At 39.8% G+C, this 72,089-nt stretch overlaps 4 protein-coding genes across 4 annotated transcripts; all 4 read right to left on the bottom strand.

Moving 5' to 3' along the window:
• Positions 1–2,833: 2,833 nt before the first annotated feature.
• On the bottom strand, positions 2,834–11,373 carry LOC115796115 (uncharacterized). The gene is made up of 6 exons (XM_030752370.1): positions 11,114–11,373; positions 6,292–6,591; positions 5,932–6,204; positions 4,523–4,600; positions 3,906–3,949; positions 2,834–3,543 (listed from the first exon to the last, which is right to left on the bottom strand). The coding sequence occupies exons 1-6, from the start codon at positions 11,166–11,168 to the stop codon at positions 3,295–3,297; spliced, it is 999 nt and encodes a 332-aa protein (XP_030608230.1). The 5' UTR covers positions 11,169–11,373; the 3' UTR covers positions 2,834–3,294.
• Positions 11,374–21,184: 9,811 nt separating this feature from the next.
• Positions 21,185–24,617, bottom strand: LOC115796466 (uncharacterized). Its single transcript, XM_030752887.1, has 5 exons — positions 24,513–24,617; positions 23,077–23,376; positions 22,716–22,979; positions 22,137–22,226; positions 21,185–21,400 (listed from the first exon to the last, which is right to left on the bottom strand). Coding segments are annotated over exons 1-5 (714 nt in total). The 5' UTR covers positions 24,571–24,617; the 3' UTR covers positions 21,185–21,398.
• Positions 24,618–45,390: 20,773 nt separating this feature from the next.
• On the bottom strand, positions 45,391–55,676 carry LOC115796298 (uncharacterized). Its single transcript, XM_030752627.1, has 6 exons — positions 55,565–55,676; positions 49,435–49,731; positions 49,075–49,347; positions 48,369–48,455; positions 46,099–46,142; positions 45,391–45,722 (listed from the first exon to the last, which is right to left on the bottom strand). The coding sequence occupies exons 1-6, from the start codon at positions 55,620–55,622 to the stop codon at positions 45,510–45,512; spliced, it is 972 nt and encodes a 323-aa protein (XP_030608487.1). The 5' UTR covers positions 55,623–55,676; the 3' UTR covers positions 45,391–45,509.
• Positions 55,677–57,427: 1,751 nt separating this feature from the next.
• Positions 57,428–64,198, bottom strand: LOC115796313 (uncharacterized). The gene is made up of 6 exons (XM_030752653.1): positions 64,136–64,198; positions 62,760–63,059; positions 62,397–62,672; positions 62,077–62,178; positions 61,498–61,541; positions 57,428–58,466 (listed from the first exon to the last, which is right to left on the bottom strand). Exons 1-6 carry the CDS (start codon positions 64,191–64,193, stop codon positions 58,272–58,274), a joined length of 975 nt encoding a protein of 324 aa, XP_030608513.1. The 5' UTR covers positions 64,194–64,198; the 3' UTR covers positions 57,428–58,271.
• Positions 64,199–72,089: the final 7,891 nt, after the last annotated feature.

Genomic DNA, 72,089 nt, shown 5'->3' with positions numbered 1-72,089 from the left:
GAAACCTCCAGCAGAACCTGGACAGTATTCAGTGTGCAAAGATCTATATATATATGATCTATATATATATGTGTATATATATACAATTTTTTAATTTTACATTTTTTAATTTTTTTATGAATTTTTGAAATATTAAAAATAAACAGTGCATTCATGTTTAATTTCAGTGACAAATTTATTGGCTAAATTGTTTGAAATTTGTTACAAGTACTCATTGGGCAACTGTATATAAAATGCTGCAGATAAAAATCTGATTCTTGATCTTTTATCTTTTTCTTACAAATTTTCAAAAATTTGTAAACAATCAACTCAATGATGACTGAAATACAGCCAAATTAGTTTCCAATCCAATATATCACATATTGTACAAATAAAACATTTGGCAGTGGTGCTCTGCAGGCCAGCAGGGCTCTTTTTGTTCACTTCTTTATTACATCTTTTTTCCTGCTCAATCAACAATCAACTAGTGAATCACCCCTCACCCAGTCCATCCTTTTAAAACGAGACAGCAAGAGAGCCACAGCAGAGAGACTGCAAGCAACACACATTAGAGTAAGAGCCCAGCAGGAGTAGAGCAGAGACGACTCAGCAGAGCAATGAAAAAGCAGCAAAGAAACCCAGGACTGGGGAGTCATTGCAAGGAGGCCATGGAGTTGTTTCCTTGGGGTGAATACGTGGTGTTGAAAAGGAGCACCGTCCAGTGGTAGCAGGTGAGTTGGGCAGAGCCACAAGAGAGACAACTGTAGATGAGATAGACTGAGTATACAGTAGCTACTCTTGCTGAGACTGTAAAACATAATATAAGCTTTTGATAAAGCTTATGTTTAGGGCTGGATCAGGTGACCCTGAACCTTCCCTTAGTTATGCTGCTGGCCTAGGCTGCCTATATATATATATATATATATATATATATATATATATATATATATATAGATATATATATATATATATATATATATATATATATATATATATATATATATATATATATATATATATATGTATATATATGTATATATATATATGTATATATATGTATATATGTATGTGTGTATATATATATATATGTATATATATATATATATGTATATATATATATATATATATATATATATATATATATATATATATATATATATATATATATATATATATATATATATATATATATATATGTATATATATATATATATATCACACTGCTTGAACTGCTGTACCACACACAGTTACACTTATGCATGCACTGCTCATCTTATATAATCTGTATATTGCCTTAATATTGTTCCACTGTCTATAGAAAGTCCTATTTATTTATTTATTTATTTATTTTTGCTTGTGTGTGTAGCGACACCCAGCCAATAAAGTTCAACTTCTAAGTCTGATTCTTTGAAAACAGCTGAACGTAATCATAAAATAATTTGAATTGTGTATGAAGCTGTTACAGTCTGAGGGATCTGCAGACCGAGTGTTTGTGCAGAGGACCCAGAAGCAGACACACAAAAGCCGGCTGAGGGGAACTCAAAGCAAGTCATTTTATTGACCGATGTAAAAAGTACAAAAAGAAACGTGAAGCTCAAAAGGGGAACGGAGACTATGACTAAAACTTAGAAAACCCACTAGGAAACACTGGTGAGGTGAACACGAGAATAAACACACAGAGCCTGAGACGTTATACACATGAGGGTGATCATGGGCGGTGGAGACAATGACATACAGCTGAACTGAATCAGCGACAATGAAACAGGAAGCAAAACTAAAAGCGAAGCACAAAAAAAACACCACTCTCAAAATAAAGCAGGGACTGCAAAAGTAAATGGGACTTACACACACACACTCAACATAGGAGACTTGACACAGGAGTGAGGAACACTGAGGCAGGAACTAAATTCTACAGCAACTGGGAACAAGGAACAAAACACATGAGACAAGACAAACAGGGAGTCTTTAAATAAATGCTAGAAAACTCCAAAACTCTGAATCACCTGGTCAAATGAGTCAGTAATAAGAGAGAAGCTGAGGGACCTGAGATCTCTCATAATTTGTCCTTTTAAAACCTCTTAGAAAGCAAAATGATGCCCTTTTCTGTGTGCGTGTGCATGTGTGTGTTGGTCTTTTTGAAATGCACTGATACAACAACTAAGTAGTACAAACAAAAGAATACAATGAAAAACTTGCAAAATTATTTTTTGTCTCATATTTCAAGTACAGCTGTAACAGCTGATCCAAATAAAACTCACTGTATTTTTGATTGATATTTTAGATGCTGATAACAAAGGTCTAATAAAACCCTAAAAAAAAAGTTTTATTTTTATGGTCTCTTTTCTTTAATAAATATGTAATTTATTGCTCATATTTCTATGGTTTCTTGATAAAGATGACATACTCAGTGTACCGACTGCCAGTAACATGAACTCATGAGGGTAAATTTGGGAGAAGCTCCACTGAACATGTGACACTTCCTGAGACTCACTGACTTTTTGTTGTGCTAACGCCTTGCTTGTCTGAAATAAACACAGTTTAGTAAGAAAGTTTTGTTTGCTGCAGTCGGATTTTCCACAGCAAAAATCAAGAACCAACCAAAGGCTTCCTACTGAGACTGGATTTTGATTAGGTGTTAGCGTCAACTCGTTGTCATTGTGCGCACAAGGCACACAACGAAATGATCGTTCCAGATCACTCATCCAGAGATGAGCATCTGCGGTCATGCAGCCAGAGACCGGCTCTGCCATTAGGCAATGTGGTTTAAGTGTCTTGCCCAAGGACACAACACAGTGCAGGGACAGGGGCTCGAACCAGCAACCCTCTGGCTGCAAGGCGAACACTTATCCACTGCACCACTGCCACTAAAGTTTAATATATTTCTCCAACAAAATGTTGATCTATAAAAGGAAAACTTGAAATGTATTCATTTTTAACATTCATTATTAAATACTCTCAAAGCATGGCAATGTTTTAACCTTTTATGTATCTTTAAAATTTTTATTTTTATATGAAATTTTGTTACGTCTCATTTCTCAAGTCTATTCCATAATTATTGATAAAAATCAGATATGCTACATTAGTAAGGACTGCAAAAGGAAAAAAAAAATAAGCATAACTTTATAGCCATAAAATATCATACTTCACAGTAAGCCACCACCATCCATAACCCCAAATTATCATAACAAAAAAAGATAATTCTGGAAAGCTTAAGAAAATTCATTTGTGCTTTATACAAGTTAAGTTGGTCCAACATGCCACCTGTGCCAGCATTTTAGAAAACCTGAGCTGAGACAGAGTTTAAGTGTTCAAAGTTCACGTGTGCTTATTCCTGTAAACAGATTCTGTCGACTGGTCTCCAGCTCTGGGTGTCGGCTGTGGGGCAGGAGATCTGGGCTGAGCAGCTCTGTTAACCTGAGCATATATCGTCTCTGGTTGAGAATTCTTTTTGGTCTTAGTGAGTTCTGGTCCGCGGTGAAACTCCACCAAGGCATAAGTGGATGTTGGAGAAGGACACACATCTGCAGACACATTCTGATTTTGAGTCTGACCTGGAGGCACGTCCTAGAAATAGATCAAAAGCATTTTGTTAGGGCAGTATAATTGTCGACATTATTTCTCTTGAGTAAGTTATAAAACAATAACTGAGGAAGCCTGAACACAAGAGATCATCAGAAACAGTGATGCCCAAGTGTAGTAGGAAGATGCATGAAGCAGGAGCTGTATCAGCAGATTGGGTGGAGCAGTTAGTGTAGAAAGAAGATGGAGGTTGATTTGAAACGTGTAGTTGGACACACAGTTTCAAATAAAACTGATTTTGTTTGGGAGAATCAGTTCTCAGTTGGTTAAGAACGGTTAGATGTTTTATTCCTCAGCGTTTCGGGTAAATTGATAATTTTTTAAGAAAGAAAAAAGTGTTGTCTTACCTGAGGAGCCTCACATGTCGTATTTTCCTTATTCCCTCTTTTTCCTGTAAGTCAATCACAGAAGACTTGAAATAATTCCATGTTGGGAATAACAATGACTCCAGATCAGTTCATGTTAGCTACAGAGAACTTTAAAAGTCCTCTATCCTGACATTATACAGTAAACTGATCAGTCTGCCACAGCTGTGAAATATAACTAAATAAAATCATCCATCTTTTCTGTCAAAGTGATTTTCAGTTTAGACATGTAGTTTAGACAATTTGGATCCATACATTTTAAAGCTAGCAGCTGATTTTATTGCTAATCTTTACCTACTTGAACACTTTTTGAAGAAGTGAGGATAACTTAAGGCAGATATTTTGAATGAAAATAAAATTTTTAAAAACCCTTCACAAGCAGATCTATACTACTGCAGATCTATACTACTGCAGATCTATACTACTGCAGATCTGTACTAATGTAGCAAAGCTGGACTTGACTTATTCTCATGGCATTGCCTAATCATATGAGGGATGTTTATGTGTATCAACTGTAGGCTTAACTGCAATACTAGATTAAAATATGAGCAATTCTTATTCTTATACTGTTATTGATGAAAAAACACAGTGGAACTTACGTTTTTTGACAATGCACAGGACGATGACAATGACACCAACTACAGCCAAAGCTGCAATTATGAAAACTCCACTGGAAACTGTAAGGAAACCAAAATATTATATCAGAAACATTCTGACCAGGTTCAGACCTGCAATTTTAACTTTGCAATTATTTCTATAAAGGCAGAATCATCATCATTCTAGAAGCAGAAACACTTTGTGTTAAATCTCAAAATGTTTTCAACCAGCAGTCATCCAAATGTTATTACTGTAGATGTAGAGCTTTTCAGACCCTTCACTTTTCAAAAGCAGCAAATCCTTTTTAGAGCAGCACGTTAGTTAATGACGTATCTATTTTTTTGTGAGAATTTACTCAATCAAGTGTGTATCACAATATTTGCACGCACATGTTGTTCTTGCTTCTGCAGAGTACAGCAATAAGAAGTGCGTGCATGATCAGAACAGCATCTGAAAACTTTTACCAGTTCTCTCAAAAGCTGATGGGCATTTTCCTTGTGAAAAAAAGAAAAATAGTTATATCCCATTATAGTGCCTTCCAGTCCTTTGAGAGTCTGATATTTTCCTTAGCATAACATCTTTCGTCTCATTAGGAGCATACCCTCGATGTTGTCAGTCATACATACAAGCACGTGGGAGGCCATACAAGCTACAGACTGCTGCATCCTAAGTGCACAAAGGAGCGTTACCGTAGATCCTTCCTCCCAGCAGCTGTAAGACTTTATAACCATCACTGCTCCCAACAAAAACCACAATAGCCTACACAATGTAGGATAATATATAATATACTGTAAATAGTCCGGCACATCATGCACATTGTATATAGTGTTATTATTATTAGTAGTATTAAGGTTAATATTGTTTGTTGATTTTATATATATTCTTTTCTTAATAGTGTGAATTATTATATCTTTATTTATATTTATAATAACTGCGGCTGCTGTTACACCCAAATTTCCCCTCTGTGGGACAATAAAGGCTGTTTCTTCTTCTTCTTCTTCTTCTACTGAACACCATTTTGAGTTATTGGAATTCAATTTTGGCAAAACAGAATACCTTGCCACATTATTGCTTCACTTTGATTTTTCAGGTGTCTGTAAATTCTGCCCTCTGTAGGCTGATCATTTTCATTTCCATCAAACCATGTGGAATCCTTTAATTCCATATCAGTATAGATATCCAGCATGATTTTTATCGCACTAAGATCTGATGTGTTTTCAAAGTGTTGCTTTAATTTTTTGGGTAGTGTATTTCAACAGAAATATATTAATATAAAGAGATAAAGTCTTTAAAAATCAAGAATTAGTTCTTAGTTTTAGTTCTTCGTTGACTTTTCTGCTGCATAAAATCTTTAACTTGTTACAGAAGGATTAAAATGAATCATTCGTGTCATTGTGGCCTTCAGTCTTACCTGTGTTTGTCTCACAGTGAGGTCTGTGCTCCTTACTCTGTTCCCAGCTGACTTTGTTGCTGTGATTACAGATGATGAAGTCTTCATGTAGGTAGACAGTTATAGATGAATGATCATTTTTGGTGTTCAAACTCTTTTCTTCTGCCTGAGTGCAATTTTTGGCATTGCATCTAAAAATGTTGCTGATGTAAGGATCCACTGTGCTGCAGGTCACAGTGATGTTACAGGAGTCTGAGCTGTTGGTCACTGTCAGAATAACTGGAGACACTGGATCTGAGGAATAACAACAGGTGTGAATGGATTTAAAACAGGTCTGTGTCGTGTCAGTATTTTAAAATGAACACAAAAAGAGAAACCTACCTTGGACTTTGACCTTGTATTCAGCTACCGTTTGGTCTTGTTCCCCAACCACGACTGCAGTATAATCTCCACTGTCGTTGTGTTTTACATTCTTTAATAGCAAAGTGTAATTTTGTCGAAACAGCTCAGCCCTTCCTTCATATTTGTCAAACACAACTGGATCATTATTAAAACTACACTTAGCTACATTGTTAGAGGAATTAAATTTCCAGAATAAATCTGTTTTTTTGTCAAGTACAACAGGTTTCTTTACATCCAGGTGTAAGTCCTTTCCATACAGCACAAACACATGTTGGAGCCCTAAAAGAACAGAAAACAACAACAAATCTGATGTCAGAATCATCTCATTAATATGCAACTCATAAACTGAATACAATATGTGTTTTCTCAGTATTTTTCTTTGTTTTTCTTATTGCTTGGTTAATATTGTTAGAGGTCAAAGGTCATTATTTTAGAGCCAGAGACGAAATCACAAAAGCTTTTCCAAAAATTTAAAAACTAACAAACCTAAAAACTAACAGACCCTATGATGTCTCCCAGCTGACAAGGCAGATCAACATTTATAAGTGTAAATATGTTTAAATTGTAAAGAAACCTGCTTATATCAATCAGAGCTCTCAAAAATTAATGTAGAATTGTGTGAAAATGCCAAAATTATAAGAGTGTAGTTTCCCCCAGTCCCCTCCTGAGTCTGACCAATGATCACATGTCACACGTCACCCTTCAAACATTGTCTGTTTAGGTGGTTTCCAACAAACAACATGGGCTTCATAGATAAACTCTGTGGGGAAACCCAGTCCTATTAGGAGAAATGGCTTCCAACTTTATTTTGCCAACTTTATTAAACTAACCAAACTGTGTCTTTCCAGAAGCAACTTTGCTTCCCTCCATTACAGGAGAAGGGAAGCTGACCGTGTATACTCTAGGACCACCTCAATCACATAAACCAAAAATCAGCAATGAAGGAATTAACCATGAAAAATGAATTGAAGACAAAGTTGTAATAAATCTAAAAGTCTTACTCTTAGACTTTCAGATCCTAACAGGAAAAAAATGTTGCTGATGGTTTTTTATCTGAATTCTTTTTATTTGAGTTAGTGCTCAGTTTAGATAAAATAACTTTATCATTCATGTGGAAACGACAGCCTCAATACTGCATTTAATTTGTTAGACGCACTCGTGCTTATCCCAACATATGGCTTAGGAGGTGCACATTAAACAGTATTTATTGAAAACACTCTTTTGTCTGAACTTTGTAAATTTATCACAGTTGTGAAAATGGAACTACAGAGCACTGTGGACTTTTTTTTTTCATTACACTGGAAGTCTTTCTAAAAGTGCTGTAACTAAATTTAAAGAAATGATTCAACTGTTATTTCCTTTAATCAGACAAAAGCCCTGCAGCAGTCTGAGCAGCTGATCTTTTTTTGCATTTATCATTTGCCTGTTTTTGTCCACACTCTGCATTTTGTCCATTTTTTTTCTACAACAGTAGCTTATAATGGGTGAAATGAAGCTTAATGAGACTATAAGATTCCTAAAATTTCAGAATGCATCCGTTCTGCCTCTTATGATAAAAAGATGTTTCATCTGTGTTTATCCAATTTACTCGTCTTCCAGACTTTTGATCCCCAACTTTGATCTTTTCTCCTTCTGTCCACATGTCAAAGTGACACTGGGCAGGGACATCAAATTGTTCTTTATGGGGGGAAATGTTAGCCACTTTGCTCCAAATTTGTTCCCAAATTTATTTAATGGAATAACATAAGACAGTGAAACTAGAGATAAACTCACATTGCTTTTAAGCAGAAACTAATGTCAAACTTAAAAATGTTTGTCCATCCAGCCATCCATCCATCCATTTGCTTTCGTTTATCCTTTTCAGGGTTACGGAGGGGCTGGAGCCTATTCCAGCTGACATAGGGCAAAAGGCAGGGTACACTCTGTACAGGTCGCCAGCCTGTCGCAGGGCTAACACAGAGACAGACAACCATTCACACAATTGTGTGTGTGTGTGTGTGTGTGTGTGTGTGTGTGTGTGTGTGTGTGTGTGTGTGTGTGTGTGTGTGTGTGTGTGTGTGTGTGTGTGTGTGTGTGTGAAAACCGATTGTGTAGGTGTTTATTATTTTGTTCTGCTATCTTTTATTTCTATTTGTAGTATTGTATTTTTTAAAATTTTGGTCTCCTAAAATTGCAGACTATCCACTGATTGTATGGATTTACGTAGAGTGTATATACATCTTTTTAAACAGTGGCTGCAATGGAAATTTTGCTGAACGTTCAGTGACAATAAAGCAATTTTTATCTTAATCTTAATCTTGTGTGCGTCAACAGTAAATCCTGTTTAAAGTGTATGCTTGCACATTCTGATATGTTAGTTAAGTTTTTACTATTAACTGCAGAAGTTCTAAATTCTTCTAAAAACACAAACTCTGTGCTGAATGTTCACCTGATGACTTGCAAAGCATAAATGTGTTTCTTCTCAGTAGAAAGATTTCAGCATTAACATTAAAGCAGTGAGTGGCAGTTCACAGCATTTAAAGCTGACAAGTGAACAAGCTGGAGGGTTTTTGTCGCAGCAGTCAGGGTTTCATATGTGCTGCTTGGTCCACTTGCAGTCTCACAGCTTTAACCACAGACTAAACCATCTCTGAAATGAGATATTAGCATTGTATATTATTATGTAGCATTTCACATTTAGCTTTGATCAGTAACCATTCTATTTTTGTTGATTTCACTTTGTTTTAAGAAGTCATTTAGCATGTGTTATCACCCATTTTATGAGATACTGTTATATAATATTGCTTCATACAGCATCATATGCATGTCTTACACAGGCTGGATATGATTTGTCTTCTGTTGAAACTTAACGAGGAGAGGAAGTTCTTTCAAGCAGAGACATCCTGTCTGTGCAGAGGGATAGGAGCCACCCACATTTGCTGCTGTGCTTGTGGCAGTTAAAGAGTGCAGTGCAAAACATTTGGTACTGCTGTAGCAGAATTAATATTGAATGTGATTCCAATCACCACAATTTCACAAACGCTTATTTGTGGAAATTTATTGATTCAGGGTAACCTTCTTTCAGAGGTATCATATAAATTCCACTAGCAGTGCTAAAACTTTGTCAGAGCATGCCTGAGGGAGGTTTTTGAACACTACTGTGTACAAGTACTATGTATTAATATCTGTCTGTCCGCTATATGAATACATGACCACTGGAAATTACGGAAACATTAATGAGAAGAGTTACAATTCTTGGTCTGGTGCCTTTCTCTCCTTCCTGGGTCCCTACTGGTACCAGTTCTCTGGTACTTGTACTGGTACCAGGAATGCAATTCATGCCATAATTACCACAATTTGATATCCATGTAGATGTCAAATTGTAGAAGTCATGGCACAGACCGCCAGAATTTTTTTCTCTTAAATATTTGGTGTTGAATGCACATTACCAAAAACATGAAAATGCGTAAGTATATATATAATTCTTATGATATAAAAATATAATAATATATTATATGTATCCATCCATCCATCTATCCTCTTCCACTTATCCTGTTCAGGGTCACGGGGTGGGGGGGCTATCCCAGCTGACATAGGGTGAGAGGCAGGGTATATGATGTGAAAATTAAAATATATATTTGTTTGAATTTAATACATCAGTCACTAAACCAGCCTCTTTCTCCCTGGTGCTGCCAAGGCTAGTAATCTCTTCCAAACTGAGCTGGGTATGGCGGCTACAGCAGGTCCAAATGAATGGAACAAGCAGTTCATTAATCAATTAAAGAGGAAAAGGATAAAAAGGAGAGAGAGACAAACCTGAACTGGTACTCTTATAGAAATAAAAAATCAGAATGAAAACATTGCCCTTAACAATTAACTTGTTGAGCAGGTTTTTAACAAGATGACAACCAAAGTAATCCTGAGGATGACTCTAGCAGCTGCTCACAGGTGCAGTTTGTTCATGAGCATCTGACACAAAGTTGTGGTTGGAAACATAGACAGTGGGAGAGAAGTGATACTCACAGAGGAAAAGAGGGCCAGAAAGACAGAAAAAGAGAGATTTACGGGAAGTAACCAGGAATAGACATCCGTGTGTGTGTGCGTGTGGGGGTGTGGGTGTGTGTGGGTCATATAGATATGCCGTATGCTTTGTTGAGTTAATGAAGAGGAAGAAAAAAAAACCTGTTGCTGTGACCCATCAAACATCTGTGTAAACTGATGATCCAAAGAGTCCCATGATGTATTACTGATCACATTACCGCACCCAGTTGCATTGCTGTTATATTCTGTATTGCTTGGTAATAATTTGTGTATTACCATATTTGACCAAGCAGACACTTCAAGAAGCAGAGCAACAATGTAACATGTGGCCAGGTCAACATTTGCATTTATATTTAGCTGATGAAGTGCTGAACATGAAACCACAGCACATTCATCATCTTCATACAATAAGGCGGTTAAATGCACTAACCAGCTCCATGTTACTGTTATTCACACATCAACGAGGAGACATTTACTTTGAAATTAATTCAGATTTCTTCATTGTAAATGTGTTAAAAATGGACCTACTGCAACACACTGTCAGTACCAATATATTTCTTTCCTTGTGATTTATTTCACAGGGTATTTACTTGACTTTTTTTCCTCTCTGGCACTTATCTAGGCTGTTTTATTTACTGTATGTATTTTACAAGACATTTTAGTGTTATGGTACAATAACCACATTTAAACAACTACAAGAGATAAATCACTTTGTTATATTAGTGTAAAATATAATAATATATAATAATAAAATAATAAGAGTATAAAAATACATGTTTACCTTGTATTTCAAATGAATACAGCAATAAAACTCCCCAAAATAAAATGCGATCCATCTCTGTGCATGCCTTGACAATCAGGAAATGCAAGCTTCCTCATTCAAGATTCCACAGAACGCAGCAAAACACTCAAACCATGAGTAACCACAGTGAGAAGTTTACATAAATGAGCTAACTACAACTGACCACGCCATGAAACTTTAGACTGACTTTGTAAATATGTCACCTGTCTGCTTAGCCTCATTTCTTCGAGTCTCACACGTTCCCCCACGTGTCACAATTGCTTTTGATTTTTTTCTGTAGGCTTTTTCTTTCTATCATTCTCTCTCTCTCTTGTGCTCTCTCTCTCTCTCTCTGTAGTAGAATAAACTGAACTGTAACCAGTGAACACAGTGAGAGCAACTGGAGTTCAGTATCCTACCCAAAGATACAGCAGACTGGAGGAGCCAGGGATCAAACCACCAACCTTATTAGTACCTCTTGAACTACAGCGTCTTGGTATAGGGGCCAAGGCACCCCCCCCCCCCCCCCCCCACACACACACACACACACCCAAATAGATATAAAAATATAGGCATGTAGACAGGATCAAGACAACCTTGTGAAATTCAAACTGAGCATCAGAATGAGAAGAAAGGTGATTTAAGTGAAAATGGCACGGCTGTTGATGCTGTTGGACAGGCTGAAACTGCTGATCTACTGGGATTTTCCCACACAACCATCTGTAGGGTTTACAGAGAATTGCTCAAAGAAGAGAAACTATCCAGTGAGCTGCAGTTTTTTGGATAAAAATCCTTTGTTGATGTCAGAGGTCCAAAAATTTCCAGACTCCTCAAGCTGATAGGAAGGCAGTACAGGCCGATTGACATTCTTTACAAACAAGGTATACACAAGAGCATCTCTGAATTCACAACACGTCACACCTTGAAGCAGATGTGCTTACAGCATCAGAAGACCACACTGGGTATCACCGCTGTCAGCTAAGAACAGGAAACTGAGGCTACATTTTGCATGAGCTCACCAAAACTGGACAATAGAAAACTGAAAAACCTTCCTTGGTCTGATGATTCTAATAACTGATTCTGTAATTCTGAAGGACAAAGTGGGGTCCAACCCAGAACCCAGCATAACTAAGGGGTGGTTCAGGGTCACCTGATCCAGCCCTAACTATAAGCTCGATCAAAAAGGAAAATTTTAAGCCTAATCTTAATAATAGAGAGGGTGTCTGTCTCCCGAATCCAAACTGGGAGCTGGTTCCACAGAAGAGGCGCCTGAAAGCTGAAGGCTCTGCCTCCCATTCTACTCTTAAGTATCCTAGGAACCACAAGAAAGCCAGCAGTCTGAGAGCAAAGTGCTCTATTTAAGTGAAATGGTACTTTGAGGTCTTTAAGAAAAGATGGGGCCTGATTATTCAAGACCTTGTATGTGAGGAGAAGGATTTTAAATTCTATTCTGGATTTAACAGGGAGCCAATGAAGAGAAGCCAATGTGGGAGAAATATGCTCTCAGTCAGGGGAGGCCACTTGACTGTTCTATAAGACCATTTTATAAAACTGTTTTCTGAATTATTTCAACACTTTAATGGTGAAAATTGCAGAATTTATGCACTGCCTGTTCAAACACATGTAAGAAATGGTTTTGCTGTGTCACATACAATAAATGAAACAGGCGGTTGGCGCATGCCCATTGCTGTCTCTCTTTATATCGCCAATACACATGCTTCATTACACATGTGCTACACATGCTGATCTTCCACATATATAGAATGAATGTATGAGACATGTTTATTCCTGGTAATTGGTCATGAATGCATGGTGAAAATACACGGAAAGTACCGTTCTGCACCGATATGGGGCAGTGCCACAGCACTGTGCAACAGAGTAATGGAGATATTCGTGGAGAAGGATAGGCGCATGGACTTCATCTTCAAAGAAAGGTATACATGTTTGTTTTTGTTTATTTAAAAAGAGACTCCGCCCCCCCAAAAAAGAAAAAAATATTTGACCTTACATTAAATATTTAGTTTTTCTTGCCATCGTTTTTGGACAGTATGGAGTTGATTAAAGCATAAATAATCATTTGCATAATTAAAATTGAAATATAAGCTTCTATTTTGGGTTCATATATGTGAACATCCAACTCCAGACGAGTCAGTGCCTCACCCGTCACAAACCTCACCGCACGTCACTGCTTTGGAGTTCCTATCGGTACTCTAGCTTTGAAGAACATATCCTGGTCAAAAATGACTCCAAGATTTCTCAGTGTTACTGGAGGCCAAGGTAATGCCATCCAAAGTATCTGGTTCGACACCATGTTTCTAAGATTTGTGGGGCCGAGCACGAAACTTCAGTTTTATCTGAATTTAGAAGCAGGAAATTAGAGGTCATCCAGGTGTTATGAGAATGGTGTGGCCCCTTTAAGAGAGAGAGAAGGAACAGCAGTGTGACATGCGTGGGGGCGAGTGCATGTGGGAGGGGGAGAGATGCAGCGCGAGTGTGAGGGCAGATGCTAGTTGAGCACTATAGAAAGAAGACACAGTTTGTACAGCAGGTCGTGATTATAAAATAAAGCTGTTGCTCCAGCGGACAGTGGTGTCCCGTCTGTTGTTTCCACGGTGGAGAATAAGGGAGTTAACCCCGAGGTATTCGGCCCTGGAGAAGAGTAAATCTCCCCTGTGCTCTCTGACCCCGGTCTGAGAGCTGCTGCAGGAAAGGTTAACACTGGCGACCACGAAGGGACCGGGATTCCTCTGACGTTCCAAGGAAAGAGCAGCGGTGAGCAGAGAAACTGTGAAATAAACTGGGACAGTTAAACCAGGCTAAACCTTATAGTTTACCACATTGGACTGAGCAGCTAGGCTAATACCAAAATGGCGGCTCGCAACCCATGGCCTACTGTCGCAGACCTGCGCACACATGCAACTAGCCACACGAACCCATCCGGGGTGCTAACAGCAGCTAACGTGAACTTAAAAGAGGCATCAACTGGCTATATGGGCAAAAGAAGCAGGAAATATGCACATCCTAACCCTTTTCTCTGTGAAGAGGAGCCGTTTGGAATACGGCAGACAGTGGCTGAAACACCACATGACCCCCCACAGCCCAAGTGGTCAAGCACAAACCTCTTTCTCAAAGATGTTGAAAACACCTGTGCCCTTCCGGACAGTGGGGATAGCGTACTGAGCCACCCATATTCTCAGGTACAGAGTCAACAGTACGCAACATCATCACCTACTATTACTGTTGCAACCCCCCACTCCAACCCATTTTCTCCGGTACACCAAAACAGCTTTGTCCAGAGCACCCCCATTTCTCAAGCATCCTCCTGTCCCGCCCGCACCGGACCTTGGACACCCAGTTGCAACCCACCTGAGGAGACTCTACAGTTAATGCACTTGCCCAGCAAATGTGTTCAGCCCAAACTACGAATACAGCAGCCCCCCAGTTTGTACCATCAGCCCTCTTCTGAGAGCGAGGATGATTAAGATTATAGAGAGAGAGTTCCCACCTTAAGGCCTGGTCAGTATGATGGCACTACTCCATGGAAAGAGTTCCTGCACCGGTTTGAGAGCTGTGCAAAGGCATATTATTGGTCAGAGAAGACCATGATAGTCCAACTAAAGTTTTGCCTGGTGGGAGCTGCAGGAGCTATCATCCACAGGAACCCTCGGTCATCACAGTGGAATTACCGCCGCCTGGTGGAAGAGTTGGAAACTGCATATGGCCCTTCTTCAGAATATGCAGCTGCAGTGGCTATCGAACTGAGACAACGTGTCCGCCAAGTGGGTGAAGCCCTACACGTGTTGAGAGATGACATATATGGTAAAGTGGCAATGGCTTACAGTGACAGAACAGAGACTGAGCAAGACACTATAGGCGTTGAAGTTTTCACTAATGCTGTGGGTGACGCAGAGATTGTGCAGAAACTGTTGGAACAGCGGCCTCACACACTAGCCCAAGCTTATAACATTGCCCGCCGTCACGAAACCACCAAGCAGGCGGCATCGTACGTAACCACCCTCATGCACACTGGGACACGTAACCTGGCTGAACGAAGGTCACGGGCAGCTGTTATCCGGAAAGGGATCGAGGCAGAAGGCCCAGAGCCCACCACCACACGTAAACCGTGGGGGGGTAAAGGACAGAATGAGGGGGTGCGTTGTCATAACTGCTCCGGTCTGGGTCACCTGAAGAGGAACTGCCCCTCACCAAGGAAGAACACCAGACCTCAGGCTCCATCATCCTCTCCCAGAAGCTCGGGGCCCAATGCACTTCACCTCAAACCCAAATGCCAAGAAATGAGCATTCACATGCTGGTGCATGAGCTGGAGGTATGTGCAGTTTTGGACACTGCAGCAGGGAAGAGTGTCCTGCCTGCGAACCTCTACAACGCCATTCATCCGGAGGTCCGCCCTCACCTTCAAATATCTGAGACAGAGACTGTGATTGGGGTTGGGCCTGGTGATGTACCTGTCCTTGGTGAGGCATATATACCTGTACAGATTAACAACCGGCAGGTGAGCGTGCATTTCCTGGTGGCTGACATAACTAGCAGGCCTAATGAGGCAATCCTCGGTCATCCATTTCTGGTCCAAGCCCAGGCGCACCTTGACTTTGGAAACCACCGTATAATACTCTTTGGAGAGGAAGTGCCACATTTTCAGCCACCGAACAAATCTAGGGCATTTGTAGTGAGAGTGGCCCGGACTGTGGTGCTGGAGGCCGGAGAGGAGTATATGGTCCGAGGCAACACCCATACTGGAGAAACAGTGAGGGGGGAGATGATGTTGAGCCCCACCAAAGGTTTTGTGGAGAAACACAAAGTGCTGGTTGCCCGTGGAGTGGTGCAGGCTCAGTCCTCTAAAGTTGTGCCCATCCGCATCTTTAACCCTGGTAACTCTGCCATAACAATTAAGAAGGGGGCCATTGCTGGGATCCTTCAGCCGGCCCAAGTTCTGCCTCAAGCAACCGCAGTCCAGCCTGAGCTGACTGCGGGCAGCATCCCCGTTGTTCCCCAGCATCTACAGGAACTCTACACCCAGAGTTCTGCTGAGCTTAATGCAGGGGAGCAGCTCCAGCTAGCACAGCTGCTGTCAACTTATGGCGGCGTGTTCTCCACAGGCCCCAGCGACCTTGGCCGCACCAACTTGGTGCAGCATGATATTATGACACGACCTGGTATCCCAGTCAAGCAGCCACCACGCAGGATGGCGGGGGTTAAACAACAGAGTGCCGACCAACAGATTCAACAGGGCTTGGAGGCAGGCCTAGCCCGCAGCAGCCACAGTAGCTGGGCGTCACCCATAGTGATGGTACGTAAAAAGGATGGAACATTTCGCCTCTGCATAGACTATAGGGCCCTGAATGACTGCACTATCAAAGATGCGTACCCACTGCCCCGCATCCAAGACACATTGGACACCCTCTCCACTGCCAGGTGGTTCAGCACACTAGACCATGCATCTGGCTACTGGCAAGTTGAACTAACCCCAAGAGCTCGTAAAGCAGCAGCCTTCTGCACCCGAAATGGACTGTTCGAATGGAATGTCATGCCCTTTGGACTGTGTAATGCTCCAGCGACATTCCAGCGACTCATGGACCGTGTCCTGGCCGGCATGCAATGGGAAACCTGCCTGGTTTATCTGGACGACATCATTGTGCTGGGCAGAGACGTGCCAGAGATGCTGGAGCGGCTGGGCCAAGTTTTCACCAGGCTCCACCAAGCTAACCTGAAACTAAAGCCTGCAAAGTGTTGCCTCTTCCGCCACCAAGTTGCCTACCTGGGTCACATTGTATCAGAGGATGGTGTCGCCACTGACCCCAGTAAAATCCAGAAAGTGAAGGAGTGGCCAACACCCACATCAGTTCAGGAGGTCCGCCGTTTCATCGGTCTCGCATCCTATTATCGGCGGTTTGTGAAAGGCTTTGCCACCATAGCTGAGCCCCTCCATGCCCTGACCAAGAAGTATGCACGGTTTCAATGGACTGAACAATGCCAGGCAGCATTTGACAAACTCAAGTGCCTGCTTACCACTGCGCCAGTCTTGGGCTACCCACTTGACCAGGGCGACCTGGTACTGGACACCGATGCAAGTGATGTGGGCATTGGCGCTGTTCTCTCCCAAATCCAGCAGGGGAGGGAACGTGTCCTAGCATATGGCAGCCGCAAGTTGTCTAGGACTGAACAGAACTACTGTACCACCAGGCGGGAGCTGTTAGCAGTGGTTGAGTTCACGTCACACTTCCGGCAGTACCTCCTGGGGCGGTCTTTTGTTGTTCGTACAGACCACAGCAGTCTTCGGTGGCTAACCAAGATGAAGGAACCTGAGGGACAGCTTGCCCGGTGGCTTGAGAAACTTAGTGAATACAACCTGGAGATCATCCACCGCCCAGGTCGGCTGCACAGCAATGCAGACAGCCTCTCCAGGAGGCCTTGCCCCCAGTCATGTCCATGCAAGCTGCCCAGTCCCTCCCCTCATCCAGTGAGTGTCAGACATCAGGCGGTGCAGTGCGAGTTGGACTCTGGTGTCAACCAAGTGCCACAGTGCTCAGTGGGGGTAGGCAGACACCCCGGGTTGGCAGCAGTGGGTCCAGTGGGGGTGGAGGAAGCTTCACTTGCCAATACAGACACTTTGAGTTACACGGAGAGAATTTACCTGACTAAGACTGATGAGGCTGACACTAAACTGTTTTGTGGTTGGTCTTTACAGGAGCTGCAGCAGGCCCAAAAAGCTGACCCAGACATTGCTCCCATCAGAACCTGGTTGGAGGCCAGTAAAGAACGTCCTCCATGGGCAGCAGTTTCACAATACAGCTCTGCCACAAAAACGTACTGGAGCCAATGGAAACGGCTCTACTTCCAAAATAGAATACTGGTTAGGCGGTATTACTGCCTTGATGACACCCACTTCTACCCCCAGATTGTGCTGCCTCGTGTCTTCCGGCCCGATGTCATGAAGCAGATGCATGAGGGACCGGTTGGTGGACACTTTGGCGGGGAGCGCACGGTCACTCGGCTGCAGACCCGATAATTCTGGTACCGGATGAGGGAAGACGTCTCCCTCTGGTGTGCCACCTGTACCAGCTGTGCATCCAAGGCCAGGCCCCACAAAACACCACAAGCACCGATGGGCACTGTTCGTGTTGGAGCCCCAATGGAGCGTGTCGCCTTGGACATTATGGGCCCATTGAATGAGACAGAGCGCCGTAACAGGTATGTGCTCGTCATACAGGACTATTTCACTAAATGGGTAGAAGCCTTTTCCCTGCCTAATGACAAGGCAGTAACTGTTGCTGAAGTGCTGGCTTCAAAGTGGGTGTGTCGTTATGGAACTCCACAGTCGCTGCACAGTGACCAAGGCCGGAACTTCGAGTCTGAAGTGTTCCAGGAAATGTGTGCACTGTTTGGTATAGAGAAAACACATACCACACCTTTCCGACCTCAGTCTGATGGCCAAGTTGAACGGTTCAATGCTACCCTACAAAAGATCTTGGCCACCACAGCGGAGCGTTGCCACTGGGACTGGGACCTCATGATCCCTTATGCAGTGATGGCCTACAGGGCGACAAAGCATAGTGCAACTGGGTTCACTCCCAACTTCATGATGTTTGGAAGGGAAGTGAGTGAGCCGGTGGACCTCGTGGCAGGCCTCCCATTGGACCCTGAAGAGACCCTTTCAGCCCCTGAGTATGTACAACAACTCCGAGAGCGCCTAGAGCTGGCACATCAAATTGCCAGAGAAGCACTTGGGGAGTCTGTGAAACGGGCAAAGAGAGAATACGACAAGAACTGTTGCCGCACACAGTACCAGGTGGGTGATGCGGTTTGGTATCTCATCAAAGGTACGCGCAAAGTTAAGAGCAAGGTTAGAAAGTTCCTTCCATCCTATGAAGGCCCGTACTTTATCCTGGGGCAGTTAGATGATCTGGTGTATCGTATTCAGAAATGCCCCAGGACCAAAGTTAAAGTGGTTCATCATGACCAGCTGAAACCTTATCGTTCTCGTGATCCCCTGGATAATGCCTGGGTCAGACAGCATGCTGGAAGCTGGACACCAGTGGAGGTGTCACCCCCCACTTTGGACGAGGATCCTATGGACACCGGTCTGGGTTTGTCGCAACTGTTCCTTGTGGCAGACACCAAGGGGACCCCAAGCACCATCCCTTCAGGTCCAGCAGTGGAAATCCCAGCAGCTGCAGCTGCAAACTCTTCCACCTCCCCTTGTCTGGACTTTCCTGCCTCTGAGGACCCTTGTGATAGTGGGGGTAGTGCTTCAGCACTATTTCAGCAGGACCAGCGCCCCCAAAGGCCAAGGCGCAAGCGGAGACCACCGACCAGGTTGGGTGAGTGGGTGACTCAGTGAGTCTTGGGATCACGGACAGTTTGGGACTTAAAAAGGGACAATGAAAGAAAGTTGGGGTTATTGTTGAATTGAAGTGAAGACAACTGTTCTAGTATGTCTGTGCTGTTTGAGACAAGAGGTTTTATTATGTTCAATTTAAAAAAAAAAAAAGCTGGGTGTAGCAGCTTATTGTTGTATACTGTCCTTGTGTTATTTCTCGGTTAGGTGAAATGGGGTTGTTGTGTCATCCCATATGTTCCATGGCACGGATGCCTCTCCAGCTGATATCTGCACTGCCTTGATAAGCACTTCATCACACAATGAACTTTTTTTTTTCTCTACGTTACGGTCCCTTTCTCTACTGCTCCCCCTGAGCAAAGTGACCTTAATGTACATGTTATGTTGCAGGCACTGTGTTTTTTTTTTGCAGGAATGAATGTGCTGTTATTGTGCTGGATTGGACTTCTGGGATAATGTCCATCCAGAGTGGGGGTAGTGTTATGAGAATGGTGTGGCCCCTTTAAGAGAGAGAGAAGGAACAGCAGTGTGACGTGCGTGGGGGCGAGTGCATGTGGGAGGGGGAGAGATGCAGCGCGAGTGTGAGGGCAGATGCTAGTTGAGCACTATAGAAAGAAGACACAGTTTGTACAGCAGGTCGTGATTATAAAATAAAGCTGTTGCTCCAGCGGACAGTGGTGTCCCGTCTGTTGTTTCCACGGTGGAGAATAAGGGAGTTAACCCCGAGGTATTCGGCCCTGGAGAAGAGTAAATCTCCCCTGTGCTCTCTGACCCCGGTCTGAGAGCTGCTGCAGGAAAGGTTAACACAGGCCTTAATTTCTTTAATACATTCCTGCAGTTTAACTAATTGTTGTGTGTCATCTGGTTTCATGGATAGATAAAGCTGAGTATCATCTGCATAACAATGAAAATGTATGCAATGCTTTCTAATAATACTGTCTAAGGGAAGCATATATAATGTAAATAGAACTGGTTCTAGCACAGAACCCTGTGGAACTCCATAATTAACCTTAGTTTGTAAAGAAGACTCCCCATTTACATGAACAAATTGGAGAGTATTAGATAAATATGATTCAAACCACTGCAGTGCAGTAACTTTTAACACCTCTGTGCTATAATCACTGTAATAAAATGTTATGGTCAGCAGTATCAAAAGCTGCACTGAGGTCTAACAGGACAAGCACAGAGATGTGAGAGGCCATGAGAAGCTTATTTGCAACCTTAACTAATGCTGTTTCAGTACACTGATGAATTCTGAAACCTGACTGAAACTCTTCAAACATTACATTCCTCTTGAGACAATCAGTTAACTGTTTTACAACTACTCAAGAGATAGTTGAGATAAAACTTAAAAGTTGGTGGTATGTAGTCTCTCTCTCTGGTACTTTACAGGTATATATACAGTATATAGTTTGTGGATGGTGTCTGCTATACAATTTCACAATTTCACTTTTCACATGTTATCTACCTATTGTATTTTCCTTGCCCACATCATAGTGCTTATGACAAAGCTATAAACATTCTCTAGAAATTTAACTTAGAAGCTGCAGGTATGTTACAGTATATTCCTCAAGAAGGAAAACAAATAAAAGAGAAACTTTATATGAGACATGATAACAATTTCAATATAAAAGAAAATTAAAGGTAGTAAAAACAACAATACAAAAATACAGTCATTAAAAAGTAATTATTCCAATCATTTAGAAGCAGGAGGAATATCTTGTGACACTTAAAGTAGGTACAGTTAAGGCTACTGCGACCACATTTTTAAAAAATTATTAATCAGTAACAAAATATAAAAATAATATTTCTCTGCCAGGTATGAAAGATGGGAACAGTATTCATCACAAACGTTCTGCTTGAACTCATCCACCGTGCACCAAGGCATTCCTGAGAAAGTTTGATTCCAATATTTGTCTGGTTTGATGTCCTAGAAATAAATCAAAATGTTTTTGTTAGAAAAATGTTATCTTGCATATTAATCAAGCAGTTGGAAATCAAAAAGTGATGTCTAAGAGTGGCAAGGATATATGGACTGGGTTTTTATCCATTTAAACAGTTTTTGAGAAGGAAGCATAACGTGATGATCTGCATCTGAGTGAATGTGATTGTTTAAATTAGATTGTAGAAATTAGATACACATCAGGAAAAGCTTCTGGTTAAGGCAGTTCTGAGTGACTGCATCTGTACTCCAGCAGTTAGAAAACAGGCTATACGCATTATTGTATACTTTATCTTGATCAAGTCTACAGAAGCAACATCATCGTTGTATTTTTATTAACAAAGCCATTCTGGGTAAACGCCCTTCTTGTCTGTGTAATATCACATGAGGTACAAACAGCTCTTTTGATTTTCACTCCTCTAGCTACTTTTCTGAAGCTGGACCTAATATTATGTTCACTGTTTGTTTACTTTTCTTGTTATATTTGTCTCATGTTTGTTTTTGTTTTGAATATATATTTTTTGTGGAAAAACAAACATTTTGAGTGGAAACTACATCTTTAAAACCTCATTACAAAGTGAATCTACACTGCTGTACCAAAACACAAGTAGGCATTGCCTTATCTTACAAGGATTTATGTGTGTGTGTGAAATACATGCTTGAATACAAGACTAGATTTCTGTGAATTTAGTATAGTGGCAATCCACAAAACACTGGCACTTACATTTCGTGACAATGCAAAAGGCACTGAAGGCAGACAAGAAAACGAGGCCAAGTGAAGCTGAAATCTGAATTATGCTGGCTCTGTTGGAAACTGTGAAGAAATCAAAAAATGCATCAGGAAATATTCTGGCTGGGTTCTGCATTGCAATAACTGTAATTATTTCTGTTAGGGCAGACTTGCTCTAGAAGCAGAAACACTGATAACTATTACAAGATAGCTTTTCAGTGACCGCTTTCCTGCAGAAGCATTTTTTTTTTCTAATAATGATAGTATCAAACAATTTAATGTCACAGTCCTGCATATACAGTATGTTATGCTTGCAGTCATGGAAAATACGGTGCATTCATGATCAGAACAGGATGTGAAAACTTTTACAAATTATTGAAAAGCCAGTGGTTTATGGGAAGAAGAAATGTTTCCCAATTACACTGTAATTAATTCTCTACCAAACCAAACATGGTGTTTTTGAGAGTTTAACTGGCAGCTTCTGTTTCATCTGGAAACAGATAAAATCATTAAAGTTCAAAAATTGCTTTTAGTTCATTGAATGTTCTTCATTCACTGCAGTTATGGTCTTACCTGTCTTGCAGTCAGGTGTGATCTTACTCTGTTCCCAGCTCACATGGTTGCTGTGATTGCAGTTGATGGAGTTTTGTTGCATGTAGACAATGAGAGAGGAATGATAGTTTGTGCCTTTAAAGCTATTTTCTTCCACCTGAGAGCAGTTTTTGGAATCACATCTAAAAGTGCGGTGGATTCGTGAGTCCACTGTGCTGCAGGTCACGGTGTGGACACAGCTGCTGGACACAGATTTCACTGCCAGGTTAACTGGAGACACTCGATCTGCCAAATAAGAATGGATGCAAATGGATTTAAAATAGATCAATAGTGTGTATGATCCATATTATTTCTAAATAATGATAAAAGATGAACAGCCTACCTTGGATTGTGACATTGTATTCAGCCACTGTTTGGTCTTGTCCTCCAACCACGATTGCACTATAATTTCCACTGTCGCTGTGTTTTACTTTCTTCAGTAGCAAAGAGTAATTTTGTCCATGCAACTCAGCCCTTCCTTCATATTTGTCAAACACAACTGGACCATTATTAAAACTACATTTAGCTACATTGTTAATGGTATTAAATTTCCAGAATAAATCTGTTTTTTTGTTGAGTACAACAGGTTTCTCTAGACCCAGGTGTAAGTCGTTTCCATGCAGCACAAACACATGTTGGAGCCCTAAAAGAACAGAATAAAAAGAAAAATCCCCCGATGTCAGAATCATGTACACAAACTCAACGGGTAAAAATTTACATCTGGTTATTTCAACTGCTGATCACTAAAATTAATATGGAATAGTGTGAAGTCTCCTCCATGCTCTTAGGACTGCTAGTTGACACAGCAAACCTTCTGGCAATGGCACACATTAATGTGCCATCCTGGAGGAGCTGGACTACCTGTGCAACCTCTGTAGGGTTCAGGTATAGCCTCATGCTACCAGTACTGACACTGACCCCAGCCAAATGCAAAACTAGTGAGACAAAAAGTCAGAAAAGATGAGGAGGGAAAAATGTCCTGTTTTGGGGACAAAACAGGACATTTTTCTGTTTTGGGGACAATATCCCAGATGTTTAATTTACTTGATGCTACACTCACATTACAAAGTGTTCCTTAACTCTTTTTTTTTTTTGAGCAGTGTACAAATAAGACCATACAGTATGAGAATTATGAGGTTCTTTCAATAACATCTTTGTAACTGACTAAATGCAAAACACAGGACACAAAGGACGATCACAAAAAAAAAAACAGGAACTGATAACTGAAACTAAACAGGGGAACATCGACAACAGTGAAGTTGACACTGCAGGGAAAGACACAGCAGGTAGGGAAATGTGAAATAAACTCTAATACCAACAGCAATTGCAACAAGGACCTAAACACTCATAAAAACTAAGGAAATATAAGATGAAAATAGGAAACAATAAACAAACTAAGAACCAAATAGAGAATAGTTAATAATAAACAAGAAATCTGAGCCCATAAACTGAAAGATCCTGGATCAAAACCCAGGATCATGACACAAGGCAGTGGCAGAGGGTTAATAGTGTCAGACAAGGTTTTGCCATATGAGGAACAAAACCAGGTGTGTCCATGTAAAATTATATTCAGCAAGTCAATGCCAATATTTCCCCTGTCTGTTATTTATTTACTAGACTTTCTTCCTCACCTGTCCTCATAATTTTTTGTTGTATGTAATAATTTGTTGTATGTATTTTACAATAACAAGATACTGCTATGGTACAACACCTATATTTGAAAAATGCAGTAAATGGAAATCAACAAGTTGAATTATTAGTATAAAAATTAGTTTTTACCTTGTATTTGGCATGAACAGTGCCATAAAAAAGCTCCCCAAAGCACAATACGTTCCATCCTGACACAAATTCATAACTTCAATGTGAGGAAGCAGAACCATTCCCTATGTATGGGGCAGTTTGATTTCAGCAAACTTTGTCATTTCCCAGAATGCACATCTTTAGTTCCTCTTCTAAGATGTTTTTTTTAAAATCAGTATTCCCTGAAAATCATCATGATCATGAGCTAGCTCTCCTGGGTTTGGCCAGTTTTTCAAAATTTAATGAAATGAAGTCATGAAGATTTCTGTCCAGAAGAATGGGAAAATGTACTTAATTTAAAAGTAAAGGTAGGACCATGCATACAGTGGAGTTTACACAGTTTCATTTGTATTGAATGAGTATGAACTGTGAGATTACCGTGGACACTGTTCCCCATTATCTCTGAAAAGTGGTATCAGTGTCGTATTACTGCAATACTGTCAGGTGAGAGACCAGAGATGATGTCATCATATGTGAGCACTTAATTTATAGCTGCCACATATCAACAGCACACATTCACTGGCTATTGGAAATGTGGCTCTGAAAGAAAATACTGAAACATACCTTTCACAACTCATTCTCTTATACATCTGTGTACTGATATATATATATAAATATGGGTATTAAGGTAAATATGAACAAGACAAAATATAATGAAAATCCTGTGGCTAGACAGTTGATAATATAGGCTGAGATAATGAAGACAGCTGAAACTAAACAGGGAAAACAAGACATAGAAGCAAAAGTAAATACAGCACACACAAGACAAGAAACTATCAAAAATAATTTAAATAAATAAATCATAAACCAATAGTAGAAGAGAAAGACATCACCTACCAAAAAGAAAATAACAGGTTACATCATTATTCTGTGGAATGTACTTAAAGCAGTGATAAGAGGAAAATTTCTTCCTAAAATAGTTGTGATTTAAAAAAAAAAAAAACTAAAGAGGAAGCGTGTAAGAAGGAAAACAAGAAACTGTTTAAAACTGAGCAAAACATAAAACCACAGGAGATCCCATGCAGCTCCTAAAGGTTAAGGAAACTAGGGACAACATAGATAAAATATTAACTACAGAAATTGATAAGAACACAATTTTAAGAACAATCCAACTAAGGAGGGCCAAGGGACAGGCTGACAGGACAATTCATTTGATAAAAGGATAAGCAGAAGAGAATGGATGGATGGAATTTTTATGACAATGACATAAAAAACAAAGTCAATCTGGATAAAAACTGAATAATAAAAACTGATAAAAAAACTCAAAGACTCACAGAATAATCTCCACAATAGACAGTATCACCATCTAATGGAGAGAAAAGGGAACACAGCCTCATATGTAAAACTGAAAAGAGACCTGAGTGTAAACATTTCTGAACATGAGTGGTTGTATATTTGGAAAACACAACAGTCAATGACATCATCACATGTTTGGAGAACATACTGTTGGAAGAACATAATCAGATTCTTTATCACACCAGAAATGAACAGTAAATATGCATCTGCATCACAGGACATATATATATATATATATATATATATATATATATATATATATATATATATATATATATATATATATATATATATATATATATATATATATATATATATGTCTTGTTTTTTTGGCTTCATCTTAAACTCACAAAATTCTGGAAGGATGTCAACCTAGTGAGTTCTCCACTTTTGATTTAGGAAAGATCACATGCATGGCCTCATGTTTGCATGAATACAAACAATACAAACACAAATACACACACACACACACACACACCCACACACACACAAAAAGAAGAGCTAGTGATGGAAGGTATCTCAACCTGTAGCTGATTGCAAATATGGTATTTCAGAGGCCATATTTCAAAAAATTAAATACAATTTAAAAACCTAGCCAGTGCTAGAATTCTGGCCTATGATACACATAAATCACGTAATTTTTTTTTTTTTGTATTTTGGCAGGAAATCATATGATAAAAGGAGATAAGAGGAGAAAATGTTGTTACTGGCCAGCAAAAAAGCAATCACAAGAATGTCGTATAAATATGATTCACCAGCACAAGGAAACTGAAGGGAGCGTACATTATGGAACAGCTGACTAATAAGACTAATAAGCGATAAGGACTCAAGAAGAACAATTCTCAGAGAAATGGACTCTACACACATCAAAGACAAGAGAAAGTTACACATTAATACATAGGAATTCAATTCAATTCAATTCAATTTTATTTATATAGCGCCAAATCACAACAAACTGTCGCCTCAAGGCGCTTTGTATTGTGGGTAAAGACCCTACAATAATACAGAGAAAACCCAACAGTCAAAACGACCCCCTATGAGCAGCACTTGGCAACAGTGGAAAGGAAAAACTCCCTTTTAACAGGAAGAAACCTCCAGCAGAACCAGGCTCAGGGAGGGGCAGTCATCTGCCGCGACCGGTTGGGCTGATGGGAGAGAAAGACATGCTGTGGAAGAGAGCCAGGGAATAATATCAATTAATGATTAAATGCAGAGTGGAGTATAAACAAAGTAAATAAGGTGAATGAGAAACAGTGCATTATGTGAACCCCCCAGCAGACTAGGCCTAGAGCAGCATAACTAAGGGATGGTTCAGGGTCACCTGATCCAGCCCTAACTATAAGCTTTATCATAAAGGAAAGTTTTAAGCCTAATCTTAAAAATAGAGAGGGTGTCTGTCTCCCGAATCCAAGCTGGAAGCTGGTTCCTCAGAAGAGGCGCCTGAAAGCTGAAGGCTCTGCCTCCCATTCTATTCTTAAGTATCCTAGGAACCACAAGTAAGCCAGCAGTCTGAGAGCGAAGTGCTCTGTTGGGGTGATATGGTACTATGAGGTCTTTGAGATAAGATGGTGCCTGATTATTCAAGACCTTGTATGTGAGGAGAAGAGTTTTAAATTCTATTCTAGATTTAACAGGGAGCCAATGAAGAGAAGCCAATATGGGAGAAATATGCTCTCTCTTTCTAGTCCCTGTCAGTACTCTAGCTGCAGCATTTTGGATCAGCTGAAGGCTTTTCAGGGAGCTTTTATGACAGCCTGATAATAATGAATTACAATAATCCAGCCTAGAAGTAATAAATGCATGAATGAGCTTTTCAGCATCACTCTGAGAAAGGATGTTTCTAATTTTAGAAATATTGCGCAAATACAAAAAAGCGGTCCTACATATTTGTTTAATATGTGCATTGAAGGACATATCCTGGTCAAAAATGACTCCAAGATTTCTCACAGTGTTACTGGAGGCCAAAGTAATGCCATCCAGAGTAAGTATCTGGTTAGACACCATGTTTCTAAGATTTGTGGGGCCGAGAACAAGAATTTCAGTTTTATCTGAATTTAGAAGCAGGAAATTAGAGGTCATCCAGGCCTTAATGTCTTTAAGACATTCCTGCAGTTTAACTAATTGATGTGTGTCATCTGGCTTCATTGATAGGTAAAGCTGAGTATCATCTGCATAACAATGAAAATTGATGCAGTGCTTTCTAATAATACTGCCTAAGGGAAGCATGTATAATGTAAATAAAATTGGTCCTAGCACAGAACCCTGTGGAACTCCATAATTAACCTTAGTGTGTGAAGAAGACTCCCCATTTACATGAACAAATTGGAGTCTATGAGATAAATATGATTCAAACCACTGCAGTGCAGTACCTTTAATACCTATAGCAAGCTCTAATCTCTGTAATAAAATGTTATGGTCAACAGTATCAAAAGCTGCACTGAGGTCCAACAGGACAAGAACAGAGATGAGTCCACTGTCAGAGGCTCTAAGAAGATCATTTGTAACCTTCACTAATGCTGTTTCTGTACTGTGATGAATTCTGAAACCTGACTGAAACTCTTCAAATAAACCGTTCCTCTGCAGATGATCAGTTAGCTGTTTTACAACTACTCTTTCAAGAATCTTTGAGAGAAAAGGAAGGTTGGAGATTGGCCTATAATTAGCTAAGACAGCTGGGTCAAGTGATGGCTTTTTAAGCAGAGGTTTAATTACAGCCACCTTGAAGGTCTGTGGTACATAGCCAACTAATAAAAACTGATTGATCATTTTTAAGATTGAAGCATCAATAATTGGAAAGACTTCTTTGAACAGTCTAGTAGGAATGGGATCTAACAAACATGTTGCTGGTTTGGAGGAAGTAACTATTCAAGTTAACTCTGAAAGATCAACTGGAGCAAAAGAGTCTAAACAAATACCAGCAGTGCTGAAAGCAGCCGAACATGAAGAATAATCTTTGAGATGGTTATGAATCATTTTTTCTCTAATGTCTAAAATTTTATTTGTAAAGAAATCCATGAAGTCACTACTAGTTAAAGTGAAAGGAATACTCGGCTCTACAGAGCTCTGACTCTTTGTCAGCCTGGCTACAGTGCTGAAAAGAAACCTAGGGTTGTTCTTATTCTCTTCAATTAATGATGAATAGTAAGATGTCCTAGCTTTACGGAGGGCTTTTTTATAGAGCAACAAACTTTTTTTCCAGGCTAAATGAGCATCTTCTAATTTAGTGAGACGCCATTCCCTCTCCAGCTTTCGGGTTATCTGCTTTAAGCTGTGCGTTTGTGAATTATACCACGGAGTCAGGCACTTCTGATTTGAAGCTTTCCTTTTCAGAGGAGCCACAGTATCCAAAGTTATACGCAGTGAGGATGTAAAACTATTGACGAGATAATCAACCTCACTGGGAGCAGAGTTTAGGTAGCTGCTCTGCACTGTGTTGGCACATGGCACTGAAGAGCATAACAATGAAGGAATTAGATCCTTAAACTTAGTTACAGCACTTTCAGAAAGACTTCTACTGTAATAAAACTTATTCCCCACTGCTGTGTAATCCATTAACGTAAATGTAAATGTTACTAAGAAATGATCAGACAGGAGGGGGCTTTCAGGGAGTAATGTTAAGTCTTCAGTTTCTATGCCATATGTCAGGACAAGATCCAGAGTATGATTAAAGTGGTGGGTGGGCTCCTTTACATTTTGAGAGAAGCCAATTGAATCTAACAATAGATTAAATGCAGTGTTGAGGCTGTCATTCTCAGCATCTACATGGATGTTAAAATCACCCACTATAATTATTTTATCTGAACTGAGCACTAAATCAGATAAAAAGTCTGAGAAATCAGACAGAAACTCTGAGTAGGGACCAGGTGGACGATAGATAATAACAAATAAAACAGGTTTTTGATTTTCCCAATTAGGATGGACAAGACTAAGAGTCAGGCTTTCAAAAGAATGAAAACTTTGTCTGGGTCTTTGATTAATTAATAAACTGGAATTGAAGATTGCAGCTAATCCTCCTCCTCGACCTGTGCTTCGAGCATTTTGACAGTTACTGTGACTCGGGGGTGTTGATTCATTTAAACTAACATATATATCCTGCTGTAACCAGGTTTCTGTAAGGCAGAATAAATCAATATGTTGATCAATTATTAAATCATTTACTAATAGGGACTTGGAAGAGAGAGACCTAATGTTTAACAATCCACATTTAATTGTTTTATTTTTTGGTGCAGTTGATGAAGCTGTATTATTTATTGTTTTTGAATTTTTATGCTTAAATAGTTTTTTGCTGATTTTAGCTTTGGTTTTTGGTGGTCTGGGAGCAGGCACCGACTCTATGGGGATGGGGTTTTGGGGGGATGGCAGGAGGAGAGAAGCTGCAGAGAGGCGTGTAAGACTGCAACTCTGCTTCCTGGTCTCAACCCTGGGTAGTCAGTTTTTAGGAATAAACTGGAGTTCTCATGTTAATTATTTCTTCATGTTTTAGAGTTCTTTTATTGATTCTATAAAGGAAACAACAATAAAAAGAAAGTATCAAAAAATAAAGTGGGAACAGAAGTGATATTAAACACAGCTAAAAACAATCAACATAATGTTACATGAGGCATATGTAAATATGGACAATAAAGTAAATACAAACAATCCAAAACATTATCCAAACCCTGTAAATAGACCGCAGATAATACCGTTTGATAGATAAGACAGAATCATAGCTAAACCCAAAGATGTAATTTTACAGTTTTTCTCAATTGCCAAAACACTAAACCCTGCTGTCTGAACAATATGCTCAGTGCCCTGAACACATTTATTGAAACATTCACATTTTTGGCAGAAACCTAAGCACTTTTCATCTTGTTAGACATAACTTGCAAACATATTTTCAATCGCTAAAACACATTTTGCACTGTGATGGACTTGGGTTGCATAATGGTAAGCACAGGTAGCAAAAGTGAAACTCAGTGGCACAGGTGTCTCAACTTAAATACAGCAACTCAAAATTGATCACACATGTGGCTAATGATGTGAAGAAACCAATATAAGCCAGTACAAGGAGCCCTGGTTGTTCAGGTTTCACTATAGATAGAAGCAATCAGAGAGGAGCAGGAGGAGTAGATACTGTATGCACTTTTGTTGTAAAGTTTTATTTATTTTATATATATATATATGTGTGTGTGTGTGTACTACAATTGCTAAACAGGAGTTTTGTTTTGAAAAAGCATTTTTGTAAACAGGAAAGATCATCTCTAAAGACTTTATGATCTGATTGTTGTGTATTCCTTTTTTCTATGTTGTGTGTAATGACTGTTCAGTAGTGTTTTTCATCTTGATTGACTCGGGGTCTGATCTGACAACACTGTTTGCTTTTGAGCCCTGTTTGAACTGTTTTGAGGCAATAGTTTGGTTTTGCAGGAAGAGTCAGAGGTTTTGTGAAAGTAGTCTGAAAATTGAGTTTTGTGTTTACAGTTTAGAGGCATGGAGGGATGGTTTCAAGAAATGTGTCTTGGCAATTGAGAAAAACTGTAAAACCAACCCTGCCCTCTACTGGACTCAAGAAGCACTAACCTGCCGCTCTGCCACATGCTGTTGCTTATAACAGAGGTATATATTATTATAAACTAAAACGGTTTCTGACATATATAATCTCACTACAATAAAAAAAAAAACAACTGTTAATTAAAATAGTTAAACAACACTATCACACTCATAACTGTAACAATGTAACTGCTCTTACACCAGCAGTAATTACAAGGGGTCCAGCATGGCCCACTAGTTGTGGCCTAATTAATTCAGAACAAAACATTAAAACACTCAGAGTAAACTTAGTGGTTGTGTGAACACTCACAGGTTAACATTAGTACGACTCTCTGAAAGTTGTACAAAGCCAGATATAATATGTTGCCAGGAAAGGTACAGAGGATTCTGTGTTTCCATTTCTGGAGTCAAACTGTGGAAGAGTTTTCCAGTGGGCCTACACCAATGTTTGAGCATTATTCATTTCAAAATATACTTTCGATACATGCTTTTGGAAGGGTATAAAATCAATTAGGTCTTTAATGAAATCTATTAGGATAATTGATAAAGTTAATCACATTTAGGTATATCTATATTTATGCATTTTTTTAATATTTTGCTCTCGTTTATTATTGTGGGGTTAGTGTATACACATGCTGAAGGGATAGGTGAACTTTATATTTAACTTTATATTAATAGAGTGTTGAGCATGGGGTAGGGTTTAATAAGTATGTACATGCTTCTTCCTACTCCATTTCGGGCATGGGGATTTTGTTTATGTGTGTATGTGTATACATAGGCATGTCTGTGTGTATATGTATATGCCAATATATGTATATAGGTTTGTTGTTTTATATGTCTGAAATAAAGACAGTCAATCAATCAATCAAAGTCTGATAAACTCATGTGCAGCAACTACACCATCAAACTGAACTCTGTTACCAAGGCAGGGGTGAGTGCTAAGCATTCTGATTTAGAAATATTGGTCACCATAATGATCGCCCCACGCTGGTAACACAGACTGGGAGCTGTTTCCACAGAAGAGGGGCCTGAAAGCTGAAGGCTCTGCCTCCCATTCTACTCTTAAATATCCTAGGAACCACAGCAGTCTGAGAGCGAAGTGCTCTTTTGGGATGATACGGTACTATGAGGTCTTTAAGACAAGTTGGGGCGTGATTATTCAAGACCTTGTATGTAGCAAGAAGGATTTTAAATTCTATTCTAAATTTAACAGGGAGCCAATGAAAAGAAGCCAATATGGGAGAAACACGCTCTCTCTTTCTGGTCTCTGTCAGTACTCTAGCTGCAGCATTTTGGATCAGCTGAAGGCTTTTCAGGGAGCTTTTAGGACAGCCTGATAATAATGAATCACAATAGTCCAGCCTAGAAGTAATAAATGCATGAATTAGCTTTTCAGCATCACGTGTGTGAGCATATGTGAACATATGAGAGCCCATAAGGGTAACAATTAAGAGCACAACTTTGGTTTAATAAGAAATCCTGTTTTTAATTTTCAACTCCCTTCCAGTACAGGGGTGCAACAAAGTATCCCCTTTAACCAGAGCAGCACAGTAGCGTAGATGTGGTAAAAGAGAAAACATGAGACCAGTCATATTGTTGACTATAAAAGCACGCTCACGTATCTTATGAGTACGACCCCTATCTCTGAAACAATTACATGTCTAGAGCTTGTTGCTCCCAGTTCACTGAATGGAAATCCCTTTTCAAGACTGAAAGATGACAACTTCTAAAATGAAAGTGTGTTTTATATAAATACAAATATTACGGTTCCCACCTATTTTTGATACATCAAGAAACAAAACAGATTCCCTTCTACATTCCAATGAAAATTTCACCGTTGGCATTAAGGAATTTAAAGGTTTCCAATTCATCCCATGTGCCAGAAACTCTAAAAACAAATATTATCTATGTATCTGAACCATCATTTCACCCCTAGGAAATAAAGACTTATTGTGATATCCAAAGTCCTCCTCAAACTTTCTCGTAAATAAATTGGATGTTGTAAGTGGATGTTGAAGAAAGGCACATTCTGATTTTAGATCAACCCTGGAAGGATGTCCTGGAAACAAATCAGAAGTACCTTGTTAGGAAAATATAATTGTCAAGATTATTCATCTTGCATGGCTTGTATATTTGAACTCTTGATTTAGGTTAGAAAAAAAACTACAGGATACCTTCTTTAAAGTCTCATAGTAAAAAAAAAAACAAAAAAAAAAAAAAAACAACAACAACAACAACAACAACAAAAAACATCTAAGCTTGAATATAATTCTGCATTTTGGTGTACTTTCAAAAGCAGTAGCAATTATTTCACTGTTGCTGAAAAAACATGCTGGGACTTACATTTTGTGACAATGCAAAGACCAGTGAAGATAGTCAAGAAAAAAAGGCCAACAGAAGTCAAAGTTGTAATTAAGGTGGCTCCACTGGAATCTGTAAAGGAACCAAAACATTAGATCACAAACAACTGACCAGGATCAGTTATGCAATTTGAAATTTGCAATTATTTCTGTCAGGGAAAAATGGTTCTAGTAGCAGAACCTTCAGCTGCTCCCTTTAGGAGCTGCCACAGTGGATCATCAGCCATCATCTCTCCCTGTCCCTATTACACCAAATCTCTGCATGTCCCCCTTCACTTCATCCATGAATCTTCTCTGTGGTGTTTCCAGTTTCCTCCTGCTTGATCAATATATCCACCATTCCTACTCTGCCCATGATCAAACATCTCAGCCTTGCCTTTCTAAAGCTGTTTCTAAACCACTCAACCTGAGTTGTCCCTTTGATAAACTCATTCCTAATCTTGTCCATTCTGGTGATTCCCAATGAAAACCTCAACATCTTCAACTCTGCCGCCTCCAGTTCTGCTTCCTGTCTTTTTGTTAGCACATTTGACTATCATCTTGTAACCTTTCCCTTTCAGTCTTGCTGCTATCCTTCAAGATTCAAGAAGATTTTATTTGTCATTATATGTAAACATATATAACGAAATTTGCGTTCCAGGACACCCATCCAAGAGAAATACAAACAGAAACAAACAGGGGGAGACAGGTGTCTGAGGTCGTGCAGCCGTTTTGCCGGCGCTACCTTTAGCAGGAAAACAAAGAGATACACTGGGATAGTTAATTTAAAAAAAATCATCTCGTACTGTGTTCATTATGAACACCTTACGAGGTTCCAAAAAACACCTCAGCAAAGCAGCAGCACATTTAAAGCCTGGAGAGCACTGGGGTGGGTAGGGGAGGGGTTCCAGAGGAGACGAGCAGGATACTGTGATGGCCACACAGCTTCCAGACCAGCAGTTCATGATAATGTTCATGATAACATGGTATAGTCAGCCTTGGTTGCCAGGATACCACTTCATACAGGTCACAACACGGGGCGGGGGTGAAAAGCATCTGTTTACATAACATCTCCAAGAGGCGATTTAGATAGACAGCCATCCAAGGCCGTCTGGGAGCCAAATTCCAAATACTACAGTTGTTTTGGCTCAGGCCGTCATAACTATTTGCTGACAGACCTTACAGTTTTCTGGTTACCTCTCAGAATCCAATCCTCCGAATTTGGTTCTACTCCGCCATGCAGAACAGAGACTCCAACACTCCTCCAGATGTAATCCATTTCGATTCAGCTCTACTGAGTCTGATTGAATTTGTACTGTTTCTGCATCCCTCATAGGCAGCCTTACTAGGGCCTGAACAGCTGCCCGGAAACCAGGTATCCCCAAGTCCAATTCAGGGAAAAAAAAAATCCTGGTATCAATATATATTCCACATCCACACAGTGCAGCCAGGAATGTTATCTTCCATCCCCACGGGAATCCATAACATAGCCAGCCGGGTGTGTAGTCGGACCAGAGGAAAGAGGGTTTCCCTTCTCCCAATCTCCTCGTGATGAGAATTTGGCCATCAATAGTGTTGAGAGACAAGCTGACCAGATCCATAATTTAATTTCCAGTTCGGGGATGTGTGAAGAGATGCTCTAAACAGCGAAGCAGCAAAAAGGGGTAGATAGGGAAGGCTGGGGAGAAGAGAAAAATGTGTCTGTCTCCACCGAGAGCAGGAAGGGAGAGAGGTCACGCCTGATACTTGTTTCCACCTCATTCATCCTGTCTGCACTTTCTTCTTCACCTCTCGTTGCTTTGGATGTTTAATCCCAGGCATTTAAACTCATCCACATTCACTACATCTACTCCTCGCAGCTTCACTGTTACACCTGCCTCCCTCACACACATGTATTCTATCTTGTTTCTACTGACTTTCCTTACCACTCTCGAAGTGCATACTTCCACCTCCCCAGGCTTTATTCCACCTGCTCCTCACTCTCACTACAGATCACAATGTCATCTGCAAACATCAAAGTCAATGGAGACTCCTGCCTGACCACCTCTGTCAGCCTGTCCATCACTGACAAAGACGACACCAGAGGAGGCTCAGAGCTGATCCTTGACATAATCTCACCTCCACTATCCTTCTATCACTCCTACGACACACCTCACCGCTGTTTCACTGTCCTCCTTCATGTCCTGCATGACAGCAATAAGAAATTGTTTATACAGAAATAGTATAAACATAGTTTGATCAGAGTTTGATCAGAGCAGCATCTGAAAACTTTCACGAGTTCTTTGAAAAGGCAATAGTTCCTCAGAGAAAAGGAAAACAGAGGTCATAAATGAAAATAAATAAATAAGCTGGAGGTCACTGTCAGGGTAACTGGAGACATTGGATCTGGGGAATAACAGGTGTGAATGAATTCACAACAAGTCTATACTGAGGCAACATTTTAAAATAATCGTGAAAAAAAGAAACCTACCTTGGACTACGACCGTGTATTCAGCTACCCTTTGCTCTTGTCTCCCAACAACTACTGCAGTATAATCTCCACTGTCACTGTGTTGTATATTCTTTAATAACAAAGAGTAATTTTGTCTGAACAGCTCAGCCCTTCCTTCATATTTGTCAAACACAACTGGATCATTATTAAAACTACACTTAGCTACATTGTTAATGGTATTAAATTTCCAGAATAAATCTGTTTTTTTGTCAAGTTCAACAGGTTTCTGTACATCCAGGTATAAGTCCTTTCCATGCAGCACAAATACATGTTGGAGCCCTAAAAGAACAGAAAAAAGAATCATGAACATGCAGCTGCAATCCTCTTAAATCAAATACATGCATTTTTTATTATTTATTTGTTCATTATACAGTTTATTGAACATCATTACCAAGGTCATCTCTAAGCTGGCACAGAGGAGAATGTGGACACACAAAAAACAAAAATTAACCTATGATGTCTGCTGGCGGTATGTTTTTTGTTTGTTTGTTTTTTCATTTTAAGTTATTTTTTCATTTTTTTCCCACAGGGTAAAATTGTTATTCGTATCGGTGATAATAACAGCTAGTCATGTCGATTGGAGTTCACTTAATGTATATTATTTGATCCACAATAGCACTCAGAAAACATATTCAGTGTTTACACTGACACATTTTTGTATTTCATTTAAAAAAAAAAATCACTTGGTTTGATTTGGTGGCAGCAATGGATCTCAAAAAAGTTGAGAATCAGATTAAACTTTATGAATCCATTTTCAGGGAAATTAAAGAGTTCCAGAACACTCATCCAAAGACAATACAGGACTTTTGTTCCACTTGATGACTGCAGTTTTAATTTCTCAATGCTGCAAACAGAATGCTTTACTGTAAATATTGCAAATTAACACATTTTCTGCCTTTTGTTCCACTTGTCCGGCCACGGACCTGTAACAATCACAACCTCATTATTTCATCGTTTGATGTCGACTTCCTTTCTTTCACAGTGCGTTTTATGAGGGCGATTTATTCGCAAAAACTCAGTGCGTCCGGTGTGTATATAGGTTACAGGACAAGTTCACATCCGAAAGATTAGGAATTTCATGTCGTTTTTACGCACCGCATCCGGTGTGAAACGGCCTTTAGAGTGAAAATAAAGCCAGTCATGCAGTCCAACATCTTATTCAATATTTTACACCTACTACATCACTAAAGTCAGTCGGTCTTGTAAAGTTTTGAGCAACCATGACTCAGTCCTGACTGTGGCAACCTTTAAAACCCCCGTGTAAAACATGAATGATGGGTGATGTATAGTGGGTTGTATACTGTGCACATTGAGCCATGCATATTGCGATATAACCAAGACAGGGCCCTCCTTCTCCACCTTGCCTCAGATGTGACAGAGGCCTGGCTACCTGAAATCTTATTCTCCTCTGTCCCATCCGGGCCCCCTCTAGCCCCGGGCCGGGGGCGTGCCGCCCTCCCAGCCCCTCCAGAAGCTCCGCCCCTGTCCAGTAATAAACATGTCAGTTACAATCAACAAACCACACAGCAAAAATAGCATCAACAACCAGGTCTTTTGGGATGGATCATAATGAGTCTAAGAATTTGCTGGATGTATATGTAATAGCTCCTCTGATTAGCCACACTAGTAACTCAGCTTTTTATTTCCATAGCATATCACATAGAAAAAAGCTAACATGTTATCGGGTTGAGCAGAATATTAGTCAAAAACCCAGAGGCTCACAAAGGAATCTCCAACTATATTTCTTACCACAATAATGCCAATCACAGAAGGTGACAGTATTCTCAGTTGTTTATATTTATTATGATTTTAGCACTTCTTGTTCCTGGTTCTTACTTAGTCATTTGCTTTTGAATTGATATGTCGCATAAAGGCGCCAAAGCTCATATTAAAATCTACTGAGGCAGGAAGCTGTTTTAGGATCCCGAAGATGTTTTAGGACCTCGGATGACTCTGTATCTGTGCATACAAGCTTTCTGGCAAAGCTTTGTCTTTGGGCTCTGTGGATCCCGTGGGTCCAGTGTGAGACCCCACCAAACAGTACGTGGATGTTGAAGCGCTAACTGAAGCGTCACCGCCTAGATTCTGTTCCAAACATGGTGTTGTTACAACCTGGAAAACAAATTACAACTTTTTTTGCAAAGCTTCTTTCCCATTTTTTTATTACATTTTATTCATGAACAATACCATTGTACGGCCATTAAACTGTATTAAAATGAGCAGGAATCTTATAACAGATCAGTGTCTGCAGAAGTGACAACCCTGCATCATAAAATTACAATGAATGTGTATTTTATTTAAATGGTATTCATATGTAACACGTTTTTAAGATTATGTTGTCAAACAGTACAATAATGTGATAAATAATGTGTTTATAAAACACGCCAGCTGAATTCAAATAAAACATCTGTGTCTAATCTGAACAGATCTGGGCTAAACCCTCTGGTTAGACAAAAAATGGAACATCTAAAAATTCAGCAGGCAGACTCCATCCAAAGCCTCTGAGCACAAACTGATAGTGTGACCAGGAGAGCACGAGTGTGTGGCAGCAGGACCAGAAAAACCTTTTGGTCACATACAAAAAAACCAAAAAATAAATGTTAGGACCATGCAAGTTTTATTGGTGACTTTTGATTACAAAAGGGAATATACTCTACTCAAAAAAATTAAAGGAACACTTTGAAAATACATCAGATCTTAATGGGGGAAAAAGTCATGCTGGGAAAAAAAAAATCATACTGATACAGCGTCAGTGATGTATCAGGAATGAGAGGATGCCAAATGAAATGATCAACCTACAGAGGACTGAATTCAAATTGAAAAAATGAGGTGGCAGGCTAGTCCATTTTCCCACACTTTCATTGTAGCAGCTCAAAATTGTACTCAGCATTTTCAGTGGCCCCTACGTGTTTGTATGCATGCCTAACAATGTTGGGGCATGCTTCTAATGAGATGATGGATGATGTCCGGGAGGTTCTCTTCCCAGATCTGGACCAGGGCCTCACTGAGCTCCTGGACAGTCTTAGGTGGACATGGTGTCATAGTACCGAAACATAACGTCACAGAGATGTTCCGTTGGATTTATGTCAGGTGAGTGTGGGGGTCAGTTAATGGTATCAATTCCTTCATCCTCCAAGAGCTGCCTGCATGTTCTCATCACATGTGGCCTAGCATTGTTGTCCACCAGGGGGAACCCAGGACCCACTGCTCCAGCACAGAGTATGATAATGAGTCATCCAAATACCTAATCGATACCTACAGGCTGCCATTGCCTATTCTGTGCATCCCTGCATGGATATGTCTTCCCAGACAATCACTGACCCACCACCAAACCAGTCGTGCTGAAGGATGTTACAGGCAGCATAATGTGCTACACAGCTTCTCGAGACCCTTTAACATCTGTCACATGTGCTCAAGGGGAACCTGCTCTCATCTGTCAGAAGCACAGGACACCAGTGGTGCTCCATGGTGCAGAGCAGTGAGCACAGGGCCTGCTAGAGGACACCGGACCTTCAGGCCACCCTCACGAAGTCTCTTTCTGATTGTTTGGTCAGAGACACTCACACCAGTGGCCGTCTGGAGTCATTTTGTAGGGCTCTAATAGTGCTCATCCTGTTCCTATTTGTGAATAAACACCCACCACCAGTAGTGACACTGAGCCTAGCCAATCCAAAACTAGTGAAAAAACATTCAGAAAATTTGAGGAGCGAAAAAAATGTCAGTAGCCTCCATCTGTAAAACCATTCCTGATTTGGGTGGTTGTCTCATTGTTGCCCCCTTGTGCTCCTGTTGTTAATTTCATTGACACCAAAGCAGCTGAAACCCCCTCTGCTGCTTAACTGACCAGATCAATATCCCAGAAGTTTAATTGACTTGATGCTATACTGTGAGCAGTATATATGAGGTCTGTATTGAATTTTTTTTAAAAAGAAAAAGAAAATGACTTTGCTTCTTTCATCAAATCAAATCTTATTTAACACACTTACCTCAGGAACTGCATACACTGTATTTTCTCTGTTTTCTCTGTCATCTGGTGGTCAGACATACAGTGGCTTGCAAAAGTATTCATACCCCTTGAACTTTTCCATATTTTGTCACATTACAACCACAAACATAAATATATTTCACTGGAATTTAATGTGAAAGACCAACACAAAGTGGTATACAACTGTGAAGTGGAAAGAAAATTATACATGATTCAAAACATTTTTTACAAATAAAAAACTGAAAAGTGCGATGTGCAAAAGTATTGAGCCCCCTTTTCTCTGAGTGCAACCAATTGCATTCAGAAGTTGCCTGATGACTGCTAATGACTAACAAGAGTCCACCTGTGTGTAATCTAATCTCAGTACAAATACAGCTGCTCCGTGACAGCCTCAGAGGTTGGTTAAGAGAATATTGGGGAGTAAACAGCATCATGAAGTCCAAAGAACACAGCAGACAGGTCAGGAATAAGTAGTGATGTTACCTCCAACACCGAGGCTTCGAAGCACGCTTCAAACTCGCCAGGGTAGTTATGGTGAAGCAGTGGGCCGGAGCTTGCTTCAGTTGACGTCACTGATGACGTTCGAACCACTTCACTGCTTCATTCAGACTGAATCAGCTGACTGGTTTGATTTCACAGGCGGAGCTTTGAAACTTTGGCGCGATACTCAGAGTATTTAAGACGACTGAAACGCCGTTTCACACCTTGTACCAAACCTGCTGTGCGTCAGTGACGGCTGGTTTGTGTGAATTTCAAACTTTCAATAAGAGAGCCATCTCATTTTCCCTAAGTATGGGAATATTTTGATTTGGTGCCACCGAATAAGGTAAAATAATTTCAGCATGTCCATCCATCCATTTCTTTCCAATTATATAGGAAACTTGTGCAGGTAGGACGAGCATGGAAAAAGAAAAATGTTGATGCTTAAACCACATCAATAGCCCAAAAAATATAATGAGGTTACAGCCAATTAATCTCTCCGATCTCAGTCGCCAGGCAATCCGGCGTTGACATCGGAGCATTCCGGGTATTAATAAACTACTTTATGATCAACAAAACATGATGACACTAAGTGAGATTTAATTTAAAACATAAAATCATGCATCCACCTTTAAATTGGTGCCCAAATGTGCGATTAGCGGCCAGCGACGTTCAACGTGTCGAAAAGCAAACAGGTGAGCTCGAACAACGTCACTGGCCGAAGATGCAGCGATCACAACACACCTATTCAGTGTTTATTCAAATATAATACTCATAGTGCCTCATCATTCAAAAGATGCTTTTCTTTCTCCCTTTCTTACTTCCTGGTCACACCAGCTTCTTCTGTTCTGTGTGAAAGGATGGTCTCAAAGGCTGGGAAGCTGTCCCTAAAAAGAAAAACCAGTGAAGTCCATCTACTGTGGAAACATTATTCCTGAATAATAATAAAAAACCGAGATGCAAAAGCACACATTTCCTGCACACCAAGCATAATAACAAAGGAAATAACTGTACACCAAAAAAAAAAAGAAAAAAAAAAGGGGGAAACGGATCAATCTCACCTACTGACTCATTATTATTGAACATCTTCCCTGTCCAGTATGAAATTTAGAATCAACGACAAACCAAACCATTTCCACATATATTTATTTATTTATTATCATTTCATAGATGGAATTACTCAGGCAGATGATTTTTACATATGGGATACAAAGAACAAATACATAAAACAGGTCATTTGAAGAATTGTCCCAACACACGTTAAGAAGTGTTATTATACACATGAAAGCTGCGTCACATCTGCAGGGCTTCATTTGGCTGTGCAACAACCATTGTGGTCAGCAGATGTCACCCAAGAGCACTGAATGAACCTTCGAGTAGAGAACCAATTTTTGACACAATGGTTCAAAAAGGGTCAGAGCTTCAGAAAGCCTCGTTTTGCCATCACTAGGAATAAGGTTGCGGAGAAGTTTAAAGCAGGCTTAGGCTATAAAAAGATTTCCCAAGCTTTGAACACCTCACAGAGCACTGTTCAATCCATTATCTGGAAATGGAAAGAGTACGGCACAACTGTAAACCTACCAAGACAAGGCCGTCCACCTAAACTTACAGACCAAACAAGGAGAGCACTGACCAGAGATGCAGCCAAGAGGCCCATGGTGACTCTGGACGAAATGCAGAGATCCACAGCTCAGGTGGGGGAATCCGTCCACAGGACAGCTATTAGTCGTGCACTGCAGAAATGTGGTCTTTATGGAAGAGTGGCAAGAAGAAAACCATAAAAAGTCCCGTTTGGTCAGATGAGACCAAAATTGAACTTTTTGGCCAAAATGCAAAATGCTATGTGTGGAGGAGTTGATGAGAAGATGGATGGAGCCAAATACAGGGCAATCTTGGAGGAAAACCTGTTGGGAGTCTGCAAAAGACTTGAGACTGGGGCGGAGGTTCACCTTCCAGCAGGACAACGACCCTAAACATAAAGCCAGGGCTACAATGGAATGGTTTAAAATGAAACATATTCATGTGTTAGAACGGCCCAGTCAAAGTCCAGACCTAAACGCAATTGAGAATTTGTAGCAAGATCTGAAAACTGCTGTTCACAAACGCTCTCCATCTAATCTGACTGAGCTTGAGCTGTTTTGCAAAGAAGAATGGGCAAAAATCTCAGTCACTAGATGTGCAAAGATGGTGGAGACATACCCTAAAAGACTTGCAGCTGTAACTGCAACAAAAGGTGGTTCCACAGAGTATTGACTCAGGGGGGCTGAATACTTTTGCACACCTCACGTTTCAGTTTTTATTTGTAAAAAATATTTTAAATAATGTATAATTTTCTTTCCACTTCACAGTTGTATACCACTTTGTGTTGGTCTTTCACATTAAATTCCAGTGAAATATATTTATGTTTGTGGTTGTAATGTGACAAAATATGGAAAAGTTCAAGGGGTATGAATACTTTTGCAAGCCACTGTATATGAAATATTATGAAAAATATTTCCAGTCACAGAAATATGACATATCTGGTCATAAAATTATGACATATCATAAGTCATATTTTTATTGTCCATCATAAATAATTCATTTTGACATAAAGTGGGACCCAATTACTCTCTGCTGCGCTGCTGCAGTTTGGATCATTTGCAAGCGGCAAAATAACAGTTGATCACAGCCAACATAGAGAGAATTACAGTAGTCAAGATGAGAGGTAATGAACGCATGAATTACTCTCTCAAAGTCCTGTGGTGGGGGGTAGGCCTTTATTTTACTAAGGAGCCTTAAATGAAAGAAACTCAATGAGCTTATCAAATTTGAATGAAAGCATAGTTCAATTCAGTTTTATTTATGTATTAATAAATCACAATAGCAGGTTCTTTATATCGTAAGACAAAGAACCTTCAATAATACTGCAAAAAACCCCAACAAACAGCCCACAATTAGCAAGCATTTGGTGACAGCACAAAGGAAAAGTTATATGTCTTTGGTTATGAATATTTTTTCTTTTTGTGAAGAAATTCATGAAAGCATTAATAGTTAAAGGAATACTCGGCTCAACAGAGCTCTGACTCTTTCTCAGTCTGGCTGCAGTGCTGAAAACAAACCTGGGGTTGTTCGTATCACTGATAAAGATATCCTAGCTTTATGTATGCTTTCTATAAAGCAACAAACTCTTTTTCCAGGCTAAATGAAGATCTTCTAAATTAGCGAGACACCAGTTCCTCTCCAGCTTACGGGTTATCTGCTTTAAGCTACATGTTTGTGAATATACTAGGGATGTGCCGATCCGATATTCAGTATCGGTATCGGTCCGATACTGGCCTAAATTACTGGATCGGATATCAGAAAGAAATAAAAAATGCAATCCGATACATTAAATAGCGTTTCGCTCACATTAGCTGCATTGAAGTTCTCCGTCGTCTTCTTCTTCTTGTGGGTTTGCGGTTGACCAAACCAGCTTAGAGCTGCATTACCGCCACCTACTGGAATGGAGTGGGGGATCAGGAGTTAGAAAACAACCCCCTCAGATCCTCCGTTGCTGCGACGGATTCCCTTTGACACTGAGCGATCATCGCTGACATGTTTTTCCGCCTCCACCGCTCTCTGCCTTGTTTGTGTGTTGTGCTCCCTGTGCTGAGAATCAGCTGTTATTTTTTTCTCTACTTCAGCTCCCAGACATACTGCTAGCGAGCGCAGCTATTAGCACTAGTGACCGTCCGGTACCGGAAGGACCCCTTCCCCGTCAAAACATTTTTGATACTTTAATCTCTGATTTGTGACTAAATATAGACCTGCAGTAGAAACGTATTTTGGAGAATGCTTGTGAATATAAAGCATTGCTCACACAGCCCCTAGTTTTTCACTGAACACTGATGACGCAACAGCAGCAATCAGCTGATTTACGTGCAGTCTGTCTGCACAAACGGAAAGAGGCGGAGCCGGCGAGCTCAGATGGAGCAGAAGGAAATGTTTTTCTAGTGTCCAAAAGAAGCCTTTTCGTCCCTGTAACCTCCATTAAACCTTTACTGGGAAACAGCTGGAGATCCTTCATCAACCACCTGATCAGTAAGTGAAGAAAAGAGAACTTTGTAGCTGCTCCATCCACCCTGTTTGTTTCACACAGGGAAAAACTGCAGTACGGAAGTTAAAATATGCAGATGAGCTGTTAATATGAAAAAAGTATTTCTTATCCAGTTACTTGGGTAATCAATATAAATAGAATACACAATTGCTAAAATAATCGATAGTTGCAGCCCTAATGAAATTTGCAACATGCCATAAGCATCACCTTCTCACACAGAAGCAACAGGATTCAGGTGATAGTTATTGTTGTAAGTAAAGTTTATTTATATAGCGTTTTTCACAGACAGAAAAGCGCTGTACAATAATTAAAACACAATATCACCCTCCCCACCCCCAGAAAACACTATGTTAAAAACATAATAACAGTACCATATTAAAAGAAAAAAAATAAAAATAAAGTCAGAAACCAGAAAGCCTGGTTAAACAGAAAAGTTTTCAACTATTTTTTAAATGACGCCACAGAGTCAGCTAAATGGAGCTGGAGTGGTAAACAGTTCCAGAGCTTTGGTGCCACTGCCTAAAAAGCTCTGCTCGCCCTGGTCCTTAGTCTTGTATGTGGGACAACTAAAAGACTTTGATTTTGTTGTGTAAGAGACTGTTGACTTCTTTTTTTTTTTATGTTTTTAAATGCCTGGATCAATTTTAAATATCGGATTTATATCGGTATCGGCCGATATCCAAATGTAAAATATCGGTATCGGACATAAAAAAGTGGTATCGTGCCATCCCTAGAATATACCACAGAGTCAGGCACTTCTGATTCAAGGTTTTGATGTTCTTCAGCTCTGGGTGCTGGTTGTTGGGCCTGTGGATTGGGGCTTGGCAGCTCTGTTAACCTGAGCATACACTGTCTCTGGCTGGGGGGAGGCGTTTTTGGTTTTAGTGGTTTCTGGTCCAGTGTGAAACTCTACCAAGGCGTAAGTGGATGTTGGAGACTGACATGAGGCATCTCCTGAGACAGGCTGTCTTTGATTCTGGTCTGGTAGAATGTCCTGGAAATGAATCAAAAGTGCCTCGTTAGGAAAACATAATCATGATTATTTTATCTGGCATGTCTTAAAGAACCCAGGCAGTCTAATTCAAGTAAGCATCACAAATAGTGAAATGTAAATGTGGCAAAGAAAAGCATAAAGCAGGATCTGAGTCAGCAGACTAGAGTTTTTGCTCGTGTATAGCTGTTTATAGCTGTAGACCGAAAATGAAATTCAGAGGTCTGGATTTTAGTTCAATTTGAAATAAAACTGATTTCATTCAGAAAGGTTAGGTCTCAGTTGTTAAATAAGTTACATTTAGGCATTTTGTCCCTCAGTTTGACGGCAAATAGGGAGAGTTTTTTTTTTTTCTTTTTAAAAGAAAGTGTCTGCTTACCTGAGGAATCTCATAAACTGTATTTTCTGGGTTCCCTCTTTTACCTGAAAGTCAGTCATAGAAAATATAGATTGACTTGCTTGAAATTTACATTTTACAGGGAACTTTATTTCCAAATATAATACTTTAAGTTCCAAATTAAAGTATTATATTTACATCTTCTACAAGGTCCTTTTGTACTACATATTTAAGAAATTTTCTTGAGCTGGAGCCAATCGGAGCTGATGTAGTGGATTTATATGGAATAACATTAATTCCAAATTCTGTATGTTAACTCCTGATAGTTACAGAGAACTTGGATGCAATCCTGTTCTGTCAGTATACTGTAAACAGATCAGTCTGATACAGTCGAGTAGAAAATGCTAAAAGTAATTTTCATATTTTCTTAACTTTCATTCTTAGATTGAAATAAATTCAGTGAATTTTATGAAAAAACATGCATGTCATAGTTTTTTAAAAACTATGTAAACAGCTGCATCCTATTGTAATGACTACACTGTAACCCCAGTATTATTACATATAATACGCTCTTTATCAATTCAATAATGGCATTTATAATCTTTGAAGTATATTCATTATATACAGACATAATGTCTGAGTTATATTCATTCAAAGATAGTTGAAAGGTTTCATAGTTCACTGTGTGTTAATATGTATTATTACATTTATTAGATTTTTTTTAAAAAGCAGTGTTTATTTGGAACTAATGGATTCTTAAATTGGCCTGAAGAACGTCCATATCAGGTCCTTTTTTAAATAAAAAAACATGAGAAAAAAGAAAGGAGGTGGGCACCTTTGATACTGAATCATTTTGGTAATTTTGGTAATTTGATGCAGTCTTATTTCCGAGGAACGAGTGAATTTTTTAAGAACAAGGCAGGTCTCACACCAAGAGTTGGGGAGCTGTAAAATATCTGAACAAGGAAGAGACTGCTGGACATCAGAAGATTGCCCTTCTCTAATAACTGAACCAGTTTATTAAAATGATAAGTCATTTTCCTTAAAAAGATTGATGACCCTTTACAGAACTGCTCCGAGTCAGCATGGTGTCATTACGGTGCCGTGGGCTTCATTTTAGAGGCTTCTCTAACTGTCACAGTGGGTACCAGGTGAAGATACTGCAGGGAGGCTGAAATTCAGTTTGGGTTTTTTTTTGTTTGTTTGTTTTAACCTTTATTCTACCAGGTAAAACGTTTGAGAACCAGTTCTCATTTACAAACATGAAATTACTCACAAGTATGTATAGTTACATATTTACATGAATGTATTTATTTATATAAAAAGTAAATTAAAACAGGTAATAGGAGGTGTTTAGTTTGTGATATTACTCATTACTCTGACCTAAATTTGCTGTTCTTGTATTGAAGTTTGTGTCCCAGTGGCAAGTGGGTCTCACATTGGTATTAGTACTTTACATAGGACTGGGTAGTATTAGTAATTTAGAGAGGTTGTTGTTGTTTGTTTGGTTGATTGTTTTTTTGTTTGTGGGTTTTTTGTCTGTTTTGTTTATTTATTTAGGTCAAAACTTGATGGTCCAGAGTTCTTCTATTTTGGGTCTATTTGACTTTCGTCTTAATGATTTTCTCTTCCTTATTTAGTTCAAATATTTTATAGAGAAGTCTACAGCGGAAGAGTACAAATGTTGCTTTGTCACATTTGTATCTTGTATATTTTAGTTATGGATGATTATTACTTATTATTACTTGTCCATGTCTCCCACTAAAAAGACTTTTCAATCTCAAGGACCTGTCTGGTTAGATAAAGGTTGAATATTTGATATAAATCTGTACATTTTCTTGTTAAAGAGCCTCTAAATAGCTAAAACTACTTTGGCAGCTTCTCGTGTGACATCATGCACACATTGCTCAAAAGTTGTCCACCATATTTAAAGTGGCAGACCACTGGTTGCTATGGAAATGTGTATTCTCCAACTGGTTGGCAGTGGTTCCTGAAGGTTGCACAGAAGGTCTGAACCAAAAGGCTCCTAAAGTTTGCTTTGGTTGCTAACAGACTGATGTGGCTGCTGATAGGTTTTCATGTTTGCCTGCAGATACTTATAACTACTCGCTGAAAAAACAACAACAAACAAAACTCTTGCAAAACAGATGTATACTGCTGTACCAAAACATAATATCAGCCAGACTTTAATCTTCTCATTGCCTAATCATATGTGTATGTGTAAGAAGTGTATCTTTGAATACAAAATTGGATTTCTGTGTACTTAAAATAGAAGCTATTCACTGAAAAAAGAAAAAAACACTGAGACTTACATTTTCTGACAGAGAAAAGCACAGTCACAACAGTCAAGATGATGAAAACACCAGCGGAAGCCCCAGCTATGATGGCTTTATTGGGAACTGTAAAGAAATCAAAATATTGTATCAGATATAGTCTGACCACCTTCAACACACTGACTTTAACTTTGCAATTACTTCTATAAGGACAGGAAAGCTCCACATGCAACTTTGAATCAAATCTCTAAAGATTTTGAACCAAAATGTTTCCAACTGTTATTATATTATTCAGAACATTTGATACAATTCAGTGACTGATTTGCAACAGCAGAAAATCTTTTTTCTGATCACTACAGTATTAAATATCACATATATGTTTGCGACAGTTTGCTCACACATGTGCACACACACAGGTGCTTGCTTCTGCAGAGTAAGGTTGGACAGTGATAGTAAACGCATTAGAACAGCAAGTAAAAATCTGTACAAGTCCTTTAAAGAGCCAGTGTGTACTTTAATTGGAGAAAAGGTAATGGTGTCATTGGACAGTAATAAAGCAAACCCATGTTTGATGGTGTCAAAGGACACCAACCATTTCACCTGGAATAGATGAATGTCAAGAGGTAAAATCTTTCAAATATATATACTTTTAGAGCTCTTCATTCACTGAAGGTCTGCTGCATGAAATCTTTAAAATGTTATTATTTCAGTTTTCATTCTATATTATTATGGCTTTTAATCTTACCTGGCTTTGGCTCACACTGCAGTTTGGTCACCTTGCTCTGTTTCCAGCTCACTTGGTTGCTATGGTTACAAACGATGGTGTCTTGCTGCAGGTAAACAATCAGAGAGGAAAAGTTTTTTCTGGTGTTCAGACTCTTTTCTTCCACCTGAGAGCAGTTTTGGGCATCACATCTAAACGTTCTGCTGATCTTTAAGTCCACTGTGCTGCAGGTCACAGTGATGTTACAGGAGTCTGAGCTGTTGGTCACTGTCAGAATAACTGGAGACACTGGATCTGAGGAATAACAACAGGTGTGAATGGATTTAAAACAGGTCTGTGTCGTGTCAGTATTTTAAAATGAACACAAAAAGAGAAACCTACCTTGGACTGTGACCTTGTATTCAGCTACCCTTTGCTCTTGTCCCCCAACCATGACTGCAGCATAATCTCCACTGTCACTGTGTTGTACATTCTTTAATAACAGAGAGTAATTTTGTCCAAAATCAACCCTTCCTTTATAGATGTTAAACAATAATGTCTTTCTTTCAGGAGTGATTTTAACAATATTGTTTTTGGTATTAAATCTCCAGAATAAATCTGTTGTTTCGTCAAGTACAACAGGTTTCTTTATATCCAGGTGTAAGTCCTTTCCCTGCAACACAAACACATCTTGGAGTCCTAAAAGAACAGAAAAAAAAAGAATCATGAACATACAGCTGCAGTCCTCTTATTAAACCTTTTTTTTTTAACTGTTTAATTATTGTTGAGTCACAGCCAACTGCTGACTGTCTGTGGTGGCCAGCAAACGATGTGGGCTTCACACTGCAGATAAACTTTTGTGGAAAACCTGCTCTTATTTGGATAGTCCACCTCTCATAGCCAGAGATATAACTGAAAATTGAATATGTTAAAAAGCCTCCTCCTGATATACCAACCAAAATGCTGTTCCCACTATGTCTGATTAGGTGAATATGGAGGATTATTGTTTATTGTTCACTTGCCCCTTATTCAGAGCTTCAATTCTCTGACTTTTTCTCTGATTTAGTTGTCAGTAAGATAAAAAAAAAAAATTTTTGTGGGTGATTTTAACATTTATGCTGCAAGTGCTGTAACCAATCACATGCCAGCAAAACGAGTAGTTCTCAAAACTTTTTCTCCACAGAGGTCAATAATCTTGTTAATGGTACTGGAGCCACAACACAGGATACTGTGGATCCTCTAAAAGTGAAAACAACAAACCACAGAGGTTTGACTCCTTTGCAAACAAGCATCTGAAAACAAAATGGCTTTCTGTTAGACATGGTAAAGTAGCTTGTAAAATAGTTTATTTAAAAAAACAATCTGTAAAGCCAGGATTACAATAACTATTCATCATGTGATCATTAATATCAGACTGAAACAGAAACAACCCCATGTTTCTTTTCAGCACTGTCACAGCTCCGTTGAGCCTTGTTTTACATTAGAGCTTTATGGGCTTCTTATGATTTCTTTAGAAGAAAAAAGTTAACCACAGCCTTTCCATAGCTGTGCACCAGATTTATACACTTCTGGTATAATTTTAGACTGTTTCTCTTATTGATCTTTCCAAGCTAAATTCAGTAGTTTCTGTCTGTTGGTCTGCTGTCTTACCATTAATTATTGCTTCAATTTTAATGATGATCAATTTGTCTCTGTCAACAGGTTACATACCAGGCTTTTCAGGTGGCTGCAACTAAACTTAAAAAGCCTATTCTGGATCCAGCTGTCTTAATTAATCATAGATGAATTTCTCTCGTTTTTGTTAAAAAATAAACAGTTGTTGTAATAAATCTATATTTTCACTTGTAGAGGTTCAACCTCAGTACAGCATTTATTTATTTGATATCTGATAAACACTGCATATATTGTCATTACCATGCAGATGATGTCCATTTATTTTTTTTATTCAAGATCAACTAGTTAAACTACAGGCTGCATTTGGACAAAACTGAGGTTTGTGTATTTGGTCTTAAAAATCTCAGAAACATGGTGTCTAAACAGATACTTGGGAAGGTTTTAACTTGGCCTCCAATAACACTGTGTGAAATTTTGGTGTCATTATACGTATTACTGTCTAGGCTGGACTATTATAATTCTTTATCAGGTTGTTGCTGATACAGTTAGTCCAAAACAACAGTTAGATTAGGAGAGATTGTATTTCTTCCTTATTCATCACTAACTCCCTGTTTAATCCACAATTGAATTTAAAATCCCTTTTCTCACATTCAAAATCTTAACTACCTTGATATTCAATGCCTTAAGTACAATATTATCTCAATCAGCCTCTGCTGGAGGACTCTTAGTCAGTCCCATCGCCAGATCTCAGTCTTAAGGAGGGCTTATGAAATCCAACAGGGGGGCACCACTATTATTAGCTTGATTAGTGATCTGGCTTGGGTGAGCGGGCCAGGGCGGGCCCAAGCGTATCAGTGGGCGGGCACGGCCCCCTAGGGCCCGCCCATAGCGACGGGTCTGCTCTTAGTGTTAAAGAGTTCTTTGCTGATACCTTTCAGTATAAAACAACTTTGGATGAGTGGCTGTGAATTGGCAGCATAAGAAATGAAGAGCTCATAGTTATGATTGTTTCCACTGCTGCATTTGTGAAATGTGTTCTTATTCATATTTTATCAAACAGTACAAAGGAAAAGTTAAGAAATGCACAGGAAATAAGAAGCTATTTTTGACTCTGGTTTCCTCGCATGGTTTTAGCTTTGCAGTGGGAAAAAATCATTTGTCATTTATTGTAGATAAATACAGTCTATACATACAAAATACCATCTCCAGCTGAAAAGTATTTTCATGCACAGAAACGCACGTACTGCCAGATATACAGATAGTCATTTGAAACAGAAAAGATGAATTGAAGTTTTCTTTTGTCTTTTGCTAAAAGATTTTAAAGAGAAACAACAAAACAGTAACTGTAGAAAAAACAGTAACTGTTTTTACCTTGAGCTTCAATTATATAGAGAAAGGACATAGCAAACAGGACTGCACCAGTACCCATGACTGTTTCAACTGATCTGTGAAGGAAGTAGCAAACCACCACTCATGGTCTCTGAAGCTTCACTTCTCTATTTTGCGTTGTTTTTTTTTTGTTTTTGTTTTTGTTTTTTTCCTTTTTTTGGGGGGGGTGGGGTCATTCATCATTTTTCAATATGTTGAGCATTGAAAAGACCATTTTAAAATTTATTAAAGAATTTAAAAGGATGCAGGGTGTGGCTTATTGCTACAGCATCTGATTTTAGCCTAGTGACAAACTGCCAAAAAGTGCTTTGGTTTTCGAGATACCCCTACCAGAGGTGAATCAAATTCCTGACTCAAATCAAACAAAAGGCTATCTAACAAAACAAACAAGAGTGAATGAGGAATTTCTCCATTTCCTTTTAGCAGCAACCAGAACACATGCTGCTGCTGGTAGCCATTCTGGGGGTAGGCCATCTCCAAAAAATGCTCCCCATGATGTCACAACTGAAACATATCACTGCCACTCTTCCAAATGATCATCAGTAACAAAATTGGTCACATACACGTATACACAGTTTGAGAAAGAGCAGGAGCAGATCTTGCATATCAAACCCACTGACAGACACCGGCATTTGCTGATCTCACTGCAGCTGCCGTCCTTACAGTATAGGTGTGTGAGGTCATGGACCTCTTTAGGTGCTGGTGCCTTCTGATTCATAACAGGCTCAATGAACTTCCCTGAGCCTCCATCCTCTACCCACTGGTTCCCAGAGAAGAGGCTTGGGCAGGTGGTTGTGATGCCACACTGCTGCTTGGTATAAAGCTCTCTGCACATGTTGTGCAAAGGCATCCTCAGTCAGGGGTAAATTAGCTGCTGATGAATCTGTGGTAGATGCTAGTATGTAGCATCAGGGTGCGAGGGTCCAATCATCACCGCTTGCGGCTTTAATTTTTGTTTGTTTTTTGTTTTCATTTATTTTTTCTGTAAATATTGTAAAATTGTTATTCATGTCAGTGATAATAACAGCTAGTTATGTCAATTACAGTTCACTGAACTTAATGTATATTAGTGTGCCCGAACTGTCAAACTCAACTCAGTTTTCTCTGTTCTCCTGCCCAATCTGGTCAGCATTTCACTCAACCACGAAACAATTATAATTTATTTGAAAGCTGTTACTCTGAGCTAAGTACACTTTGAAAACCAAAACAACATTTTTATTTGTAGCATCTACTAGCCTGTGTAAAATGTAAATAAAAACCGATTTGCAGTGATTTGCAAATAAACCCATATTTGATCCACAATAGAACTCTGACAGATTTTGGAATTTTAGAAAAAAAAAATCACTTGGTTTGATTTGGTGGCAGCAATGGATCTCAAAAAAGCTGGGACTTGTGGAACAAAAGGCAGAAAGTGTAAGGGGGACTACAAATAAACAGTTGGAGGGTGTTTTAGCAAATAATTAGGTTTATTAGCAAGACATCTGTTTTATGATCAGGTATGAAAAGAACATTTTAGAGAGGCAGACTTTCTTAGAAGTTGGGCAGAGGTTCACCAATCTGCAGAAAACTGTATCTACAAATTATGGAATGATTTCAAAATTATGATCCTCAAACAAAATATCAATGTTTTTTTCATCATGTGCAGTACATAATATCATGAAGAGATTCATTGAATCTGGAAAAATCTCTGTGCACAGGAAACAACACTGAAGCTCAATACTGAACACCTGTTATCTTCAGGCCCTCAGGCAGCACTGCATTTAAGACGAGCCTGATTCTGTCATGGAAATCACTGCATAAGCTCAGCAACACTTCCAGAAATCAGTGTAACACAGTTCACTATGCCATCCACAAATGCAGGTGAAACTAATTTTCTCTGGGAAACATGGACACCGCATCCTCCAGACTAAAGAGGAGAGGGAGCATCTGCTCATTGTCAGTATTGAGTTCAAAAGCCGAGCTCTCCGCTGGTATGTGGGTGCATCGGTTTTGAAATGGCCTTTGAAAGTTCCAGCTTGCATATCTGGAAAGGCACCATCATCACTGAAAGGTATATACAGTGTCAAAGAGAATGAGATCCCCGGCTCCTCCCTACCCATGAGTAACAAGCAAAGGACTTAATATCTACCTTTGTTGTGGTTGATGTAACACAGAGTTGAAGAAACGTAGAAATACATGTGATTGTACTAATAATGATCTTGGTTAAATTCATTCTTTTAGCCTGGGCAAGATGCTAATTTTGGTCTCCACTCTTTCCATGGTTTTGCAGAATTGGCTACTGTACATAGTGCTCCCTATCCTGTATGTCACTTGCTGTCCGTCCAGATTTCCCCAAAGTCTGGTACCGGAAACATTCACATGGACATACAGGCAGTTAGTCCCAGGCATGCGTCCCCACCACCGGCTTAAACAGATTTCTGGCCTCTCCTACTAGGGTAATATCCTTTAGGAGCAGGGACTCAGCTTTTCAGGAGGTGAAAGGACACATCATTATGACAAACTATTTTTTTTTACAAATATAGCAAACAACAAAATTATATACAACAATTTACATTAAAGTGCAGGCAATGGCATTTTTGTACAACTATTTACAGAACCAGCAGGTGTTACAATAAGATGCCACACAAGCTATTTCTAAGATGCCCCTCTGTTGACAGAGGGGCACCTCACCGGCAAAACTCATTCTCAATATCACAGTCTGTCTTTAGCCACCCTTTCAGCTGTCGGTTGCTCAGGAACCAAATGCCACATATTACTGTATAAACTTTTTTGACTGGTTGATGTGGTGCACTATGTGGTAATATATGGATGTTCCAAAGAGTCTTTGGAGCTTTCTCATGACACCCAGAGAGCTCTGCAGCTAGGAATGGTGGCCACAAAGAAATGTATCCTTCTAAACTAGAAGTCTGCTAATGCGCCCTGTTTGACACTCTGGCTCAAAGAGATGGTCTCCATCCTACCAATGGAATAACTGCGTGGGAGATTCGCTAAAGTTTGGAGAATCTTTTGATACAGTGTTGCAGCAGGTTACTTTTCACTACCTCTGTGGGAGAAATGTATTACCTAATTGTACTATCTGGCAGCTTCTTGGGGTGTTGTTCCCCTTTCTTTCTTTCTTTCTTTTTCTCGTTCATCAAGTTCTGTCTTTGACCAATGAGAAAAAAAATGTGACGTTATTTATGCGTACCAGGCGATTCCTGCACGCGTACTTAAGGTTCATGTAAATGAGCGAAAAGGATGCTTCCTATATTTTTAAATATCTGTGTGTGCAGGAAGCTGAACTTAAATTGTGCGTCACTGCCACGATTTATTCGGGTCTGGATGTGCGCATTTATAGGTGTGGTCAAATTGCTTTTTCATTTGTGTGTCCTCAAATGTTCCACACGAATCACAGATTTGCAAATCTTAGTTTACGTTTGTGGATCAATATTTGTAAAACTCTCTATATTTCCGAGACCGTTTAGGGCTACAATTCAAAACAAAATGCAGCTGGAGAATTTGAAATATTAGTATAAAATGTTGTTCTTACCTTGGATTTCACAAGAACACAGCCATAAAACAGCCCCCCAAAACACAATGCGCTCCATTTTTACAGTTCAGTCTAGAAGCTGAGCCGCTCCCCGCACAATAGATGGACTGAGTCCAGTCAACCTCGTCATTTCCGAGTAGGCAGATGCTGGATGTCCACGAATCTCTTTCCCTCCCCTCCTTCTTCTCTCGCATTTCTAGTGGGAGGTAAAAGGGGAATACAACAGAGTTCACAGCTAATATGTGCACTGCAGTGGATCTTGGATGGATGTTGGGAAAACTACTACAAAAGACACAGGATACAATTCAGTTTTATTTATATTTTTATCACAACATAACAGTCGCCTCAAGGCACTTTATATTGAAAGGCACATGTGTCAATTTAATATGTCTATGATTAATAGCGCTCCCACAACGTATACTACAAATCCCACGATGCACTGCAACAGCTGCCCACTTTAATCAGCGGATACAAACATCGGTCAGAACTTTTTATAGTGACATTTTAGCTAGTCTGACCCCCAAAATGGCCAAACGAAAAGTAGACTTTGAAAACAGGTGGGAGGCAGAGGACTGATTTCTGAGGTAAACCGCATGTCTCTTTTCCCCACCTGCGATGTGCGGGGAAAAGAGTGAAACTGCGGGACAGATGCGGGAGAACATACAGAAGGAGACCTGCACAGGTGAGCTGACATTGCATCACTGCATCAAGAAAGAACTCGTCATAAGCACCGTGAAACAGACAGTGAGCTTTATAAGAGGTTTAAAAGGTCATAAACAATTATCAAAATTTTCCAAAGTGTACAAAGAGCCCCCCCCCCCCCCCCCCCCCCTCGAAAAAAGAAAATGTCATGAATATTTTTTCATGACATTTAATTTCACCTGGTTCTTTGGTATTTTAATGTATTAGGAAGTATTAAAAACACATCCTGTAAATCCTGTAAAACAATTCTGTAAATCTTGGTATCAAATATACGCTTTCCTATCTATTAAATCATTGTATTTTTGCACTAATAAAAATCCATCCATCCATTCTCTTCCACTGATCCTTTTCAGCAGGGGTGAAAGTAAGCCGGTACGGTCCACTACTGCGTACCACTAAAAGAATCTGCACCGGTACGCAGTACCTGGAAAAGGGGGAGCAGCTGTCTGCTGTAAAGTCATCATTCAGAACCAATCACAGCTGCACCTTGGGTCAGAATAGATCTGCTAGCAATAAGCAGTCTAAAACGCGACTTAATCAGTTAATAAATATCTTTCTTTTTTTCTCAGGTCAGGTAAAAGTCCTGACCTCAAAGTCAGAGGTCAAGTTTACTTAAAATCTTGTGAATGCAATAGCTCGAGAATGATTTTTTTTTTTTTGTTTTAAACCATGCCATAGGTGTATTTACACCAGAAGGATATCATAGGGTCTCCCACTGATAGCTGCATCTACTGACGATCTCTGACACTTTGGAATTTGGCACCATTTATTTTGCATGTTTCTCAGTGGCTCAGTATAAAATGTAGCTATACCAGCACCGCTGTTTCAGCCTTTTGACAAAATGACATTCAAAGCTTTTTCCCAGTTTGCATTCAGAGGATGTTCACTATGATAACAACCCTTCTGCTGTCACATTGCTGTAAGTCTATGGCTTTTCATGCTAGGGCACAATTTGATAGCAGAAGTGTTCAAAGATGTTATTGTTTCATTTTTGATTTTTTGCCTTTTCTGTGAACATGGCCGTGAATGTTCTGTGAATATTGCTGCAGTTTGTAGTCAAATGATGATGATGAGGTTAAAAGCACTGACTCAAATACTTGTCAGATTTAAGTGTTTATTTTTTTATTGTTTGTTACATTTACAAACAAGGAGAGCTGGTGTGTTTAAATAGACCTTTGACAAATAACAGGCAATGAAGTATAATCACTGTTGTATCATTTATCACTGTCATGATAAAGCAGATAAGAATACAACATGATTAAGAGAGTTTTCTTACATTAAGGCTTAATGAATCATGTTTGCTTCTGGTGACACACGTGTTTGAGGGGGGATTTTGTTTTAAAACACTGATGAGCATGTGTGGCTCCCTGTGCCACGTAAAATCTGTTTTTAAGTTAGTGCAAAGGTTACTGAGTTTGCCAATATAAAAAAATATGACTGGGAGATCTGAAGCCCACCCACGGGGTCACCAGAAGCATAGCTTTTTTTTGGACTAGTAAAATATCAGTACTCATTACATTAAGGGGTGAGAAGAATATATTTTCATGTTCCTGCATCCAGTAATTAACATGTCAGTTACAATCAACAAACCACACAGCAAAATAGCATCAACAAGGTATCTCACTTACAAGCAACCAGGTCTTTTGGGATGGATCATAATGAGTCTAAGAATTTGCTGGATGTATATGTAATAGCTCATCTGATTAGCCACACTAGTAACTCAGCTTTTTATTTCCATAGCATATCACATAGAAAAAAGCTAACATGTTATCGGGTTGAGCAGAATATTAGTCAAAAACCCAGAGGCTCACAAAGGAATCTCCAACTATATTTCTTACCACAATAATGCCAATCACAGAAGGTGACAGTATTCTCAGTTGTTCATATTTATTATGATTTTGGCATTTCTTATTCCTGGTTTTTACTTAGTCATTTGCTTTTGAATTGATATGTTGCATAAAGGCGCCAATGCTCATATTAAAATCTACTGAGGCAGGAAGCTGTTTTAGGATCCCGAAGATGTTTTAGACCTCGGATGACTCTGTATCTGTGCATACAAGCTTTCTGGCAAAGCTTTGTCTTTGGGCTCTGTGGATCCCGTGGGTCCAGCACGAGACCCCACCAAGCAGTACGTGGATGTTGAAGCGCTAACTGAAGCGTCACCGCCTAGATTCTGTTCCAAACATGGTGTTGTTACAACCTGGAAAACAAATTACAATTTTTTTTGTGAAGCCTCTTTCCCATTTTTTATTACATTTTATGAATGAACAGTACCATTGTACGGCCATTAAACTGTATTAACATGAGCAGGAATCTTACAAGAGCATCTGCAGAAGTGACAACCCTGCAACCCCCCCCCCCCCCCCCCCCCCCCCCAGGTTGCTCCCCGGGCGCCCCTTGGCTGCCCCCTGCTCCATGCTGTGCTGTGTGTACTACATACTCCATGTGTGTGATGGGTTAAATGCAGAGAATGAATCTCACTGCATGTATATGTATGTGACAAATAAAGCTCTTTCTTCTTCTAAAATTACAATGAATGTGTATTTTATTTAAATGGTATTCAGATGTCTGTAACACATTTTTAAGATTATGTTGCCAAACAGTACAATAATGGGATAAATAATGTGATTTTTAATACATGCCAGCTGACTTCAAATAAAACATCTCTGTCTAATAAAAACCCATCACACTGCGACTTAATCACATGCAAACAAATAAAGTATCTACACCTCCATTCTAACACCTGGAAATTTACACTGCAAGTTACAGTTTCAAATTAATTTGTTTGTTTCTGTTTGTAAGTGTAAGAGTCGAGTATAGAGTTATAAATCTGTTATCTAGGAATACATTATGTCCAGGTTACCTATCGTGAGCAAAAATTAAAACACAAGAACTAAATAAGCCGGGGATCAAATTATATTCATGAAAATCTTGAAATCTTGAGTAAGTCTCAGGGGGAGTTGCTGGGCTGGCTTTGTGCCTGCTCCAGCTTGTTTTGTCTATTACCTGCCAAGGGAAGGACTTACCTGCTCACACCCTGCCTGCTCACTCTCCACCTGCCTTTGTCTCTGGATTTATGGGGGTTATGTTACAGGTCAGCATGGTGGGGCAGTGGTTAGCACTGTTGCCTCACAGCAAGAAGGTCCTGGGTTTGAATCCACCTTGGCTGGGACCTTTCTGTGTGGAGTTTGTGGGTTTTCTTTGTGTAATCCAGTTTTCTCCCACAGTCCAAAGACATGCAGTAAGTGGGGTTAGGTTAACTGGTGGTTCTAAATTGCCTATAGGTGTGAATGATTGCCTGAATTTCTCTGTGTTAGTCCTGCAACAGCCTGGCGATCTGTATAGGGCGTACTCTGCCTCTCGCCCTGTGATAGCTGAGATTTCCTCCTCCCACCCAGCCTCAGTTATTTCCCATTCCAACAAGTAAGACTGTTCTGTTGGTAAACTCCAGAATAATCAATTCCTCCCACCTGGACTGCAGCTAACGGTCTCTCTTCTCTCTGGCAGAGTTCCCATGTGTCCCTGTTGTGAAGCTGCTCTGTCCTATCACTTATCTTTCAGCAAGCTCATTAAAACTGCCAATAATCACCTGATTCTGCTCTTTGAGTCCAGTTTTAACCAAACCATGATAGGTGCTTGAGTCACCTGTTCTTAAAACTGGACAATTTGTTTCAAGTGATGCATTAATACAATAAAAATGTACTTAAAGAACAAGCAAACACATTCAGCAGTTTGACTGCAGTTTAAATAGTTTACTTGCCAGGCTAAACCCTCTGGTTAGACAAAATATGGAACAGCTAAAAATTCAGCAGGCAGACTCCGTCCAAAGCCTCTGAGCACAAACTGATAGTGTGACCGGGAGCACGAGTGTGTGGCAGCAGAACCAGAAACAGCTTTTGGTCACATACAAAAAATAAATGTTAGGTGATTTTTGATTACAAAAGAGAATATACACTGCTCAAAAAAATAAAGGAACACTTTGAAAATACATCAGATCTTAATGGGAAAAAAATAATCATGCTGGGAAAAAAAAAAAATCATACTGATATAGAGTCAGTGATGTATCAGGAATGAGAGGATGCTACATTGTTCGATGCAAATAAAAATGATCAACCTACAGAGGACTGAATTAAAATTGAAAAATGTGGCACGCTAGTCCATTTTCCCACACTTTCATTGTACAGTAGTGGCTCAAAATTGTACTCAGCATTTTCAGTGGCCCCCACGTGTTTGTATGCATGCCTGACAATGTTGGGGCATGCTTCTAATGAAATGATGGATGGTGTCCAGGGGCGTTCTCTTCCCAGATCTGGACCAGGGCCTCACTGAGCTCCTGGACAGTCTTAGGCGGACCTGGTGTCATAGTACCGAAACATAACGTCACAGAGATGTTCTGTTGGATTTATGTCAGGTGAGTGTGGGGGCCAGTTAATGGTATCAATTCCTTCATCCTCCAAGAGCTGCCTGCATGTTCTCATCACATGTGGCCCAGCATTGTTGTCCACCAGGGGGAACCCAGGACCCACTGCCCCAGCACAGAGTATGATAATGAGTCATCCAAATACCTAATCGATACCTACAGGCTGCTATTGCCTATTCTGTGCATCCCTGCATGGATATGTCTTTCCAGACAATCACTGACCCACCACCAAACCAGTCATGCTGAATGATGTTACAGGCAGCATAATGTGCTACACAGCTTCCCCAGACAGAGTAGTGAGCACAGGGCCTGCTAGAGGACATCTGGCTCTCAGGAACCTTCATGAAGACTGTTTCAGATCATTTGGTCAGAGACACTCACACCAGTGGCCTGCTGGAGTCATTTTGTGGGCCTCTGACAGTGCTCATCCTGTTCCTACTTGTGGATAAAAGCCAAATCCAAAACTAGTGAAAAAAAACACTAAGAAAAGTTGAGGAGAGAAAAAAATATCAGTGGCCTCCATCTGTAAAACCATTCCTGTTTTGAGGGGTTGCCTCATTGTTGACCCTCTAGTGCCCCTGTTGTTAATTTCATGAGCAGCTGAAACTGATTAACAACCTCCTCTGCTGCTTAACTGACCAGATCAGTGTCCCAGAAGTTTAACTGACTTGATGCAATACTGTGATTAAAAAGGGTTCCTTTAATTTTTTGAGCAGTATATATGAGGCCTGTATTGATTTAAAAAAAAAAGAAAAAAAAGAATAATTACTTTTCCTATTTCATCAAATCAAATCTTATTTAACACACTTACCTCAGGAACTGCATACACTGTGTTTTCTCTGCTTTCTCTGTCATCTGGTGGTCAGAGATAAATAAATATGTAGTTATTTGTTTTAACATCTTTCTTTGCATGATTTAAATGACAATTTCTGCTATGCTACTCTTAGTTCAGCCCTATTCACATTAAATTATATCCTCACACAGAAGCTGACATGCAGGAATCGATGCTGCCGGGTGACAGCTGATAGTGGTGATAAGTGAAGTACTTGATGTCCCCTCCCCATCTTCCAATTTCAGATGGCCTTTATTTTTTCAATTAATTTTTCTATCAGAATAATAATCAGAAAAATTATAATCTAGAAAAGAATATAGGTATGGGGCTTAAGTTGCACAAATATTATTTATTTACAACCATTTGTGGTGTTAAATAAGCTGTAAGTCAGTATTTATTATGTATATAATAAGGGTCTAAGAATTGCTAATTATATGATTACAGCTTAATTGCTACAATTTCATAAGCATGACAAATGAACTGAATTCTAACATGTAGTTACAGGAGTTTGCTGATTTTTCTTTATAATTCCTTGATGAAATACATGCTTCAACTTACACATTCCTTTCTTTCGCTGACGAGAATAAACGATTGCAGCAAGAATTACACCAACAATCACAATCACAATCACAATTACAATCACAACAGTATTGTTGGTTTCTGTAAGGAAAAAGGCATGTAAAGGAAAAAAGAACAAATTAGTAAAGTATGTCCAGTTTAAGTCATGGAACCTAACAGAGTTTTCTAGTCTAGCATCCCATCTTAAATGTTTAAAGATCAAAAATCATTTTGTATTTTTAGAGCTCTTATTCACTAAAGGTCTGCTTCATGAAATCTTTCAGTTTTTCATTAAATATTGTTGTTGCTTTTAATCTTACCTGGCTTTGGCTCACACTGCAGTTTGGTCACCTTGCTCTGTTTCCAACTCACTTGGTTGCTATGGTTACAAACGATGGTGTCTTGCTGCAGGTAAATGATCAGAGACGAAAAGTTTTTTGTGGCTTTCAAACTCTTTTCTTCCACCTGAGAGCAGTTTTGGGCATCACATCTAAAAGTTCTGCTGATCTTTAAGTCCGCTGTGCTGCAGGTCACAGTGATGATACAGGAGTCTGAGCCGCTGGAGGTCACTGTCAGGTCAACCGGTGACACTGGATCTGGGGAAGAATAACAGGTGTGAATGGATTAAAAACACGTCTGTGTCGTGTCAGCATTTTAAAATGAACACGAAAAGAGAAACCTACCTTGGACTGTGACCTTGTATTCAGCCACCCTTCGTTCTTGTCCTCCAGTCACTATTCCAATGTAATCTCCACTGTCATTGTGCTGAACAGTCTTTAAGATCAAGGAGTAATTTTGTTTAAACAACTCAGCCCTTCCTTCATAGCCATCAAATAATATTGCCTCTGTACTATAACCGATTTTACCAACATAATTACTGGTATTAAATTTCCAGAATAAATCTGTCTTTTTGTCAAGTTCAACAGGTTTCTGTACATCCAGGTGTAAGTCCTTTTCATGCTGCACAAACACATGTTGGAGTCCTAAAAGAACAGAAAAAAAAAATTGTATTGTGAACAGGGTGCTGCAATCTTCTTAAATCTAATTAATTTAAATCTTGTTTATGTTATTTATTTATTTTTTTTGCATTATTTGGTCACACCCATCTGCTGGCTGTCTGTGGTTTCCAGCAAATGATGTGGGCTTCACACTTCAGACATACTTTTTGTAGAACACACACATTCTTACTTGGACAGGCAGCTTCAGTCACACCTTGCATGGTGCACCTCTCATAGCTGAAGACATGGCTGAATATATTAAACCACCTAAAACATGACTATCTGAGGTTTAGACCAGGAAGCAGAGCTAAAGTCATAAACATGCCACTGCAGCATCCGTCCTCCTATTACGCCCTCCAAAACCCCATCGCCATAGAGACTGTCTGCTCCCAGCCCAGCAAATAAAATACTAATAATAACCAAAAATGCTAAAAACAAACAAACAAACATCTTTCTCAAACTGGTAGAGTTTCTCAGTTTAAACCTTTAATATATTTCCCATGGTCTACTGTAAATAAAATGTGGATTTGTGAGATTTGCAAATTGTTGCTTTCTGTTTTGATTTATATTTCACACAGCATCCCAGCTTTTTTGGATTGGGTTCATACATTGTCTATCTTAAATAATGTGCATATTGTTTTATACGGCATATATTTTTGTTAATAATTTGTGCATCGTCCAAATTCTTGCTACCACGTTTGAAAAATACACAAAGAAATCAAGCAGACAGAGAGTGTCACACCCCAACAGATGATTGCAATGTGACACAGATGTCAAACATGTAACGTCAGCAAATCATCATCCTTACAAAATATAATATGAGCACAATACTTATGAGCACTACTCACCATCTTATTAGTTTTATTTTAATATTCGTAAGAAATTAATTTAAGAAAGTTTCGCTTATAAAACATGTTGTGTTATGTATTTTATAAATTTCTTCCTGTTTCATTTGTTGAATGACTTTTACAGAAAATTTCGTGCTAAAATACAACAAGCACAATTCATAAATTAAAGGTGATAAAGAACTTTAAATATTAGTATAAAAATTAAGTATTTACCTTGTATTTTGCATGAATATGTCCATAAAATAACTGCCAAATGTAAAATACAACCCATCTTGATGCGTGCCTGCAAAGTTGTGGTAACGCACTTCCTGAGTCGCACTTCCTGACGTGCTAATTGTGACTCGCACTATCACTACAACTAGTCTGTGCAACCTGTGGAAAGGTTATAAAATGTTATAAAAATCAAAAATAAAATTCTTTTTTGATTTCCACATTCCATTGTACTTATTATTATAATGTATTATTATTGTGATCAGTTTTTAAGTATTGTAACAGAATACATTATGGAACCAATATTGAAATGGTAAAAACTGCAACTCCTCTAACGGCCACTTGAGGCCACGAGAGAGTTGACAATAATTACCTTATACATGTATACACAGCTCAAAAAAAATAAAGGGAACACTTAAACAACACAATATAACTCCAAGTAAATCAAACTTCTGTGAAATCAAACTGTCCACTTAGGAAGCAACACTGATTGACAATCAATATCACATGCTGTTGTGCAAATGGAATAGACAACAGGTGGAAATTATTGGCAATTAGCAAGACACACTCAATAAAGGAGTGGTTCTGCAGGTGGGGACCACAGACCACTTCTCAGTACCTATGCTTTCTGGCTGATGTTTTGGTCACTTTTGAATGTTGGTGGTGCTTTCACACTCGCAGTAGCATGAGAAGGACTCTACAACCCACACAAGTAGCTCAGGTAGTGCAGATCATCCAGGATGGCACATCAATGCGAGCTGTGGCAAGAAGGTTTGCTGTGTCTGTCAGCGTAGTGTCCAGAGGCTGGAGGCGCTACCAGGAGACAGGCCAGTACACCAGGAGACGTGGAGGAGGCCGTAGGAGGGCAACAACCCAGCAGCAGGACCACTACCTCCGCCTTTGTGCAAGGAGGAACAGGAGGAGCACTGCCAGAGTCCTGCAAAATGACCTCCAGCAGGCCACAAATGTGCATGTGTCTGCACAAACTTTTAGAAACCGACTCCATGAGGATGGTATGAGTGCGCGACGTCCACAGATGGGGGTTGTGCTCACAGCCCAACACCGTGCAGGACGCTTGGCATTTGCCAGAGAACACCAGGATTGGCAAATTCGCCACTGGCGCCCTGTGCTCTTCACAGATGAAAGCAGGTTCACACTGAGCACATGTGACAGACGTGACAGTCTGGAGACGCCGTGGAGAGCGATCTGCTGCCTGCAACATCCTTCAGCATGACCGGTTTGGCAGTGGGTCAGTAATGGTGTGGGGTGGCATTTCTTTGGAGGGCCGCACAGCCCTCCATGTGCTCGCCAGAGGTAGCATGACTGCCATTAGGTACCGAGATGAGATCCTCTGACCCCTTGTGAGACCATATGCTGGTGCGGTTGGCCCTGGGTTCCTCCTAATGCAGGACAATGCTAGATCTCATGTGGCTGGAGTGTGTCAGCAGTTCCTGCAAGATGAAGGCATTGAAGCTATGGACTGGCCCGCCCGTTCCCCAGACCTCAATCCGATTGAGCACATCTGGGACATCATGTCTCGCTCCATCCACCAACGTCACATTGCACCACAGACTGTCCAGAAGTTGGCAGGTGCTTTAGTCCAGGTCTGGGAGGAGATCCCTCAGGAGACCATCCACCACCTCATCAGGAGCATGCCCAGGCATTGTAGGGAGGCCATACAGGGATGTGGAGGCCACACACAATACTGAGTCTCATTTTGACTTGTTTTAAGGACATTACATCAAAGTTGGATCAGCCTATAGTGTGTTTTTCCACTTTAATTTTGTGTGTGACTCCAAATCCAGGCCTCCATTGGTTAATAAATTTGATTTCCATTGATGATTTTTGTGTGATTTTGTTGTCAGCACATTCAACTTTGTACAGAACAAAATATTCAATGAGAATATTCCATTCATTCAGATCTAGGATGTGTTATTTGAGTGTTCCCATTATTCTTTTTTTTTGAGCAGTGTATGATCAAAAGGTGTAGTGTTAGGCTGCATTTCTAAATGGTACGGATGCAACACAAATGGACTAGTAACTGCCTAATAAAACACAAAGGTTTCACTCGCCAAAGCTGAAGCATATGACTAGTACTGCACAGCAAACCGTAACAGTCAGATCCCATTAGTGTAAAAGGCACAAACAGCATACATAGAGTGGAGGTCCAGTTCAGTGGCTCTCATTAGTCGGGTGAAGACTAACTGTCCATCAGTATATTTTCTTAACCTCCCCTCCAATCCAGGGCTCTTCCCAGGTTTCACAGCGGGGTACACCCTGGACAGGTTGCCAGTGTGTCGCCGGGCTAACACAGATGTACAGACAACCATTCATGCTCATTTTTACACCTATGGCCATTTTAGAATCACCAGTTAACTTAAAATGGATGTATTTTGTCTATGCAAGGAAGCTGGAGTACCCAGAGAGAACCCACAGGCATGAGAAAATTCATGCAAACCCACGCAGAAAGGTCCTAACCAGCTGTGGATTTGAATCCAGAACTGGCTGTGAGGTAACAATGCTAACAATAACTATAATTTCTGCTATAAAGTTGGACATTTTAAACCTGAGGAATTTTGATGCCAGTCTCAAGCAGCACCTAGAGGAACTGCAGTTTTTTTCCATGTTCGATTTATTTTTCAGCTCCACACACTCCCACATTAAAATGCTTACAGCATTAATAAACATTTTTACAGCCTGGTACAGAAAAAAACCTCATCCGCTTGGATATTGATAAAGTTCAAAACTAGGGACTGGCTATGTCCAGTGACCATAGCATCTGCTACAGCATTGTAGTGAATGCTAAATCTCACCTCAACTAACTGAAGTCTGGACCTCTTAACTCAGGGGTCGGCAACCTGTAATCCGGAAAGAGCCATTTGAACCCGGTTTACACGGAAAACAAAACAGTGAGAGCCGCAAATACTACCGGCTACCGCGAGTGACGCATATATTGAGAAACTAAAATAAATGAATAAATAAATAAAATGATTTTATTTAAATATTTCAAGATCACAATAATGTTCCAATTTAAAACTACAACAAAAACCGAACTGACAAAAATAAAATGCACTTCAACTGGATACTTATAATTTACTATCGCGAGCCGCACAGAGCCGCAGATTAAGCCTGGATGAGCCGCATGCGGCTCAAGAGCTGCAGGTTGCCGACCCCTGTCTTAAATGTATATGTGCTCTCACTGCATTTTTAATGGATTTATCAGAGAAATAATGTGATTTCATTCATGCAAGAAGTTTGTTTGCATCAATAACCTGACCTCAGTTCTGGTCAATATTAAGTTTATGTCTTTATAAACTGCTACCGGTAAAACTAGGTTTTTTAATTACACAATGAAAATGTGAAATAGCCATAGTAAAAACACTCAAATGTAACCACTATTTAATCAACATGAAAGTAGTTCCAGAGAGGAGCAAAATCTTCAAAACATTTCTCATTATGTGTGGAAGGTTCCCAACTTTGAGAGAAGAATAAAAATCCAGTCTGATCCAGAGCGCTTACCCTGATGAAGTTAACTCTTTTAGTTACAAGATGAACAACATGGTGACATTGACTCACGCAACACCTCCTGGTGTATAATATAATACAAAAATACCATTTTCAGCTCTGGGTTCATTTCACTCACTTTATCTTCCATCTGCTTCCAAACTCTGATATTTTTCCCTTGTCAGATTGGGCCTTTGGTTGTAACACCTGACAGTTTGTACGATTCAAGCAGCCATTCAGGCATGCATCTACCTCCATGAATAAAGCACTTGCTGTCATAGACCCTTTCATTGAGTGCATGGCTGCTAGTGGCTCCATAATCTCTAGCACTTTTACTAGGTCTCACCAGAGCCAAAGAGGACAATTTCCTTTATCGGTTTTGTTACAGTTCGCCTGGAGAACTTTCTCAACTGTTTCTTTTTTCTCTGGGTATATTAGCATGACAGAGTCCACCAAACACTCTGTGATAAAGTCCCTGTCAGAGAATGGCTTACTGTTTTTTGCAATTTTGTTGGAAATCACAAAACTGTTCTTGATTGCTCCATCCCTGGATGGAGCAACCTGGAGGCAGCAGATGGATCTGGTGGCATAGAACCAAAACATGATGTCCCAGAGGTGTTCTACTGGAATTAGGTCAGGTGAAAGTGGGGGCCAGCTGTCTGAATACCCTCACCACATGAGACCAGGTATTGTTGTGCACCAGGAGGAACCCAGGACCCACTGCACCAAGTGTTTGACAGTGGGTCCAAAGATTTCATCCCGATACCTAATCAGCACCTATAGGTTGCCTAGACTGTAGAGGTCTGTGTCTGCCGCTGTGGATATGCCTCCCAAGACCATCACTGAGCCACCACCAAACCAGTCACGCTGAACGATGTTACAGAAAGCACAACATTCTCCACAGTTTCTCCAGACCTTCTCACATCTATCACATGTGCTCAAGGTGAACCTTTCCTCATCTATGAAAAGCACAGGGAGGCAGTGGTGGACCTGCCAATTCTCCACGGTGGTGGGGAGTGAGCACGGGGTCCACTAGAGGATGTTGGACCCTCAGGCCACCCTCATGAAAATTATTTGGAGAAGATCAGGAAGATTGTTTCGTCAGAGACACTCACACCAGTGGCCTTCTGGAGGTCAGATACAACCCTGTCCAGCTCTCCTAGAGTAATTGCCTGTCTCCAAGAATCTCTTCCATGCTCTTGAGACTGTGATGGGAGACACAGTAAACCTTCTGGCATATTGATGTGCCATCCTGGAGGAGTTGGACTACCTGAGAAACCTCTGTAAGGTCCAGGTATCGCTTCGTGCTGCCAGCAGGGACTCTGACCCTGGCCAAATGCAACTAGTGAAAAGAAAAAAAAAAGAAACAATGAGGAGGGAAAAAATGTCAGTGGCCTCCACCTGTAAAACCATTCTTGGTTGTCTCATTGTTGCCCCTCTAGTGCACATGTTGTTAATTTAATTAACACCAAAGCAGGTGAAACTGATTAACAACCCCTCTGCTACCTGACCAGATCAGTATCCCAGACGTTTAACTGACTAAATGCTATACTCTGATTACAAAGTGTTCTTTTAAGTTTTTAGCAGTATATTTACTCTGATTATCTTTGTCTAATGTTAAAATTTGTCTAATATTAATATTTGTGTTGAAACCTTTAAGTGTGACAAACGTGCAAAAAAAACTAAGAAATCAGAAAGGGGCCCAATACTTTTTTCACAGCACTGCACATGTACTGTGTTGCTTCATATATTCTCTTTGAGACTTCCACTATTTTTACCCAGCTATAGTTTTACACGTTCTTTGTGAAATTTTCCATTATATCACATTGAAATTTGCATAATGTCTAATTTTGGTTTGACCAGGAGCCCCTGGGGACAAAACCTCCTCTACTTTCTTCACAGTCATTGAACAAAACCCAGAGCTTAGAAATTGGTTTGAAAGTTCTCAAAATCAAAATGTGGGACATCATCTCAACATGTGGGACGTGGAAAAATAGGTAAAAATGATGCGGAGTCCCACATAAAGCGGGGCATCTGGTTACACCTAGTCTTAAATGATACAAGATCGTATAATCTTATGATACTTTTTAAGTTAAAGCATCCCAGATTTGATTTATGTATAATGAAAATAAAGCAGTTATATATAGCTACAATTTTCTCTCATTTTCCTCAGCTGACTCCCCTCCTTCTGTTAGTGTCTGTGTAAACTCTGTGCCTATTTCATGCTCTCAAAAAACAAGATGCTTAAACGCTAAACAATAGTGCAACTGGACTCAAAGACATCTGGAACAAATAGAAACATAGTTCAGTTCAGTTTTATTTATATATTAACACATCACAATAGCAGGTGCTTTATACCCTTCAATAATACAGAGAAAACCCCAACAATGAAACAGACCCCTATGAGCAAGCATTTGGAGACAGCACGAAGGAAAAATTATATCTTTGAGATGGTTATGCATATTTTTTTCTCTAATGGTTAAAATTTTTGTGTTTGTGAAGAATTTCATGAAGTCATTACCAGTTAAGGTTAAAGGAATACTTGGCTTGACAGAGCTCTGACTCTTTGTCTGGCTGCAGTGCTGAAAACAAACCTGGGGTTGTTCTTATTAGTGATGAATATTAAGATGTCCTAGCTTTACAGAGGGCTTTTTTATAGAGCAACAAACTCTTTTTCCAGGCTAAATGAAGAGCTTCTAAATTAGTGAGATGCCAGTTCCTCTCCAGCTTACGGTTTATCTGCTTTAAGCTGCGTGTTTGTGAGTTATACCAGGGAGTCAGGCACTTCTGATTTGAAGCTTTCCTTTTCAGAGGAGACACAGTATTCAGAAATGTATGCAGTGAGGATGTAACACTATTAATGAGATAATCAGCCTCCAATGGAGTAGAGTTTAGGTACCTGTTTTGCATTGCTTTAGTGGAAGAAGTGTATCCTAAAACTTTGTTACCACAATTTCAGAAAGATATCTACTGTAATCAAATCGATTCCCCACTGCTGTGTAATCAATTATTGTAAATTTAAGGCTTTAATTCATTTAAGGTTTTAAAACCATTAAAAAATTGAAAGTTGCTGACCAACTGCAGGTGAGGAACTCTGACCCTGCTGTTTGTTTTGTTTTTTGTAATGCAGGTTTGTTTGTGAACAGAGAGTGAAGAATGGCTGTGGTGACAGTGGCGGTCCTAGCCTGTTTGGCGCCCTGGGCGAGCATCCCCGCCGGCGCCCCCCCCCCCCCCCCCCCCCCCACACACACACACACACACACAATAGCGATCGCCGCACTACTACACTTGGGGGGGTAATGAGCGACTGCTGTGTGGTGTATGTAGCTTTCTGCCATGGTCTGACAGACAGGCTTTAACAGAAGGTCCCCCCACCATCACAGGCACACTCAGAATTTCTTTTAAATTTCCATCCATCCATCCATTCGCTTCCGCTTATCCTGGTCAGGGTCGCGGGGGGGCTGGAGCCTATCCCAGCTGTCATAGGGCGAGAGGCAGGGTACACCCTGAACAGGTCGCCAGCCTGTCACAGGGCCTTCTTTTAAATTTTTATTTGAAAAAACATGGAAGAAACTGAAATATTACACAGCTTCTGCTTACCTTTATCTTTGCTTGTTTCTCCTCTTCTTCTTTTCTCTTTTTCCTAAACTGTGCACCTGATGGCTTTGACCTTTTCCTTTCCATCTGCCACAATTCGCCACCACCACCGCCCATCCCCAGGGTTGTCAGATCTGACTGACAGTTGCCAGCCCAACACAACAAAACCTCCACTGAAACTCATGTTAATAGCACCAGGTGTGATATATATTTAAATATACAAGCTTTGGGTAACTTGTTAAAATTTTGGCTGCTTTTCACCATATTTGGTAGGTTTTTAGGAAGTTTTTATTGTAAAATTATATATCTATATAATTTTATAATTATATAGAAATATCTATATAATATTCCACCCCAATGTGTTCACAAGCTGCCCAATCTGGCAACACTGCGCCATCCACCAACATTTGTCCAAACTGTCTAGATTCGTATTTGTGTTATTTTTTTTATCAGGATTCGGGTTCACACAAATACTGTGATTTAATGACCATATTTACAGTATTATAAATGAAATTGGCTTTGTGTTCTATCAGTTGTGTGCATCTAATTTTATTAGACGCACAGATTCATTCTGTGGAACATGGGAGGAAAAAAAAAAAAAGTCAGTTTTGCATATCTCGCAAAAGTTTTGCGAGATCCTGAGTTACTTTTGCGAGATCTCGCAAAACTTTTCAATATTAGGACATACACTTCGCGTTAATCTTGATATGGCAGTGTCCGTGAGGATGAAAGGTTTGGCGAGAGACTGCCAGCAAAAGTCGCCTTTATTTATAATTCAGCGGTTACTGTTGGCTGTAACCAGGCCCAAACTGTACAGGCATGAATGAATGAACCCGGCTGACAGTCTCACTCTCAC

Source organism: Archocentrus centrarchus, chromosome 17, assembly GCF_007364275.1.
Source record: "Archocentrus centrarchus isolate MPI-CPG fArcCen1 chromosome 17, fArcCen1, whole genome shotgun sequence".
Taxonomy (NCBI): Eukaryota; Metazoa; Chordata; class Actinopteri; order Cichliformes; family Cichlidae; genus Archocentrus; species Archocentrus centrarchus.
Note: the sequence above shows the minus strand (reverse complement) of the source record. Positions and strands in the feature narration are given on the sequence as shown.

Coding starts and splice junctions, on each gene's coding strand:
- LOC115796298 (XM_030752627.1), bottom strand. CDS start 55,622: ATGGAGCGCATTGTGTTTTGGGGGGCTGTTTTATGGCTGTGTTCTTGT. Junction 46,143..48,368: donor GCTTTTCTCTGTCAGAAAAT/GTAAGTCTCAGT, acceptor ACTGACTTTCAG/GTAAAAGAGGGAACCCAGAA. Junction 45,723..46,098: donor CAGTTTATGAGATTCCTCAG/GTAAGCAGACAC, acceptor ATTCATTTCCAG/GACATTCTACCAGACCAGAA.
- LOC115796466 (XM_030752887.1), bottom strand. CDS start 24,570: ATGGAACGTATTGTGCTTTGGGGAGCTTTTTTATGGCACTGTTCATGC. Junction 22,980..23,076: donor ATACAATGTCACAATCCAAG/GTAGGCTGTTCA, acceptor CTTATTTGGCAG/ATCGAGTGTCTCCAGTTAAC. Junction 22,227..22,715: donor CACACCTGACTGCAAGACAG/GTAAGACCATAA, acceptor ATTTCTTCACAG/TTTCCAACAGAGCCAGCATA.
- LOC115796115 (XM_030752370.1), bottom strand. CDS start 11,168: ATGGATCGCATTTTATTTTGGGGAGTTTTATTGCTGTATTCATTTGAA. Junction 6,592..11,113: donor GTATTCATTTGAAATACAAG/GTAAACATGTAT, acceptor CTGTTCTTTTAG/GGCTCCAACATGTGTTTGTG. Junction 4,601..5,931: donor TCACTGTGAGACAAACACAG/GTAAGACTGAAG, acceptor GTTTCCTTACAG/TTTCCAGTGGAGTTTTCATA.
- LOC115796313 (XM_030752653.1), bottom strand. CDS start 64,193: ATGGGTTGTATTTTACATTTGGCAGTTATTTTATGGACATATTCATGC. Junction 61,542..62,076: donor TCAGCGAAAGAAAGGAATGT/GTAAGTTGAAGC, acceptor TCTGACCACCAG/ATGACAGAGAAAGCAGAGAA. Junction 58,467..61,497: donor CAGTGTATGCAGTTCCTGAG/GTAAGTGTGTTA, acceptor TTTGTTTTCCAG/GTTGTAACAACACCATGTTT.